At 29.2% G+C, this 71,701-nt stretch overlaps 9 protein-coding genes across 11 annotated transcripts in view; 2 read left to right on the top strand and 7 right to left on the bottom strand.

Annotated features, from left to right (window-relative positions):
* LOC123220143 (probable leucine-rich repeat receptor-like serine/threonine-protein kinase At3g14840) overlaps positions 1–4,066 on the bottom strand; it is a 14,776-nt gene extending 10,710 nt beyond the window's left edge. For both annotated transcript variants that reach the window (XM_044642174.1, XM_044642181.1), the window contains exons 1-4: positions 3,907–4,066; positions 3,627–3,801; positions 1,868–1,939; positions 1,710–1,778 (exon numbers count right to left, since the gene is read on the bottom strand). In XM_044642174.1, the coding sequence (XP_044498109.1) occupies positions 1,710–1,778; positions 1,868–1,939; positions 3,627–3,801; positions 3,907–4,003 (413 nt within the window). In that variant the 5' untranslated portion in view covers positions 4,004–4,066. The remainder of the gene's footprint in view (positions 1–1,709; positions 1,779–1,867; positions 1,940–3,626; positions 3,802–3,906) is intronic.
* Positions 4,067–7,401: 3,335 nt separating this feature from the next.
* On the bottom strand, positions 7,402–9,841 carry LOC123220159 (probable LRR receptor-like serine/threonine-protein kinase At1g07650). Its single transcript, XM_044642192.1, has 4 exons — positions 9,602–9,841; positions 9,322–9,496; positions 7,773–7,917; positions 7,402–7,671 (listed from the first exon to the last, which is right to left on the bottom strand). Exons 1-4 carry the CDS (start codon positions 9,696–9,698, stop codon positions 7,627–7,629), a joined length of 462 nt encoding a protein of 153 aa, XP_044498127.1. The 5' UTR covers positions 9,699–9,841; the 3' UTR covers positions 7,402–7,626.
* A 3,258-nt stretch (positions 9,842–13,099) lies between these two features.
* Positions 13,100–15,539, bottom strand: LOC123193203 (probable LRR receptor-like serine/threonine-protein kinase At1g07650). The gene is made up of 4 exons (XM_044606033.1): positions 15,300–15,539; positions 15,020–15,194; positions 13,471–13,615; positions 13,100–13,369 (listed from the first exon to the last, which is right to left on the bottom strand). Exons 1-4 carry the CDS (start codon positions 15,394–15,396, stop codon positions 13,325–13,327), a joined length of 462 nt encoding a protein of 153 aa, XP_044461968.1. The 5' UTR covers positions 15,397–15,539; the 3' UTR covers positions 13,100–13,324.
* A 3,263-nt stretch (positions 15,540–18,802) lies between these two features.
* Positions 18,803–21,247, bottom strand: LOC123193210 (enoyl-CoA delta isomerase 2, peroxisomal-like). The gene is made up of 9 exons (XM_044606046.1): positions 20,663–21,247; positions 20,524–20,569; positions 20,323–20,382; positions 20,189–20,254; positions 20,015–20,088; positions 19,798–19,888; positions 19,402–19,493; positions 19,145–19,289; positions 18,803–19,043 (listed from the first exon to the last, which is right to left on the bottom strand). Exons 1-9 carry the CDS (start codon positions 20,794–20,796, stop codon positions 18,999–19,001), a joined length of 753 nt encoding a protein of 250 aa, XP_044461981.1. The 5' UTR covers positions 20,797–21,247; the 3' UTR covers positions 18,803–18,998.
* A 270-nt stretch (positions 21,248–21,517) lies between these two features.
* Positions 21,518–25,861, bottom strand: LOC123194394. Its single transcript, XM_044607586.1, has 7 exons — positions 25,080–25,861; positions 24,295–24,546; positions 23,717–23,806; positions 22,746–22,895; positions 22,469–22,593; positions 21,860–21,989; positions 21,518–21,756 (listed from the first exon to the last, which is right to left on the bottom strand). The coding sequence occupies exons 1-7, from the start codon at positions 25,644–25,646 to the stop codon at positions 21,631–21,633; spliced, it is 1,440 nt and encodes a 479-aa protein (XP_044463521.1). The 5' UTR covers positions 25,647–25,861; the 3' UTR covers positions 21,518–21,630.
* Positions 25,862–28,472: 2,611 nt separating this feature from the next.
* LOC123195290 lies at positions 28,473–29,731 on the bottom strand. The gene is made up of 3 exons (XM_044608962.1): positions 29,560–29,731; positions 28,822–29,127; positions 28,473–28,702 (listed from the first exon to the last, which is right to left on the bottom strand). The coding sequence occupies exons 1-3, from the start codon at positions 29,570–29,572 to the stop codon at positions 28,614–28,616; spliced, it is 408 nt and encodes a 135-aa protein (XP_044464897.1). The 5' UTR covers positions 29,573–29,731; the 3' UTR covers positions 28,473–28,613.
* Positions 29,732–30,266: 535 nt separating this feature from the next.
* On the top strand, positions 30,267–34,548 carry LOC123213327. The gene is made up of 5 exons (XM_044632740.1): positions 30,267–30,569; positions 31,826–32,737; positions 33,123–33,323; positions 33,880–34,075; positions 34,142–34,548. Exons 1-5 carry the CDS (start codon positions 30,501–30,503, stop codon positions 34,342–34,344), a joined length of 1,581 nt encoding a protein of 526 aa, XP_044488675.1. The 5' UTR covers positions 30,267–30,500; the 3' UTR covers positions 34,345–34,548.
* Positions 34,549–36,345: 1,797 nt separating this feature from the next.
* LOC123213335 (BES1/BZR1 homolog protein 4-like) lies at positions 36,346–39,971 on the bottom strand. Of its 2 annotated transcripts, XM_044632753.1 has the most exons (3): positions 39,360–39,967; positions 36,797–37,554; positions 36,346–36,720 (listed from the first exon to the last, which is right to left on the bottom strand). In XM_044632753.1, exons 1-3 carry the CDS (start codon positions 39,573–39,575, stop codon positions 36,717–36,719), a joined length of 978 nt encoding a protein of 325 aa, XP_044488688.1. In that variant the 5' UTR covers positions 39,576–39,967; the 3' UTR covers positions 36,346–36,716. The 2 variants fall into 2 exon arrangements, with proteins under 2 accessions (XP_044488688.1, XP_044488694.1); XM_044632759.1 differs by lacking the exon at positions 36,346–36,720 and having other exon boundaries at positions 36,793–37,554; positions 39,360–39,971.
* A 28,450-nt stretch (positions 39,972–68,421) lies between these two features.
* Positions 68,422–69,248, top strand: LOC123214899. The gene is made up of 2 exons (XM_044634916.1): positions 68,422–68,588; positions 68,708–69,248. The coding sequence occupies exons 1-2, from the start codon at positions 68,488–68,490 to the stop codon at positions 68,934–68,936; spliced, it is 330 nt and encodes a 109-aa protein (XP_044490851.1). The 5' UTR covers positions 68,422–68,487; the 3' UTR covers positions 68,937–69,248.
* Positions 69,249–71,701: the final 2,453 nt, after the last annotated feature.

A 71,701-nucleotide genomic window follows, 5' to 3' on the forward strand; every position in this document is an offset into this window, starting at 1 on the left:
GTATTATTTAAAATCTGATGCTTGATGCTATGTTTACTTGCTATTGTATGTTGATGATATGCTTCTAGCTTCCAAAGATATGTCTGTTTTGATAAATTTGAAACAAATGCTAAAAACTGAATTTGTTATGAAAGATTTAGGGTCAGCAAAAAGAATATTAGGTATGGATATTGAAAGAGATAGAAGTAAGAGATCTTTATTTTTATCACAAGTAGGATACATTAAAAGGGTATTGAGCATATATAATATGTCTGAATCTAAATCTGTTAGTGTTCCTATGGGTGCTCATTTTAGATTAAAATCTACTGTTAGTCTATCTATTATTGAATCTGAATTTATGAATAAAATACCCTATTCGAATGCAATAGGTAGTTTGATGTATGCAATGATTGGTTCAAGACCTGATATTGCTTATGCTATTAGTTTAGTAAGTAGATTTATGAGCAATCCTTGCAAAGATCACTGGTATGTTGTAAAATGGTTAATGAGATATCTTAAAGGTACTGTAGACCTTGGGTTATTGTTCACATCTGATCCTACTAACAGTTTACTTGTAAAAGGATTTTGTGATTTAGATTTTGCAGCTGATCTAGATAAAAGATCTCTAACTAGTTATATTTTTACCTATGGTGGAAATATTGTGAGCTGGAAATGCAACTTGCAGTCTATTGTGGCATTATCCACCACGGAAGCAGAATATATTGCCTTGACAGAAGCTGTGAAGGAGGCTATGTGGCTAAAGGGAATTACATCTGAACTAGGTTTGAGTTTAGATATTCCTGTGATTTACAGTGATTCACAGAGTGCCATTCATCTTTCTAAAAACAGTGCATATCATGAGAGAACTAAGCATATTGATGTGAGGCTTCACTTCATCAGAGATGTGTTGTCCAGCAAGCAAGTGTTGATTGAGAAAATCATGACTAGTGTGAATCCAGCAGATATACTAACTAAAGCTGTTCCTGTGAGCAAGTTCAAGGAAGCTTTAAACTTCCTGAAAATCTATCAAAAACTGTGACAGAAATAAACTGCAAAGAAGGTCTTCTAGTGGAATGCAATTCAACTCCAGTTTAAGCCAAGGTGGAGCTATGTAGAATATGGCTTAAAGGTGCTAAAGAGATTTTAGTCATTATAGGACTTATTAAGGTCTGTAATGTTATTTTGTACATGAAGGGCAGTTTGGTCTTTTCATTGAAATGTAACCGTAAGTATATTAAGGTTGAGCACTCATTGCTTGATACAATGAATCGGCTCCCTGGTTTGCTTTGCTCTGCTCCCTTTTTGCGATTAGGGTTTCTGTTCTTGTTCTTTGATTTTAGTTGAGCCAAGGAGAAATCTCCTAGTTTTCTCCGATTGTGCATGTGTCTTGAGTCTTGTAGAGGGCTTGCTAGAAGGCATTGTTTCACGGTGGATTATAATCGTGTGAGGTGAATCGGAGGGTATTTTGTAAGCTGTAATCGCTTGTGTTTTATAGTGGATTCGACTAAGAGACTTGTCTCTGCCTTGGATGTAGGGTTTCAAATCGAAACCCGAACCAAGTATTTCTTGTGTTCTTTGTTTCTGCTCTTGTTGATTTCGTATACTGTATTATTCTATTTGATTGCTTGCTAACCTTGATAATCTTGTATGAACATTCTTAACAAACCTAATTAGATCTAACAAAATTCAATGTCAATAATATTTATGGAGAGAAAGAGAAGAAAGCATACATGTTGACGAGTGGGAGAGAGCTCCATACTGGCGGGATTGGGCCACTGAGATAGTTGAGAGAGACGTCACTGTGAAGAGGGACATCGTAAACTGTAATTTAGGAAATGCTGAGGGGTAAAATTGGAATGATAAAAGTTAGAGGAATAGTAATGCTTACAATTGTTGGAGAAAAGGGAGTCTGGTCAAGTTTGGTGGGAGAGTGCCAGTCAGATTATCAGACTTGAGCATTCTGTATTTTAAGTATTAAGCAATTACAAAAAAAAAAAAAAATTCATGCCTCTTAACTATAATCACCTTTGATTAGTGAATGAAAACGAGGGATTGCTAGCTTTAAAAACTTTAATTAAACTAAATTATCTCTTATCTTCAATTGAAAGAAGTTAGAGTGAAATTAACATCTCAATATCGATTTTTGAGTAATAACTTTAACCCATTAATTAATATAAAATTTTTAATTTATAATTTTACACTTTACAATAACAAAAACTTGCAACTACTTCTATATATATATATGTGAGAAAGGTTTGGGAAAACCATAAGTTCCATTCCTTGAAAACTTTGATTCATAATACCCACATGAACATAAGTCTATTTAGGCCAAAGGACTTATTCCCACTTTTCTCTTAAGTTTCTATCTATTATTTTTTAAAAATTTAAATATCCACTAATGAGCTATTAAAGTAAATCAAATTTATTAGTTTTAAAATTTTATTTTTTTTTCCTCTAAACCCTATAAACTAATAATTTTCTTATAGGTCAGGTTTTAAAAAATAATATTTCCCTCCTTCCCTAGGGTTTATCTATCATTCTCCGACAGTCTCTTTTTTTCAACACTTTCTTTTCCCCTTCTTTTAGTGGTCTTTTTTTCCCCATCTCTCCCTCAGATTGATTATCCAAGCCGAGAAGACAAAAAACTTCATTTGGGAAGACAAAGCTTCCTTTTCCCAAATAAAACTCTTTACCTTCTCGGCTTAGACGATCAACCGAATAAAAGGAGAGATTGAGAGAGAGAAATCGTCAGAAGAAGAGAAAATATTGAAAGGGAGAGGTGGTCGGAGAATAATAAATAAACTCTAAAAGGGAAATATTAGTTTTTAAAACTGAGTTCAAGGAAAATTGTTAGTTTTTAGAGCTTTTAAGGAAAAAATTTTTATTTCATTTTTAATATTATATAAAATAACAAATTTAATAGTTTATGAGTAAGTATTTAAATTTTGGAAAAATAATAAATAAAAACTTAATAAAAAGGGTAAACCTTAAATGAGAATAAATCATTTAACCATCTATTAATGAAAAAAGGTCATGACATAATATTAAAAAGTAAATTATTATATTATTTAACTATTTCTCTTTTGAGTATTTATTATTTTGACTTGTAAGTACTCTTTGATGATTTTGTAGATTTGATTTGAATTATACCAATTGAGGTGTAATCTTGTTAAATTACACCTTGTAATTTAGGTTGAATCTAGTTTAAATGACTTAAATTACACCAATCAAGGTGTAATCCTATTAGATGTTATCTATTTGGTGTAATTCTACCAAATTATATTAACTGTTATCCTTTATTTTCAATTTTTTTACAAATTTTTGGAAGTTAAAATAATTTTATATCCTACAATTTTAGCTGTTTTGTAAGGGCAAAAGACTTTATTCACCCCAGATTTAGTCTATTTTCAAGCTTTTACCTACTAAGTTTCATCTATTATCTAATTTTTGTTAAATTTTATTATTAATTTCAAAAGTAGAAACATTATTTTCAGAAAAAAGCACTGGTATCTTGACTGGTTGACCTCACTAACTTTATTCTCGAATAATTTTTCCCTCCAGATTCACTGTAGATTCCAATTCTACAGTAATTAATATCTTAGTAGATATGAAAGTATGGAGAAGAAAAATGGAGTGGAAGAAAATACATGGAGACTACATGGCAAAGAGTGTCATTGGAGAAGGAGCAATAGCAGCTGACATTTTTCTCAGATCCATTATCTTGGGTTTCTGCAACCCAACTCGTTTCATTACTGCATGGATCTACATTGAAATTCCAGTCTTTTTTGCCTAGTGACTTTGCTATATCTTTTAAAGCTTCCACTGTAGGGAAAAAAATATGTAGACGAATTAATTAATTTATAAACGATGACGCATAATTGAAGTAAAATGCAGTACCCTCTAAAAAGAAAAGAAAATCATGCATACCTTCACTCTTTTCCAAAGGAGGGGCTCCAGAAGCAAAAATTGTGAGGCAAAAGGCAGAAACAAGTGAAAGGAAAAGGAGACGATGATGAAATAACATCCTCTAATCTTGTGTATGTTGCAGAATAAATCAACTAATTTGCAAGTGGAATAATGAATATATAAAAAGACGCAGGAGTATGAATAGGAGAGAGATGAAGAGTGGGAATGCATTAAATGCATGCGGATGAGGAAAGAGAGCGATATTGCTACAACCAGCTAAAAGACGGGAGTAGACCATGACGAAGAAAAAGTTAGAACTACTTTTGTATGGCATACATTTTTGTTTTTTAAGGACAAACGGTCATTCCCACCCAAGCTTTACGCTTAATCTTAAAAGGACATTAATATTTTAAAATTTTAAATATTTATTTATAAACTAATTTATGTTAAAAATTTTTATTAGAGATAAAAATAAAATCATTATTGTATCGTTAAATCATAAAAACTATATTATTTTACCTTTATAATTTGAAAAACTAATAATTTTTCTATAGAATTAAATTTTAAAAACTTAACATTTCTCCTTTAAGGTTTGAAAATCTTTTCCGGCCAATAAATCTGACAAGTCGTCGGTGGTCAAAACAATAGGAAGATGACATCTAGCCGATGAGACTTCGAAAGACAATGCTTCGTTGTCTAGACGAAGCATCATCTCTAGATCAGTAACGCTTCTAAACGATGAAGCGTCATCGATTTGGACGACGTTTCATCGAGAAGCATCATTGATTTAAAAGATAGAGAAGTGTCATCCAGATCAATGACTTTTCATCATCCAAAAGTGTCATCGATCTGGAGACGACACTTTGTCGTCTAGACGCCATCCTCCTGTTGTTCAAGCCATCAACAACTCGCCAGATTCGTTGGCTGGAAAAGTTTTCAAACCCTAAGGGGGAAATGATAAATTTTTAAAACTTAATTCGAGAGAGTAAATTGTTAGTTTTTCAAACTATAAAAGTAAAATGATATAGTTTTTTAAGGTTTTAGAATTTAGTGATAAAATAATAATTTTACCCTTGTTTTCAACAAAAAAGTTTAACAGAAGTTAATCCATAAATGGATATTTGAATTTTTAAACTATCGCGAATACCCTTTTAAGATTGAGCTAAAACTTAGATGCAAAATAGTCCTTTACCTTTTTTTTAATTAATTTTGGAACAAAAACTTCTTTAGATTGTGATGGTTTATTTTTCAATCATTTCTAAATTATTCAATCAATTTATCTTATTAAATATTATTACATCAAATTGTATGAATTTGAAAAATATTTTTCAAAAGAAAATACAAAATACTATCTTTTTAGCAAAAACCTAATTTAAAAAAAAAAAATCTTACCAATAGTTTCTTAAAGTTACTATTTTCAATCTCACTTACATTTAGATATTAAAGTCCGAAATCAAGGAGAGAATTGCATTATATTCAAATATTTAGATGAAAGATTAACTTTAAATTCCATTTATAGAATAATTGTATATTATTATTGTTAGAGTATGTGATCTAAAACCAAGCATTTAGTTGATGTATTAGAATTTGTATCGTATTTATATCAATAAAATGACATTTCTTTATTACTGTTTTTATTTTATGTAATTAGATTAATGTATTTAAGATAGTTGAATCATGATGAGAGAAATAGTATAAACTATTAATTATGAAAACTTTATGAGTATATATGGTGGCTATTTTAAGAATGTCCGTAATCTCAATGATATTTTAATTGTGGGCACATATATTATAACTACCACTATTATAGTGTTAAACGATCGTATCGAAAGATAGTGATGAATCTCAGATATTAAGATTATTTACTAATAACCTGATGTAAACACATGAGTGCATGTTAAATAGATATGTTTACTAGACTATTCTGATAAGAGGATTTCATATAAATGATAACCTTCATATCTATAAAACACATCTTCTAATAAATAATAACACATATGATCTTTTAACTTGAGTTGATTGAATCGTCTTGTATAGACTTATCCAAGGGTTGGGTGGGGTTAGATTTAAGTCATATTTGGCGTAGCGTATTATGCCATAGGTTGTGCAAAGCCATGGTTTATCAAAAACGAGGGCTTGCAAGTCGTGTCAACCCATCACAAAATCAAGGCTCAGGGGCACAGCCCACAGCCCCTGAACAATGCTACAATGAGCCTTTTTGCAAGTTGAACTACATGCTTCTCAGATCAGCTTGTCAAACATTATTTTTTTATTCTAAAAAAATTTTAAATGATTAATTTTATTATTTTTTAAAATAAACGAGAAGAGTATCTTTAAAATTTTATTATAAAACCTTTTCTTATTGCATAGAAAAATTGTGATTACATAATGAAAAAATTAATTTAATAAAATAAAATTATACATAAAAATAAGAACTCATAAGAATTACAAATATAAGTATCATACATTTTTCAATCATCTTTAATATATAAATTCTTACAATCTTTAAATATAACTTCAATAACTCGATTTTACAGTTTGAAAATTTGTTATCATCCAATCTTCCATGTGCATAATGTTTTTAACAATATTTAGGGTGTAAACTTGCTCTTCTATCATTTAAGACTCATCCACCTGCACAAAAACTTGTTCTTATATTACAGTAGACACGAGAAGTATTTGTAAATCATGTGTAATAGTGAAAAACGCTGGATAAGTTTTTTGAATATGCTTCCACTATACAAGAAAAGTGAAAATTATCATTTTCACTCATTATTTGAGCTAAATGATCATTGGGTTCGAAAGTATACTTTAGATAATGAAATTTATAATTTTAACAGTGTTATGTTGTCAAAGTTTTGAGAACAAAGATGTTTCTTAAATGACTAATTATAAGTTAAGGAATTCCACAACATCAAAATTCAGAGTCTAATAAGGTGCTCTAGATGACTAAGTTCAAGTGAAACGTATGTGTGTTTATAAAATGGAAAGGAATAAGAGAGATGATATGTAGAACGTACTATCTTTTACTTACCGAGTGATTATCACTCATTCTTTCCTATGTTTTGTAGGTAATAAGTAGAAATGATGGTTGTGAGGTGACGACACTGTTAAAAGATCATGAGGGCATATCGGTCATTTTATTTGTTATGAGATATTTGTTTGATTTATGTATTTATGGACTTAATGTATTACACAATATATATAGTTATTTATTTAAGAATTAATAAAATTATATGTACAAATAATTATATGTTATCATATGATTAATTATTATTTTATTTTTAATTTAAAACTATTTAATCACATAGGAATATATCATTGTTTAAATATAAAATTATGAATATTATTTATATACATAACACTTCTCTCTATAAATATCTTTTTGACGTGTTAATTACTTTCTTTGTCATATTTTCTCAAATTTTTGTGTGGACTAGATTTATAATGTTCCTGACAGTAACTGTTTAGTCTTTTGCAAGACCAAGATTCTGCCAAGAGGAAGGAGTCAGGTCGTTTGTGACAAAAAGGTTCTCCTTTCCTTTAAACATTCTCACACGGTACAAAAGTCGCTGAAATGAATAATGTCTAACTACAATAAGATGCTGCACAAGTACCAATTGATCTGTATCATTTGTGATGGAAATGTTAACCTGAATTATAACGTGCTGCATAAATCTATGAGCTGACAGGATTTGCTGATAAATTTACTGCATAAATTCACATCCTTGCAAATCCAACTCATCCATTTTCAAGCTCCTGTATTGTGGCCTTGTACATTTCCATCTAAAATTAGAAATGGAAAGAAAAACAAGGTTTCATAATCTGTTGCAGCAGTTGTATTGTATATATGTTAATTGAAGCATTAAATGGATAGAAGTGTATACTTTTAGTGCTTGATACGTCTTCCTCTTCCAATTCCTAGCTTTGTATTCCATTGCTTTCCTTATCCCCTTTTGTAGAAGGATTGAGGGGGGAAAGGCAGCATGAACAATCCTTCCTGCTGCTGCAGCTTTTCCATTATATCTTTTCCTGAGACAATCAGTAGGTTTTAAAACATTGTTGGATATATGAATCTAATTTGACAAATTGTAGGTACGTGTTTAAATTTAGAGCTTAGATGCATTCATACAAAGAAATATACCCAGTAAGTACTGCTTCTTGGAAAGTTGACATGCTTATAATAAGATTAATTAGCAGTAAACTGTTAAAACATTAGTGTTATTATGTTACCGTGAATGACAAACTAAGTATATTAATGTATCAACATGTGAAACTCATAATGCAATGACCAATTTTATAATTGTTATATCATTTAAATCAAGAGTTTAATTTTAAAATATTATTAAATAAAATTTAAACTTTTATTGTCATACTTAAAATCTCATTTCTACGTTACCCAAATTATTTTGTATAATTTACCTTAATGTTTTAACTTCATTTGGGAAGACAAAGCTTCCTTTTCCCAAATAAAACTCTTTACCTTCTCGGCTTAGACGATCAACCGAATAAAAGGAGAGATTGAGAGAGAGAAATCGTCAGAAGAAGAGAAAATATTGAAAGGGAGAGGTGGTCGGAGAATAATAAATAAACTCTAAAAGGGAAATATTAGTTTTTAAAACTGAGTTCAAGGAAAATTGTTAGTTTTTAGAGTTTTTAAGGAAAAAATTTTTATTTCATTTTTAATATTATATAAAATAACAAATTTAATAGTTTATGAGTAAGTATTTAAATTTTGGAAAAATAATAAATAAAAACTTAATAAAAAGGGTAAACCTTAAATGAGAATAAATCATTTAACCATCTATTAATGAAAAAAGGTCATGACATAATATTAAAAAGTAAATTATTATATTATTTAACTATTTCTCTTTTGAGTATTTATTATTTTGACTTGTAAGTACTCTTTGATGATTTTGTAGATTTGATTTGAATTATACCAATTGAGGTATAATCTTGTTAAATTACACCTTGTAATTTAGGTTGAATCTAGTTTAAATGACTTAAATTACACCAATCAAGGTGTAATCCTATTAGATGTTATCTATTTGGTGTAATTCTACCAAATTATATTAACTGTTATCCTTTATTTTCAATTTTTTTACAAATTTTTGGAAGTTAAAATAATTTTATATCCTACAATTTTAGCTGTTTTGTAAGGGCAAAAGACTTTATTCACCCCAGATTTAGTCTATTTTCAAGCTTTTACCTACTAAGTTTCATCTATTATCTAATTTTTGTTAAATTTTATTATTAATTTCAAAAGTAGAAACATTATTTTCAGAAAAAGCACTGGTATCTTGACTGGTTGACCTCACTAACTTTATTCTCGAATAATTTTTCCCTCCAGATTCACTGTAGATTCCAATTCTACAGTAATTAATATCTTAGTAGATATGAAAGTATGGAGAAGAAAAATGGAGTGGAAGAAAATACATGGAGACTACATGGCAAAGAGTGTCATTGGAGAAGGAGCAATAGCAGCTGACATTTTTCTCAGATCCATTATCTTGGGTTTCTGCAACCCAACTCGTTTCATTACTGCATGGATCTACATTGAAATTCCAGTCTTTTTTGCCTAGTGACTTTGCTATATCTTTTAAAGCTTCCACTGTAGGGAAAAAAATATGTAGACGAATTAATTAATTTATAAACGATGACGCATAATTGAAGTAAAATGCAGTACCCTCTAAAAAGAAAAGAAAATCATGCATACCTTCACTCTTTTCCAAAGGAGGGGCTCCAGAAGCAAAAATTGTGAGGCAAAAGGCAGAAACAAGTGAAAGGAAAAGGAGACGATGATGAAATAACATCCTTTAATCTTGTGTATGTTGCAGAATAAATCAAATAATTTGCAAGTGGAATAATGAATATATAAAAAGACGCAGGAGTATGAATAGGAGAGAGATGAAGAGTGGGAATGCATTAAATGCATGCGGACGAGGAAAGAGAGGGACATTGCTACAACCGGCTAAACGACGCGAGTAGACGTTGACGAAGAAAAAGTTAGAACTTCTTTTGTATGGGATACATATTTGTTTTCTAAGGACAAAGAATCATTCCCACCCAAGCTTTACGCTTAATCTTAAAAGGACATTAATATTTTAAAATTTTAAATATTTATTTATAAATTAATTTTTGTTAAAATTTTTTATTAGAGATAAAGATAAAATCATTATTGTATTATTAGATCATAAAAAACTATATTATTTTACCTTTATAATTTGAAAAACTAATAATTTTTCTATAGAATTAAATTTTAAAAACTTAACATTTCTCCTTTAAGGTTTGAAAATTTTTTCCAGTTAATAAATCTGACAAGTCGTCGGTGGTCAAAACAATAGGAAGATGACATCTGGACGATGAGACTTCGAAAGACAATGCTTCATTCTCTAGACGAAGCATCATCTCTAGATCAGTAACGCTTCTAAACGATGAAGTGTCATCGATTTGGATGACGCTTTATCGAGAAGCATCATTGATTTAAAAGATAGAGAAGTGTCATCCAGATCAATGACTTTTCATCATCCAAAAGTGTCATCGATCTGGAGACGACACTTTGTCGTCTAGACACCATCCTCCTGTTGTTCAGGCCATCGACAACTCGCCAGATTCGTTGGCTGGAAAAGTTTTCAAACCCTAAGGGGGAAATGATAAGTTTTTAAAACTTAATTCGAGGGAGTAAATTGTTAGTTTTTCAAACTATAAAAGTAAAATGATATAGTTTTTTAAGGTTTTAGAATTTAGTGATAAAATAATAATTTTACCCTTGTTTTCAACAAAAAAATTTAACAGAAGTTAATCCATAAATGGATATTTGAATTTTTAAACTATCGCGAATACCCTTTTAAGATTGAGCTAAAACTTGGATGCAAAATAGTCCTTTACCTTTCTTTTAATTAATTTTGGAACAAAAACTTCTTTAGATTGTGATGGTTTATTTTTCAATCATTTCCGAATTATTCAATCAATTTATCTTATTAAATATTATTACATCAAATTGTATGAATTTGAAAAATATTTTTCAAAAGAAAATACAAAATACTATCTTTTTAGCAAAAACCTAATTTAAAAAAAAAAAATCTTACCAATAGTTTCTTAAAGTTACTATTTTCAATCTCTCACTTACATTTAGATATTAAAGTCCGAAATCAAGGAGAGAATTGCATTATATTCAAATATTTAGACAAAAGATTAACTTTAAATTCCATTTATAGAATAATTGTATATTATTATTGTTAGAGTATGTGATCTAAAACCAAGCATTTAGTAGATGTATTAGAATTTGTATCATATTTATATCAATAAAATGACATTTCTTTATTACTGTTTTTATTTTATGTAATTAGATTAATGTATTTAAGATAGTTGAATCATGACGAGAGAAATAGTATAAACTATTAATTATGAAAACTTTATGAGTATATATGGTGGCTATTTTAAGAATGTCCGTAATCTCAATGATATTTTAATTGTGGGCACATATATTATAACTACCACTATTATAGTGTTAAACGATCGTATCGAAAGATAGTGATGAATCTCAGATATCAAGATTATTTACTAATAACCTGATGTAAACACATGAGTGTATGTTAAATAGATATGTTTACTAGACTATTCTGATAAGAGGATTTCATATAAATGATAACCTTCATATCTATAAAACACATCTTCTAATAAATAATAACACATATGATCTTTTAACTTGAGTTTATTGAATCGTCTTGTATAGACTTATCCAAGGGTTGGGTGGGGTTAGATTTAAGTCGTGTTTGGCGTAGCGTATTATGCCATACTTTGTGCAAAGCCATGGTTTATTAAAAACGAGGGCTTGCAAGTCATGTCAACCCATCACAAAATCAAGGCTCAGGGGCACAGCCCACAGCCCCTGGACAATGTTACAATGAGCCTTTTTGCAAGTTGAACTACATGCTTCTCAGATCAGCTTGTCAAACATTATTTTTTTATTCTAAAAAAATTTTAAATGATTAATTTTATTATTTTTTAAAATAAACGAGGAGAGTATCTTTAAAATTTTATTATAAAACCATTTCTTATTGCATAGAAAAATTGTGATTACATAATGAAAAAATTAATTTAATAAAATAAAATTATACATAAAAATAAGAACTCATAAGAATTACAAATATAAGTATCATACATTTTTCAGTCATCTTTTATATATAAATTCTTGCAATTTTTAAATATAACTTCAATAACTCGATTTTACAGTTTGAAAATTTGTTATCATCCAATCTTCCATGCGCATAATATTTTTAACAATATTTAGGGTGTAAACTTGCTCTTCTATCATTTAAGACTCATCCACCTGCACAAAAACTTGTTCTTATATTACAGTAGACACGAGAAGTATTTGTAAATCATGTGTAATAGTGAAAAACGCTGGATAAGTTTTTTGAATATGCTTCCACTATACAAGAAAAGTGAAAATTATCATTTTCACTCATTATTTGAGCTAAATGATCATTGGGTTCAAAAGTATACTTTAGATAATGAAATTTATAATTTTAACAGTGTTATGTTGTCAAAGTTTTGAGAACAAAGATGTTTCTTAAATGACTAAATATAAGTTAAGGAATTCCACAACATCAAAATTCAGAGTCTAATAAGGTGCTCTAGATGACTAAATTCAAGTAAAACGTATGTGTGTTTATAAAATAAAAAGGAATAAGAGAGATGATATGTAAAACGTACTATTTTTTGCTTACCGAGTGATTATCACTCATTCTTTCCTATGTTTTGTAGGTAATAAGTAGAAATGGTGGTTGTGAGGTGACGGCACTGTTAAAAGATCATGAGGGCATATCGGTCATTTTATTTGTTATGAGATATTTGTTTGATTTATGTATTTATGGACTTAATGTATTACACAATATATATAGTTATTTATTTAAGAATTAATAAAATTATATGTACAAATAATTATATATTATCATATGATTAATTATTATTTTATTTTTAATTTAAAACTATTTAATCACATGAGGATATATCATTGTGTAAATATAAAATTATGAATATTATTTATATACATAACACTTCTCTCTATAAATATCTTTTTGACGTATTAATTACTTTCTTTGTCATATTTTCTCAAATTTTTGTGTGGACCAGATTTATAATGTTCCTGACAGTAACTGTTTAGCCTTTTGCAAGACCAAGATTCTGCCAAGAGGAAGGAGTCAGGTCGTTTGTGACAAAAAGGTTCTCCTTTCCTTTAAACATTCTCACACGGTACAAAAGTCGCTGAAATGAATAATGTCTAACTACAATAAGATGCTGCACAAGTACCAATTGATCTGTATCATTTGTGATGGAAATGTTAACCTGAATTATAACGTGCTGCATAAATCTATGAGCTGACAGGATTTGCTGATAAATTTACTGCATAAATTCACATCCTTGCAAATCCAACTCATCCATTTTCAAGCTCCTGTATTGTGGCCTTGTACATTTCCATCTAAAATTAGAAATGGAAAGAAAAACAAGGTTTCATAATCTGTTGCAGCAGTTGTATTGTATATATGTTAATTGAAGCATTAAATGGATAGAAGTGTATACTTTTAGTGCTTGATACGTCTTCCTCTTCCAATTCCTAGCTTTGTATTCCATTGCTTTCCTTATCCCCTTTTGTAGAAGGATTGAGGGGGGAAAGGCAGCATGAACAATCCTTCCTGCTGCTGCAGCTTTTCCATTATATCTTTTCCTGAGACAATCAGTAGGTTTTAAAACATTGTTGGATATATGAATCTAATTTGACAAATTGTAGGTACGTGTTTAAATTTAGAGCTTAGATGCATTCATACAAAGAAATATACCCAGTAAGTACTGCTTCTTGGAAAGTTGACATGCTTATAATAAGATTAATTAGCAGTAAACTGTTAAAACATTAGTGTTATTATGTTACCGTGAATGACAAACTAAGTATATTAATGTATCAACATGTGAAACTCATAATGCAATGACCAATTTTATAATTGTTATATCATTTAAATCAAGAGTTTAATTTTAAAATATTATTAAATAAAATTTAAACTTTTATTGTCATACTTAAAATCTCATTTCTACGTTACCCAAATTATTTTGTATAATTTACCTTAATGTTTTAACTTCATTTGGGAAGACAAAGCTTCCTTTTCCCAAATAAAACTCTTTACCTTCTCGGCTTAGACGATCAACCGAATAAAAGGAGAGATTGAGAGAGAGAAATCGTCAGAAGAAGAGAAAATATTGAAAGGGAGAGGTGGTCGGAGAATAATAAATAAACTCTAAAAGGGAAATATTAGTTTTTAAAACTGAGTTCAAGGAAAATTGTTAGTTTTTAGAGTTTTTAAGGAAAAAATTTTTATTTCATTTTTAATATTATATAAAATAACAAATTTAATAGTTTATGAGTAAGTATTTAAATTTTGGAAAAATAATAAATAAAAACTTAATAAAAAGGGTAAACCTTAAATGAGAATAAATCATTTAACCATCTATTAATGAAAAAAGGTCATGACATAATATTAAAAAGTAAATTATTATATTATTTAACTATTTCTCTTTTGAGTATTTATTATTTTGACTTGTAAGTACTCTTTGATGATTTTGTAGATTTGATTTGAATTATACCAATTGAGGTATAATCTTGTTAAATTACACCTTGTAATTTAGGTTGAATCTAGTTTAAATGACTTAAATTACACCAATCAAGGTGTAATCCTATTAGATGTTATCTATTTGGTGTAATTCTACCAAATTATATTAACTGTTATCCTTTATTTTCAATTTTTTTACAAATTTTTGGAAGTTAAAATAATTTTATATCCTACAATTTTAGCTGTTTTGTAAGGGCAAAAGACTTTATTCACCCCAGATTTAGTCTATTTTCAAGCTTTTACCTACTAAGTTTCATCTATTATCTAATTTTTGTTAAATTTTATTATTAATTTCAAAAGTAGAAACATTATTTTCAGAAAAAGCACTGGTATCTTGACTGGTTGACCTCACTAACTTTATTCTCGAATAATTTTTCCCTCCAGATTCACTGTAGATTCCAATTCTACAGTAATTAATATCTTAGTAGATATGAAAGTATGGAGAAGAAAAATGGAGTGGAAGAAAATACATGGAGACTACATGGCAAAGAGTGTCATTGGAGAAGGAGCAATAGCAGCTGACATTTTTCTCAGATCCATTATCTTGGGTTTCTGCAACCCAACTCGTTTCATTACTGCATGGATCTACATTGAAATTCCAGTCTTTTTTGCCTAGTGACTTTGCTATATCTTTTAAAGCTTCCACTGTAGGGAAAAAAATATGTAGACGAATTAATTAATTTATAAACGATGACGCATAATTGAAGTAAAATGCAGTACCCTCTAAAAAGAAAAGAAAATCATGCATACCTTCACTCTTTTCCAAAGGAGGGGCTCCAGAAGCAAAAATTGTGAGGCAAAAGGCAGAAACAAGTGAAAGGAAAAGGAGACGATGATGAAATAACATCCTTTAATCTTGTGTATGTTGCAGAATAAATCAAATAATTTGCAAGTGGAATAATGAATATATAAAAAGACGCAGGAGTATGAATAGGAGAGAGATGAAGAGTGGGAATGCATTAAATGCATGCGGACGAGGAAAGAGAGGGACATTGCTACAACCGGCTAAACGACGCGAGTAGACGTTGACGAAGAAAAAGTTAGAACTTCTTTTGTATGGGATACATATTTGTTTTCTAAGGACAAAGAATCATTCCCACCCAAGCTTTACGCTTAATCTTAAAAGGACATTAATATTTTAAAATTTTAAATATTTATTTATAAATTAATTTTTGTTAAAATTTTTTATTAGAGATAAAGATAAAATCATTATTGTATTATTAGATCATAAAAAACTATATTATTTTACCTTTATAATTTGAAAAACTAATAATTTTTCTATAGAATTAAATTTTAAAAACTTAACATTTCTCCTTTAAGGTTTGAAAATTTTTTCCAGTTAATAAATCTGACAAGTCGTCGGTGGTCAAAACAATAGGAAGATGACATCTGGACGATGAGACTTCGAAAGACAATGCTTCATTCTCTAGACGAAGCATCATCTCTAGATCAGTAACGCTTCTAAACGATGAAGTGTCATCGATTTGGATGACGCTTTATCGAGAAGCATCATTGATTTAAAAGATAGAGAAGTGTCATCCAGATCAATGACTTTTCATCATCCAAAAGTGTCATCGATCTGGAGACGACACTTTGTCGTCTAGACACCATCCTCCTGTTGTTCAGGCCATCGACAACTCGCCAGATTCGTTGGCTGGAAAAGTTTTCAAAACTTAATTCGAGGGAGTAAATTGTTAGTTTTTCAAGCTATAAGAGTAAAATGATATAGTTTTTTAGGATTTTAGAATTTAGTGATAAAATAATAATTTTATTCTTGTTTTCAACAAAAAAATTTAACAGAAGTTAATCCATAAATGAATATTTGAATTTTTAAATTGTCACGAATACCCTTTTAAGATTGAGCTAAACTTGGATGTAAAATAGTCCTTTACCTTTTTTTTAATTAATTTTGGAACAAAAACTTCTTTAGATTGTGATGGTTTATTTTTCAATCATTTCGGAATTATTCAATCAATTTATCTTATTAAATATTATTACATCAAATTGTATGAATTTGAAAAATATTTTTCAAAAGAAAATACAAAATACTATCTTTTTAGCAAAAACCTAATTTAAAAAAAAAAAATCTTACTAATAGTTTCTTAAAGTTACTATTTTCAATCTCTCACTTACATTTAGATATTAAAGTCCGACATCAAGGAGAGAATTGCATTATATTCAAGTATTTAGATGAAAGATAAACTTTAAATTCCATTTATAGAATAATTGTATATTATTATTGTTAGAGTATGTGATCTAAAACCAAGCATTTAGTTGATGTATTAGAATTTGTATCATATTTATATCAATAAAATGACATTTCTTTATTACTGTTTTTATTTTATGTAATTAGATTAATGTATTTAAGATAGTTGAATCATGACGAGAGAAATAGTATAAACTATTAATTATGAAAACCTTATGAGTATATATGGTGGCTATTTTAAGAATGTCCGTAATCTCAATGATATTTTAATTGTGGGCACATATATTATAACTACCACTATTATAGTGTTAAACGATCGTATCGAAAGATAGTGATGAATCTCAGATATCAAGATTATTTACTAATAACCTGATGTAAACACATGAGTGCATGTTAAATAGATATGTTTACTAGACTATTCTGATAAGAGGATTTCATATAAATGATAACCTTCATATCTATAAAACACATCTTCTAATAAATAATAACACATATGATCTTTTAACTTGAGTTTATTGAATCGTCTTGTATAGACTTATCCAAGGATTGGGTGGGGTTAGATTTAAGTCATATTTGGCGTAGCGTATTATGCCATAGGTTGTGCAAAGCGATGGTTTATAAAAAACGAGGGCTTGCAAGTCGTGTCAACCCATCATAAAATCAAGGCCTAGGGGCACAGCCCACAGCCGCTGGACAATGCTACAATGAGCCTTTTAGCAGGTTGAACTACATGCTTCTCAAGTCAGCTTGTCAAATATTATTTTTTTATTCTAAAAAAATTTTAAATGATTAATTTTATTATTTTTTAAAATAAAAGAGAAGAGTACCTTTAAAATTTTATTATAAAGACTTTTCTTATTATGTAGGAAAATTGTGATTACATAATGAAAAAATTAATCTAATAAAATAAAAGAAATTGCATATAAAAATAAGAACTCATAAGTATTACAAATATAAGCATCATACATTTTTCAGTCATCTTTCATATATAAATTCTTGCAATTTTTAAATATAACTTCAATAACTCGATTTTATAGTTTGAAAATTTGTTATCATCCAATCTTTCATGCGCATAATGTTTTTAACAATATTTAGGGTGTAAACTTGCTCTTCTATCATTTAAAACTCATCCACTTGTACAAAAACTTATTCTTATATTACAGTAGACACGGAAAGTATTTGTAAACCATGTGTCATAGTGAAAAACATTGGATAAGTTTTTTGAATATGCTTCCACTATACAAGAATATCAAAATTATCATTTTCACTTATTATTTGAGCTAAATGATCATTGGGTTTGAAAATGTACTTTAGATAATGAAATTTATAATTTTAACAGTGTTATGTTGTCAAAGTTTTGAGAACAAAGATGTCTCTTAAATGACTAAATATAAGTTAAGGAATTCCACAACATCAAAATTCAGAGTCTAATAAGGTGCTCTAGGTGACTAAGTTCAAATGAAACGTATGTGTATTTATAAAATGGAAAGGAATAAGAGAGATAATATGTAGAACGTACTATCTTTTACTTACCGAGTGATTATCACTCATTCTTTCCTATGTTTTGTAGGTAATAAATAGAAATGGTGGTTGTGAGGTGACGACACTGTTAAAAGATCATGAGGGCATATCGGTCATTTTATTTGTTATGAGATATTTATTTGATTTATGTATTTATGGACTTAATGTATTACACAATATATATAGTTATTTATTTAAGAATTAATAAAATTATATGTACAAATAATTATATGTTATCATATGATTAATTATTATTTTATTTTTAATTTAAAACTATTTAATCACATAGGAATATATCATTGTTTAAATATAAAATTATGAATATTATTTATATACATAACACTTCTCTCTATAAATATCTTTTTGACGTGTTAATTACTTTCTTTGTCATATTTTCTCAAATTTTTGTGTGGACTAGATTTATAATGTTCCTGACAGTAACTGTTTTAGTCTTTTGCAAAACCAATATTCTGCCAAGAGGAAGGAGTCAGATCATTTATGACAAAAGGGGTTCTCCTTTCCTTTAAACATTCTCACACGGTACAAAAAGTGGCTGAAATGAATAATGTCTAACTACAATAAGATGCTGCACATGTACCAATTGATCTGTATTATTTGTGATGGAAATGTTAACCTGAATTATAAAGTGCTGCATAAATCTATGAGTTGACAGGATTTGCTGATAAATTTACTGCATAAATTCACATCCTTGCAAATCCAACTCATCCATTTTCAAGCTCCTGTATTGTGGCCTTGTACGTTTCCATCTAAAATAAGAAATGGAAAGAAAAACAAGGTTTCATAATCTGTTGCAGCAGTTGTACTGTATATATGTTAATTGAAGCATTAAATGGATAAAAGTGTATACATTTAGTGCTTGATACGTCTTCCTCTTCCAATTCCTAGCTTTGTATTCCATGGCTTTCCTTATCCCCTTTTGTAGAAGGATTGAGGGGGGAAAGGCAGCATGAACAATCCTTCCTGCTGCTGCAGCTTTTCCATTATATCTTTTCCTGAGACAATCAGTAGGTTTTAAAACATTGTTGGATATATGAATCTGATTTGACAAATTGTACGTAAGTGTTTAAATTTAGAGCATAGATGCATTCATACAAAGAAATATACCCAGTAAGTACTGCTTCTTGGAAAGTTGACATGGGCAATTTTGAATGCAGGACAGCCATATTTCCCGGTGCCAATGACATTCCCAAATCAACCTATAAACAAAGAAACCTGGTGATGTTCAGGTTGTGATTGGCAACAAAATTTAACATAGTAGTGGTCAATTTGTGGACACTTTTAGGCAAATTTTACATTAATTAAGTATAAGAGAGACGTTGGATTTGTATGTGCATCCCATATCATTTTAAGATGTTAAGATAAAATTGATTAAATAATTTGTGAGTTCCTTAAATTATTAAGACGTGTTTTGGGATACAAATTCTAAAAGTAAAACCATGATAGATTGTATATCCAAATGGACAATAAGCCTCCCTATTGAACCCAGGATGTTACGCTTACCTCATTCATGAAGATGTAACCATGAGATGTGCTCATGAGCCTGTAATCACGTGCAAGTGACAATTTACATACTGCCTCCACTGCATGACCACTGCAATATATGCAATCATCAGATAAACTATAGTCTAAAGGTTGATATATTCATACAGAAAGCTTTTAGGATATCTTCCAGGATATATACATAGGATTACGTTGGTGATTTTGCCTGGAAACTTGCCTTATAATTGCTATTGTTGGTATACAAAAAGTGAGTAACTTGCTGACAAGCCTTTGAAATAGAAGCAAATACTCCTGCACACAGCTCCAAGTGTATCAGCATCAGTTAGCCCAAGAACACAATTTGAAACAATTCACATTGTAAACTTAGAACTACTTTAGAGGCCAAACTTACAATTGCTTCTTGTCTATGGCATTCTTTCAGATAGTTCACATCCATACCACTGGAGAAGAATTTCCCCTGATTTCACAAGTATTAGACAAACAAATCTCTTGTTTCAGATATAACTGAGAAGTCCAAACTGTTACCTGATTGGCAGTAATCAAAGCACAAGCACACACATCTGCAGTTACATCGATTCGAACAAACTAAATACAAGGTTCCATTTCCTTGTTACAGTCAATAAGATACTTGAAAAACACAGTACTTGGAAATAACATTCACAGAATCATATGATCTTATGCAGTATAAATAAAGTGGAAATACTGAAGCTGAAGTTTAAATATAACCTGATCAAGCAGTTTGTCAATCAATCGTATAGCCTCAAGAGTCAATCTACTCAAATTTGGCAATGTAACCAATAAGTGTCAAGGGAGAAAACACTTGAAATAATTTATGGGTATTAGTAAATTTTCAATTTAACCTCACTTGTGTTGAAATTCTCCAGTAAAACTCAGTATATAAACACCTCCTTCAAGCTGGCTTAACTGACAAAAATCTCCTGGGTTTGACTGTTGGAGTGTGAGTGGTGCCTGGTTCCAGATTTGGGTTAGCTGTTCCATTTTTCAATGAAATCTGCATTCCAGGATCTTAGAGCAAAGATTCTCCAGTAATTGGAAGGCAGTTCACTTGGTTATATATCTGTATGAACCATGTGAGTCCATTCAGGCAATAACAAGTGCAAAAACATTCTAAATTCCCGGAGGGATTCTTTATATTTATTTTAAAACATAGCAATGCAACAATAACATTTGTTCGGCAGTGATTCTTGGACTAATCAGTTAACCATCAATACAAGCTTGCACATTTGACGCGTCTTTTGTTTTTTTAATTCCTTCAACAGAATCGCCGGACTAACAAATCATGAAAGTCTGCATGCACATTTAATGCCAGCCCTGTTTTAGACAGTGAGGCATAGTTTCGATCAATCCAGGGAATAATTGAGTTCGATTATTCTGTTCATAGAATGTTACTGATTTATAATTAATAGAAAAACAACTTGTGACGATTGATTTTTGCCATTTAAGCTAATCCTTGAAGATTTAAAAAAAAAAAAGATGTTGGTTGCAAGTAAAAGCAATTTTATATGCATTTTCAGTGCTCTACCAATTTTAATAACCCTTAAAGTAATATACCATAATAACATGGTTTATACCATAATTAAAAACTTCTTTAATCTCTAAGGCAATGAAATCTGTTTCCAAATTAGTCTTCAAAAGGAGATTTGTCAGTTTATTAATACAGAGAACAAAATTTTAACACAAACAATTCAAAGAGGAAGTATACAGAGAACACTTACAAATCAATATATTATTTGCATATTCACAAGTAGTAGTTTGTTAGGGAGCCATGAATTTATACACTTCTTCTATAGGGGTGAAAAAATAAAAATAAAATCAAAATTCAATGCCACTGTTTATCTGAACAGAGAAAGAAGGTCGGCCAACACTGGAAAGAGGGGCATCAACTCTCATCACTATTCCTGAGCTTCCAACATTACCATTCCATTTAGACCTACCAATCTGCATTGGAGGAACAGAATACAAGAAAATGAGTATCAAGTATTATTCTAGCTTTGCAGTGATTCATGTTCAGATAAGGCATAATGTCGTGATCTCAACCTACCGAAACTGAGGCAAATGCAGAAGGATATGTCATGCTTGTGTAGCCATAGATAAGACTCAGTTCCTCCTTCAAGGAATGAATCAGTTCTGCTCGCAACCCAGGATTGCTTCCACCAAACGTCGGGCATAAACTGATCAGGGATTGAAAAGGTAACAGTAAGTAAATAATATGCAATGACAGAGACTTGTATAGATGGAAGAGATAACGGTCCAAACTAAAGTGTATTAATAAATGAATATTACTTAGAATGAAGCAAATAAACCACAACATATGTAATGAATGCTTTAGCAAGTCACATTAATAACTCATGAAATAACACAGATCTGCGTGCATAAGCTTTGGAGCCTTTTTTTTATATTTTTTTTCTTATATTGATGGAAAAGAGGCAGAGTTCTGCCACACTTCCTCCTTTTGATAGGACAACAGCAGTGTTGCAGCTTGAGAACAACTAGCCATCTAACCATAGTAGAGTAGTTGCTTTGCTACAAGTTCCTCACCCAAGCAAAGGAAAATTATGACAAGGATAGATAACTAATTGTTCTACAAAAATCAATATGCAAAATAGAAAAATAGGAATATCACATTTTCAGCACTTAAATAAAGGCATACCTGAATTGGATAGATGGCCGCACCATAAGACCATTCCTCTGCCAAGCCAAAGCTTGTGCAAGACCCAATGTAAAAGATTTGTCAGGCCACTGGACCATTGGGGTCATACGTGTTCCCCACTTATTCTGATTGCGTATTAGAAAGGTAAAAGTTTAGTTTTCAAAAATATAGGGCACAAAAAAGTTGTTAACTTCACAACTACAGTTCAATTTGGAAAGTCAATGATGCCTAATCAAATATCATTTTGGCTACCATAATTCATAATTTTATATCTAACCTTGCACGAGAAGCTAAATCTCATTTCTCCAGGATATTGACCCTGAGCTTGGAGAAGGCCCCCACAAAGTGGTAAAAAAGCACTAGTACTTAGACCCTCACCAGATACATAAGTTAGCTGTCCATTAGGAAACTGCAAATCCACAAATGACTGCATGGAGAGAGAGAAGTTGTTAGAAACTTCACATCATGATACAGAAAACAAGAATAATTATTATGGCAGCAATGCACAATGTTTCAAATCAACCAGTTACTTTGTTGTTAAGATTACTATATGCACAGTTCCCTTCAAACAGATATTACTGGTCAAAGCAAGAAGAGCGTGTTCATTCTTTCAAACACCAAATCTCAGCAGCAGCACTAAAAGGCCAGCCCACTGTTGGTCCCACAATGGCAAAGCGGAAAAAGAGACAATATCAAACCCACCTAGATGCTTCATGATTTCAAACACTACACAAGAAGGTCCCAAACTACCCTCATCATCATTTTGCAAATAAAAGTTGTGTATCATCAAGAATTGATATTGAGGTTGCTGACATCTTATTTGCTGGATTTTCCAGTCAAGTGTCTAAAATCAAGTTGAGGCACGGTATTTCAGATATTATCAGGACTATAAGAGCACTAAAAGAAGTAAGAAAACAATAAGCACTGCTGAACAAACGAAATGATGTCCCTGAACTAAAGCATTTGCCAATATAATAGAAAGTTTTATGGAAACAAAGGAGCTAAAATAATTGAAACTGTTTGGTGATCCGGCTATCCTATCATGCCAATCAATTTCTATCAATGATATGAAAAAAACTAAACCAAAAAATGATGACTGGTTAATCATATTACTAGGGCAATCATATTCCTAACAAGCAAGTACCAAGAAAAAGACTTGGTTCTTTGCAGCAAAAACTCAATGTTGGCAAATTAATAGTTAACATATCAAATCAAAATATTTACATCAGAAAGAGGACATGAACTTACACAAGCTAAAGGATTGAGACAAAGCATGGACATCAACAGCCACCTTCTATGCTTTGACCACACAGCTGGACAAAGAGAATGCATTCCATTCTGAAAAGCAAACAAATTAAAACATCAAGGTAAAAGGCTAGGGTAATGAAATTAAATTAGCATCATAAAGTTTTAAAAAAAAAATTGCCAGTATGAATATTTAAATAAGAAAAACTGTAACACAACCAATTATTGTAAATGACACTAGGACCAATATACTATTATCAAAGCAACTAATGAATACACCCTTGCAATTTCAAAAAGAAATGTATCATCATATCTGAATCCTCAAATCAATTTTCAGGGAAACAAAAAGTTACTTAATAGAATTTCTTAACAAATAACCAACATCAGAAGATAAAATCACCCTATTCAGTATACTAATTTGTTTGCTACCAAGCAGTGTTTGTTTTGGTGGGTGCATGAAATTTTTTTAATAATTTAAGGTCCTTAGGAAAATGAATCTAAAAGGTTTAGCATTGTCACCACTCTCATAACTAATAATGCAATTTTACAACACACTCCAAGTGGAACACTTAATAGCATACCTTCCTGTCATATCCATACCAAAGCAGGTGTTGCTTTGACAAATGAACAGGCAAAAGAAGTGTTGAATCACGAACAAAGAGTACTGGTCCAAGCTGAACAAGGAAAAGAGATGAATTGTCGTTCCCCGATGTCGAAGTGGAAGTGGAACTGCCATTTGATGCCTCTATTCTCCATAAATCTCCTCTTGCAACTAAAGAACTTTCCAAGTCATGTGTTCGACTATCATAAGTTGACGAAATATTTATGATCCCCTGTATCACAGAGAACAGCTCCCATTATTAAGTCAGCTAAGTACAACAGTATATTCATACTTAATGCTAAACTTTTTTGATTAAACTCTAGTTTGTAACCAATAATTTATACACAAGAATTATGCAAGAACCACAAATGGTTGAAAAAGTACAGCACAAAGCAATTTTCCTATATGAAACCCAAGATAGTTATAATGACAGCAAAATACTTCAGAAACAAATCTATTGATTTCATTATCTAGTGTAATAGCTTCTCAGTGAAGGACTCTTATCCAACCTAGACGCCTACCCCTTTCGCAAAATAACTTATTCCTGTTCCAAAACAAACATTGGCAGTACCAATATATCTAACAAGCACTGATATACAAACAGAGTTCAACTTTGGTGGATTTTGTTTTAACACAACGGTCTAGCAAGATCAAATAACACTAGTACATATCAAAAGCATATTAACTTCATACACATAAACCAATAGCCAAAAAAACTATAAATCTCCCTAGAATCACCTAAACTGGCTTCAGATAAACAATTACCTGTGGCCTACCAAGATGGGCGGCCCCCCGCAAATCAAGTCCACCTATTTCTTCATCCAAGTCATTACCACCATCATTCTCAACAGTCCCGACACTCCTCAATCTCTCTCTTTCTCTTTCTTTAACTCCAAAACTCTCCTCAACACTCAACACAACATCACTCCTCTCCAAACCACTATCAATCCCATTCAACTCCAGTCTAACCCCACTCTCCTCATGCTTAAAAGGCACAGGCAACTGTCTATAAAATTGATGAACTAATCCATTCAAACACGCCCCAAAGTCAGCCCCAGCCTGCCCAATCCGGTTACCAATATCAAAAATCGCCGAAACGCCGTTAATCTCGGGTTTGCTGACCGAAATAGCGAAATCCCTTTTGGTGGAACTCGCAATTGGAAATTCTAAATCAAAAAGCTTCGATTTTGTAGGGTTTGGCCACGAAAACGACGGCGGATTTGTCATGTGTAATTGAATTAGACCAGTGAAACCTTGAGCCAACCGGTCCGCCAGGTCTTGACCGTGGCGCTGTACCTCCTCCCATGCTTCAAACGATCTCTCTACTGACATTGATTCAATAATTTTAAGATTTACAACACTTTCATTTGTATTTAGAAAAACTCACTGCAGCTAAATAATCCAGAAAAATGAAATTTGATTCTCCGCGAATCAGAAATGGTGTAGGGTATACTTAGATTTAAGCAGCGACGTTAGGGTTTTTTTAATTTAGAAAGTACGCGAGATTAAGATAGAAAGTTTTGAGGTCGGTATAAATTTGGTTAGAAGGATTTTTTTTATTTAGAAAGAAGGAGAAGATCTGCAATGCGCAGGATGCGTAGTGTGCACACTTTTGGATAGGTGACACGTTGATGTGCCATTGAGTGTGGATGAGGGTGGAGAGATTTGCTTGACTAAAAATAAATATTTATTTTTTTTATTGGTATTTTAAATATAAAACTATTATTTGTGAGTTACACGTTGTTGATGATTTTGGAAACTTTTTTTGATAAAAGGAAATTAATCAAAATACCTACTTATAATTATAAAGAATCCATATAATATTAGATATATTTTCCAAATTTATATGGATATAGGTAAGAAAATGGATCTTATCTAAATTGTCTAAATATATAAAGAAGTTTTAATCATAGTTGAATTCATATGGTCTCCCATCAATTTTTAAAAAACTTTAACTTAGTTAATTTCACGGTCAAATTCATCGTCAAAATAAGTTATATGATTAATATTAGATTCTATTATTATTGTGATCATTTTCGTTTTCGTTATCCATATCGAGTTTTTGAGTTTGAAATTGATTGTTTATTGATAAAAATAGAGACAAATGATATGCGTTACACACCTAACAAAGGCAAACAGATATTTGTCAAGTCACTCTTACTGGCAGGTATAAAATAATTTTTTATAGAGTAAAATGATATTTTTGTATCTTTAGAATATATTTTCTTTTTTTCCATTTTACAAAATGTTTGTTATGTTTTTTTAATGTTTTATTTGTTTAACAATTTATTTACCTTAAACTAACATAATTTTTGTTGTATTATTTGTGAGAATGGCTAGAGGGTCAATTTATCCATTTTAAAATATAATCAAAAGTTAACAAAACTGATGAAGTATTAAAACTTTTGAGATGAAGGTTTAGATTCAAGTATCTATTATATTTATAAAACTTTCACTTATTTGGTGCAATGGTCACAATTACTGTGTTTTGAGTTTATCCGCTCAACAAACACAGATGAGATCCCAATTATAAAAAAAAAAAACACAATCAGAAAAATTAAAAGAAAGTTAAAGGCCAAAGGTAAGTTGTAGAAGGACAATATTAAGTGTTGTTATTAAGGTAATTCAATGTTATTGTTACCCCTTGTGACAATATTAACTATTGTTATTAAAGAAGTCAAAAGATGGTAAGAAAGGGTAACATTACTATATATTATAATAACTACTAGGTATGGAAGGGGATATTATATTGGTATTGTTTGGATTTCATTGTAACTCAAGTTGCAAGTTTATCCGTTCAACAAATACAAACGAGATCCTGATTATAAAAAAAAAAACATAATCAGAAAAATTAAAAGAAAGTTAAAGGTCAAAGGTCAAAGGTCAAAGGTAAGTTTTAGAAGGACAATATTAAGTGTTGTTGTTAAGGTAATTCAATAACATTGTTACCCCTTGTGACAATATTAACTGTTGTTATTAAGGAAGGCAAAAGATGACAAGAAAAGTTAACATTACTATATATTATAATAACTACTAGGTATGAAAGAGGATATTATATTGGTATTGTTTGGATTTCATTGTAACTCAAGTTGCAAGTTTATCCTTTCAACAAATACAAGCAAGATCCTGATTATAAAAAAAAAAACATAATCAGAAAAATTAAAAGAAAGTTAAAGGTCAAAGGTAAGTTTTAGAAGGACAATATTAAGTGTTGTTGTTAAGGTAATTCAATAACATTGGTACCCCTTGTGACAATATTAACTATTGTTATTAAGAAAGACAAAAGATGGCAAGAAAAGTTAACATTACTATATATTATAATAACTACTAGGTATGAAAGATGATATTATATTGGTATTGTATGGATTTCATTGTAACTCAAGTTGCGCAAGAAAGCAACAAAATCTTATGGGAAGAAAGGGGTTTTCTAGAATTACATGGGAATGTGAACCTGACTCTTCCTTGAATTACTTTGGATGGATTTAAATCTCATTTGTTTTCTTCTCATTCCACTCAACTGTTCAGTGCCAAATAATGCAGCTCTTGCTCTTGTCCATACATACATATGGGAAGCTTTTTAAGTTGGCAACTGCAAATCATGTGTTGCAGAATATGAGATGACTGAATGAGCATGCTGAAAGAAGAAATGGGGAACAATTGTCAAACTTATTCGAGTGCTAAATGATACCACCATCAAGCTGTTCCGATAGGATCTCACATATCTTCTCTGTATGAGAACCCTGTCAAGACTCCCTCTCCTCACATACAAGCTGGTTTAACGTATATAAATCAAACGATTTGATAATAATTTGGATGTGGTTATATTTGGTACAGTAGAACTGAATTATTTTCTCGTTTGTCTAACGATATAATATGTATACATATTTTTGAATACGCAATTACGTATACAGATGATATGTCATCATGTGATTAAGTGATATTTTATCCTTAATTATAAATTATTTAATCACGTCATAACACATTATCTATATACTCAAAAGAGTGTACAAATAATTTTATTGATCGGGTATACTACCAATTCCAAATGCTATACTAGCAAAACACAAATATATTTGTTTATTATGATTAGTAATTACTTTCCATTTCTAAATAACCAATTTATTCCCACAATTAATAAATGAAAGAGAATGAAGAATATGATCCCAGTCCAAGCAAAAATATAATGATTTTATTTATGAATTTAGTTCTATGTTGAAAATTTGAAGTCAGACTGATGGCATTATGCATGTGGATTTGCAAGAACATGGACAAATCTCTATAATTTTTTGCCTTCTCTAATTAAGTGTATGCCTTCACAATATAATCCAAGGCTGGTCCATACATATGGCAACCACATGAAGCTTTGTAAGTTAGCAACTGCAAATCACCTGGTGTACAATATGAGAGAAATTATGCATGTAAAGAAGAAAGGGAAATATGAATGATTCGATGACAAACACCAGAAAATTTACGAGCAATGTTGTATTGTAGCGATGTAGCAAGTTACCTGCAGAAATTTCTGATGTAAGCATGTTCTGGCTGAAGTGCCGACGCAGCCACCATTTGCAGCAGAACATCCAAGCTTTTCCTGATTTACCCTCTGTCAATATATCTGGAACCCTATTATAACGGAGAGACAAGGTTTGCTTTTTTCCCCCTTCATTTGCATCAGGACATACCGACATTCGATCCTCATCATACAGAGAAAGCTTAAGGAAGCATGAAGCGAACTCTCTTGGTATATTGCTATCTGCATATGTAGCATCTAGATGCAAAGCTATCATATCCAGAAGTGATTCTGAAGAGTAGTTTCCTGCAAAATATAAATTGAAAGGAAACATGATTATGCATATATTCATGATGAAATTAAGGAAACTTTTTCAGTTACGATGCGAACAGATTTGAAAAGGAACAGAGAAAAAAAAGAAGATGATTCTTGTGCACATGATTAATTTGAATCCATTGTGATGCAACTTCAAATATAATGCTAAACAGATTTTGTTAGTTGAACAGTCATATTAGATGACATAACCCTTGCAAATTGGATATTTCAATCGAAAATTAATTTTTAGTCTAGCAGTGCAGTAGGTTAATTAGATGACATTCAAAAGTGACTGGGTGGAAGAAAATTTAGTTGCCACAGTATACCTAGAGTACCAGTTAGGAGAGTGTAAATGTCAAATCATATTTCATGATTTGACATTTAAACGGTATGCAAAGCAACATAAAGTCTCTAGATACTTACCAGTTTGATGCATCCTGATAAGTCTTGCCAATGAGTGACTACATGTTGGATCCTTCCTTAAGATACCCTCAAAACAGGTTGAAAGCCTGACAAAGTTTTTCCGATCAAAACATTCCAAAAGACTGGCCCTCAATCTGCACAAAGCAGACGTAAGTGCATTTTTCCAGATATAACAAGACCTTCAGAACCCCCTTCAGAACCCAGAAAAATGACTTAAAGAAAACATAAGCATGGAAACATAATTCAGTGACAGGATTAATTAACAAAATTGGAAAAATATGCAAAGAGGAAAGACAATCTTGGATGACTTGGTATCCTTCAGGCTGAAATTTCACCAATACCATGCAAACAAATCTATGGTAACATGAAAAACTGTTCAAACCCATGTTAATTCTTTTCCAATTCGTATTTATCATTTTCGATTATCAAAAAACACGAAAAATCGATAAAAAAGACAAAAACCTATTATGCCTATAAGAGATCTAGATTTTTCTCTAAATTTAAATAATAAATCCGTGAAAAATATGAAGTTTATATATAAAAACAGTTTAATCATATCTTAAATTAAAAGTATTTTTATTTAACTATAGAGTTTTAGATAATTCCACTTAACACTTTCTAATTTTAGACATTTATTATATTTTCCCTTTTATCAAATTACGCGTGGAAGCATTTCAGAAGTGTTACTTTTTAAGTACATTACCGGCTTCATTCAACCCAAAAATCCGAAACTAAAGTTAAATTCGAACCCAGTACGGTGCCGTGTTTCTATGAGAAGTCTCATTGAAAAGTTGTTGATGATTTCTTCTCAGAATGACTTGCGCTTTTCTTCATCTTCTATCTAATTTTTTCTTTACACTCGTACAATGATAATCATTTGACTTTTATAAATAAAAAACTCAATTAAAGGTTGTCCTAGCCAGAAGCTTTATCATTAATCAATGGACGGACGCGTACAGTATCCTACAATCAGAGTGGAAGAGTACAAGCCAAAACCCTTTCCTGAACCGGTAAAATTCTCTTCGTTATCTTGTTATGTTCGGTTTTTTTTTTTAAATTATTTATAAAGAAGTGTTTATTTTACTGTTTGGTTACCGAGAAAACGGAGGAAAAAGGAAAAGAAAGCATGGGTTTCATCGCTTTTGCTTTATTGTTTGGTTTTTAGCCAATAGGGTGGGAGGGAGTAGTTGTGTAGAATCAAGAGCCAAAGAAAGGTTTAAACTTGATGGCTTTCGGTGACTTTTGATTTGAAAGGCTAAATTGTTATATGAATGATATGGAAATAATATGAATACGGAAATGCTCTGTTTGAAAGATATAAACTGTTAGATGAGGTTTTTGACTTTACTAGTAGGGACGTAATGCTAGTTTGTTTACCGAACGGAGGACTTTTTAACAATCCTGTGGTGCAAAGACATTGTTTTGATCATTAGCTGACGAGTTGACACTAAGTAGGGGTGATACAAGGAATTAGGAGTGTTTAAGATTCTTAGGATGGAGAAACGCAGGTTGAAAGTGCAAGAATAATCAGGATTATATAAGATGTGTTGTAGTGGTGGCTTGTCGAAATTGCGGATGAATAGACCATGTTTGTCAGAATTTTGTTGTAACATATTTATTCTTCCTCACAAGTTTCAGGGATGGAGTTAGTTTTTATCCTTGCCGGCAGGGCCATAGAATTCCCTTATTTCCATGCTTTTCACTCCTCCTCACATCCAAAGGAATTGAACCTACTAAAGTCCTCTGTAGGCACTGATCAATATCTGGGATTCAATTAAAGTTAGGAAGGCAGTAGCTCTCCTAAGAGTTCATTCTTAATCTTAAGGTCACTACTTAGAGGGAGTGAGAGGCTTCAGGCAGGTGAGAGAAGTAGAGCCTAGGCTACCCCTCTCTAGGTTAATCAGGGGAATCTTCATCAGGTGTGTCAATCCCTTTCATAGAGTCCTCATCTGGCATTTATCTCATTCCTACCTTGCCCTCCAATCCAATATGTCCTTTCAAGTGGCTAGATATCCTCTCCTTTACAGTATGGAATCCCTAGAATCACAACACAACTCCAGTTAGAAAGTCGAAATATGGGTGTGCTCAAAGCCTGCCTTCACTAAAGAAAAAAAGACGATAACTTATCGTCTTCGTGTGGATAATTGTTTTGAGAAGTCCTGACCTTAACTTGTTTATTATATATATTTTCTATTTTTCCTGTATTGAAACAAGGGTTTTGCTGCAATGAAAAATTCTTCTGATTTTTTTTGTTTGTTGGTTGTAGGTTTCTAGAGATGTAGAGAAAGGCAGGGACAACAATCTTATACAAGCAAATGATTTAGTACAAGAAGAAATTATGCAGCCCCGGCATTTTGGAAGTGAAGCATCTCAAGGCATGAAGAAAGATAATGATGATCAAAATGTTTTAGGTGTTAGCGCTCAGAAGCTTGGTAAAGTTTTCTATTATGATACACCACATTCTGAAGAAACTGGACCATGGATACCTGTCTCTGTTCCTCCCATGTCAGGACACGAACAAGATGAATGGAGTAGAGGTCTTCATGTGGATGGGGGATGCTTCCCTGAAGGAGAATTGGGTTGGGATCATTTTATTGGAGAAAATAAGGAGATGACCATGTGGGATGTGGTTACTGAGATGTTAGAAACAGCTCGAGGAAAAGCGAGTGCCATTGCCAAGGGTGATATTAATAGATGCGGAATATCCTGGATGTCTAATCATCTTCTTGATCAAGCTTGGGCAGAAATGGCTCAAACCCTTACTGAAGCTAATTTTGGTAACACCAGGGAACTTCTAGAGGCAGAACCTCCTAAATGGTTGCCTGACAGTTCTGCTTCTGCTTGCATGCTGTGTAATGTGCGGTTCCATCCTATCATGCGCTCTAGGCACCACTGCCGCTTTTGCGGAGGGATATTTTGCAACGAATGCTCCAAGGGAAGGAGTTTGTTGCCAGTAAAGTTCTGCACTGGGAACCCACAAAGAGTGTGCGATGTATGCTGTGTACGGCTTGAGTCTGTGCAATCACATTTGATGGACAAAGTAAGTCGTGCTGCTCAATTGCCTACTCATGATCTAACCGACCTCAGTACTTTGAGATCATGGCTTAATTTTCCATGGGGCCAGTCCATGGAATATGAAATTTATAAGGCAGCAAACACCATTCGGAGTTATAATAAGGTAGTGATTCAGTTCTTTCAATACTTTCAGAGTTCAATAAAATTTTGTTACCTGATTTGACAACTGTCAATACTTTAAAGACATATATGCATCTACAGGAGAATTGATTTTTCAAAAACCTTTTTCTGATTTTAAGTTACAAAGTCTTTTGTCTTAGTATTTATAGCAGCCTCTGATATAACTTGCTTCATCCCAGTGTTTGGTTGTAAGTTCAAATAGGTACTTTTGTGCTTTGAAGGACTGCAAATTGCAATGGATATACTTATGTGTTGATCATTCCTAATAGTGAAAGAATATGACAATATATATCATCTAATGGAGACCCTATATTTAACTGTTTTAAAATTTTGAATTTTTCGTAAGAGTATGGTTTTGTATTGGTCAGGTTGGGTTTCTGAAACCTGAGAAGTCCATACCAGATGTTATTTTAAAGCAAGCAAAGGGTCTTGCTATCCTTACTATTGCAAAGGTTGGTGTGATGGTGACATACAACGTTGGAACTGGGCTAGTTGTTACTCGTAGAGAAGACGGATCTTGGTCTCCTCCATCTGCCATTTCTTCCTTCGGTGTTGGATGGGGAGCTCAGGTAATAAAACTAAATATCATCTATAGAAGTTTTTATTTAGCTTATAGGATATTTTAGTGCCATTTTAGTTGTTTAAAATTATCCTTCTCTTGTATTTTGCCTAAGTTTTGAGGGGAGTAGCGTATAACTTTGTCTTTGCACCTGGGGTATAAAAAATGATGTTTGATTAGTTACTTGACATTGTTGAACTTACAGTCTCAATTTGCTCCAAAAGTATGCTTCTCCATCTGCTTATTTTTCATGTCTGCAGTTTTTGCATGCCTGAAATTGGAAATGCTACCATTTTTATTTCTTGTTAATCTTATGATGTTTTTTTACTGCTTTAAGATCATGAATGACTCTTTTTTTTCTTATGTATATGATGCTTGCATCACATCATTGCTGAAATGCCAAATGTCCATACTGAGAACTGTGGCTGGAAATTGGATATGTTCCGAACTTTCTGAAACTAAATTTAATATACTTAAGTAGAAAGATCATCATTAACATGTGCTTTTTTTTTATATATTTGTGACTTGCATTTTCAAACTCATTTATTCTATTCGATATGAAACAGGCTGGAGGTGAATTCACAGATTTTATAATCGTATTGAGAAACAAAAGTGCCATCAACACTTTTAGTGGAAATGTACATTTTTCAATTGGAGCAGGTTTGAGTGCTGCTGCTGGCATTGTCGGAAGGGCAGCCGAAGCTGATCTTCATGCTGGTGTAGGAGGCTGTGCAGCTTGCTACACATACAGCTGCAGTAAAGGTAAGACTTTTTTTCATACTCAAATCAGTCTGTAACGGCAGATTGATTCTTTTATCGACTCTGCAGGTGCATTTGTTGGTTGCTCACTTGAAGGAAGTATTGTTGCTACACGAGCACAAGAAAATTCTAGATTCTACGGTCAACTGTCCATTAGTGCTGCAGATATTCTTCTTGGATCAATGCCTAGGCCTCCTGCTGCTGGCATTCTGTATGCGGCTCTCTCAGATTTATTTGAGAAGCATGGCACTGATCGGTACAGACCGAGTTGAAAATTGTCACGTTGTTTTCTTGCAAGACACTGCTGTGATTTTATGTCTGCTATAATCTTGTTCTACATTTCAATTGGTTTCCCATTGGTGGTATAGCTTAGAAAATATGGAGAGAAATTTACTTGTTTATAGCACAACGTGTTTCAAATGGTGGAAATTGCTAGCATTCATGTATGTTTATTGTCGGGTACCTTAAAAAATGAATTGCTGAAGTACATAATTTATGTTATGCTCATAGATTTCTCTCCACCATACATATTTATGCCCTTGCCTCTTTATGTGGCTATTTACTCCGTTACTGCTCGCATGTTTATAACGTTTAAAATGAAATTAGAATGCTGATTTTTGTTTGTGTTTGTTTATTTAATAAAATTATACGCATCCAATTTATATACACAAATAAATACATACGAATGTATATTATTATATAATTAGATAATTTTGAATTAAGAGTAAAATAATACTAAATCGCAGGATAACACATAAAAATGTGTACCTAATAATATATTTAAAGTGGGTATGTATAGTATTATTCTAACTCAATAAATCTATATGTACTAAGTTTGAATATTTAATTAAATATTTAAATAATATATTATTATTTAATTTAATAATTTAAATTAAGAATAAAATAACATTAAATTATATAATCATATATTATCATTTTCAATATTTGATGAGACACAATGGGTGGTGAGTTGTAAAATAAAATCAAATTTAAGATAATTTAAGATTGAGTGAGCTAATAATACTTATTCGACCAATTTGTTCAAACCCATATTTCAAAATTTGTTTGTTAGGACTGAAGACATAATATAATAAATACAATTGAAACTGCATTGTTTATGAAAATTAGACCCAAATGACATGTAAATGTTGTTGTCTAATTTACTAGACAGATGACTACATCTTAATAATCAATTGGATATTAAGCTAATTCAAACTTAGCTAGGTAAAATAACAATAAAATTATATATATATATGTGATATATTAATTATATATATAAATTATATATCAAAAATATGTATATATAATATTTCTCGGCAAAATAATATAGAAATGGTACCCATTTAGCTCTTTACATCTATTGGTTGTAGGCAATCTTGAAGTTTTGTTAAGGTTGAAATATAAAATAATTCTAAATGGGTAATAATGTAATATTGCATGTGCGTAATATGATTAACTGAAATCAGAACAATAGATGTTTCTTTAACTTAATGCCTAACTTGAAACAGTGTAGTTTGGTGTCACTTTTATTTGATAAATCCATTGTTTCGGCGTTTATATTGTAGAAAGTAATCCCTAACTAACTAATGTCTGGCCCATAAATTAAACCATAAGCTTCTAGCCGAAGCATACATGAAAGGGCCATTGATATTTTTTCAAGTTTCTAAGAATTTGTAGGTTCCATCACTCAAATTTCGACGCAGAAAACAGTTAACATCAAGACTGACCATAATCAATTCGACCAAACCAATTCATGCCAACAGGAAATTCCAAATCGTTACAGAGGCTGGATATTGATGGTGGAACAACTATGATTGATTATGGATTAACATATTATGACCAGGTTCGGAAACTGTTATATGGAAAGGACAGATGAGACCCACTTTCCTGTTGATTTGTTTGCAATCACATGTCCTGATCATTATCATGGGGCAGCCTTGACCAGACAGATAAAAAGCACACCATGTTTTATATCGAGGACTCTCTGAGGCTTTGGTCAAAAGATGAGGCTTTCAAAGAGACATAGAACTGTGACCAATTCTAATTTCTAGAATTTCAAATGCAAAAGGAGTAGTGGTTTGGTCCACATTCTTTTGTTTTTGTCAATAAAGTGTTTATTTCAATTCTATGTTTCTCCTAGCTGTAGCAGACACCGAGTATTAATCACTCAATAGAGCAAGTAAAAAAAGCCAAAACATGAAGTGGATTGGATGGGGTGGAATTGGATAACAAATGTAACTCACGATAATGTCAATGAAGGTACAAAAAGGCAATGGTAAAATTCCACTCTATTCCAAATAATTCACATGACTCAGCCCTTGAATTACAATCCCAATCTGTAGCCTCATCTAGATTAATTCAATGGCAAACTTAACTTTGAGGGTGGCTACTTCATACAAGTATATCAATCAAATTTAGCTTTAAAGAGAATGACCCAATGAAAGGGTTGTGAAACCACCCTCAGATGGTCAAGCCTTGGACAACTAACCAGTTATAATCATAAAAAAAGGTTAAAATGAAAAGAATATAAAACATGATAGTGTTTGCTCAAGCTCACCTTGGTCCCCCTAGTTATAGATTCTGTAGAAGTACCAGAGTGGATTCAAGGTCCACATAGTAACAGTAAGCTACCCTTGCGTGGTTCTTATCTGCAGCACAACAAAGGTGGTTGAAGAAAAGAGAGATGAAATTGATATGCCTTATCAAACATTGATTCCAGCTCACCTGGTCCTTGAGCTCCCAAGAGTGAGCTCTAGATCATCTGATCCACATTCTTCATGAATCCTCTCTCCTTCCCAAGCCTTCACTAGCCCGGTTGCATTGCTTCCAAATGCGAACTCATCAGTTACTACCTCAGACATTGGAACATCAGCGGTATGATCAGAGCCAGCTGCTATGGCAGGAGAGCATGTCCCACTTTGCCCAGGAGTCCACATGCGGGAGCCACCACCAGCTATAACTTCTTCCTTAAAGCCAAATGGATTTGACGCAACAAGGCTAAATGTGGGAGAGGTTGGCCCAGGTTGAGGAAGGCGAATCCCAGCAAACCACTCTGGATCAGGAATTATCTGGCGGCCGGGGCTTGGAGGAGTTGAAGAAGGCAAGAAAGTGTAGTTCTGCCCACTCCAGCCAGGGCGGGCAGATTGGCCCTCCCAATCAGTTTTAATTCGAGGGGTTCGGGCTGTTGGAGAGCTCAATGGTGGGGTAACAGGAGCACTGATAGAACCACTATGAATATATAGATGGGGAAACTTCGAAGATGAAGCCGATGAGGATGCTGATGACAGGTTTTTAAGCCATGGAATGAGGGAACTCCCATCAGCATGAGGATTAGCAGCATAGGAAGAAGAAGCTGGGCTTGGAAAAGAAGAGGATGCAGGGCTTGGGTTGTAGGAAGCACAAGGACTTGGATGGTAAGATGAGCATGGACTTGCAGCAGCAGATCCACCCACTATATCCATGCGCTCCAGAGGCTTGCATCCCTGCAGAAATTGAATGACAATTAGTCACAAGCGAAACAAAGCATCAAAAGATTCTCAAGGATGTATAAGGAATTCAATTGGCATCAATACAAGGTTATATCATAGCCTACGATCATTATCAAAGTGAATTGAAATTGATCACGGTTGAAAACACCTTCACTTTTTGGCTTTACATGGACATTGATTGCCTACCCCTGTAAGGCATATGGCAATGCTGGGCAAAAGTAAGCTATCTTTTAGTTCATAAATGACCCTCCTAAAACAATAACAGAAGAGCTCTAATGCAATACTTTGAGACAATAAGAAAGCAAAGCAACTGCCTGGGTACGAAGGCAATTGCAATAAATATGAGAAGCCAGATAGCTCTCTAGCAGAATTTAACTTGATAACAACTCCAGCTGTAGTTTCTTATCTTCTTCACTACCAAAATAGAATGGTCCACATTATGGAAGAACCTGTAGGGGTTTGTTGAATTATTATCCTAGTTTCCGAAGGCAACATGATCTCTTACAGTCTTATGAAATCTTTGCAGCTTGTAGGATTGTTAATAATTGTTTCCGAAGGCATCATGATCTCCAGCTTGTACGTATTGCAACATAAGTGTTTCTGGCAACCAAGCCGAAAGACTCCACAGAACCACCATCTCCCTAGAAACTGATTAACTTTATGACAAAATGACCCTGATCGCCATTCTACATTACATCCATATTCATAATTACACAACTACACAGTTGATCTCGATGACTTCCGTAACAGATTTGAGTGATGGACTCTTGACATTCTTGACCACATATACAATTTTTTATTTTAATGCTTTCTAGCATTTTTTTCTTTTGAAAAATTATCCTATGAAATTAACCATCGCTCCTAAAATAACTAGAGGAATTTGCTGAAGATTTCCATGATGACTAGGATTATATATGTCTGAAATGAGAATCAGAGTTCTACAATGCAACACTAGGAGGGAGATTAACATAACCAATGAAGTGGTCTCTAATTATCACACGCCAATGACTACTAATTCGAGCCCACAATCATGTGGCTCTCTCCAGTTTTCAGAATGTTTTAAAACACACTTCAATTATTTTTATTCAGCAGCAACCACTTATGAAGCCAGGGCTGTGCCACGTGACCAAGAGCCATTATTAATACATTTATCAAGTGAAAGACCCCAATAATTGAACTGCAATCCTACAAAAGAAGAAAAATATATAACCAAAACAGTTCCCTAAAACGGAAAAGTAAGCAAATCTGAAAAGTGAACTGTTTGTGTTTCATTAAAGACAAATTCATTGATAGAGAAAAGAGGAAATTTTGCTTGTCCGCAATTTACTTTTGAGGAAGGTGATTTAAGCTTTTCGATGAGGGCATTTACGTCTTCTCGAGATCTATGCCCTTACATTTGCATGTTCTCACTTCTCTCTCACTCAATCGGACAGATTACTCCCACTCATCAAAGAGAGAGAAAAGGAAAAAAAGAATCTTTTCTGCTTTCACGCGTTCAGCAAGAGACAGCCGCTGACTGTTGACCAGATCTAATTTACGCCCCCAACCAACACGACAGATCTAACTAACGCCGGTAGCAGAAAACGCTCACTGCTAACATGAGCCGGCGCTACTCCCCCCTGCTAATTACTGTTATTGATCGGCGCCGGCTCATCTTTGCACAAAAATTTCATCTTCTTTATTTAATTTATTCACGTATATTTTGTTCCCCTAAACAAGATCTTATAAATAAACAAACAAAAAATTAAGCTAAATATAATGATGAAACGGTGCGGATTGAGGATGTTGGTTAAAGTTACCTTACGGTAGGTGGTGCCGTCTGGTTCGACCGTCCAACCAGCCTCGTTACAGAGAGCTTTCAGGACTTCGTTATTGTCGCAGTGCTTCGGAAGCTTGTAGTTACCGTACATCCTGAGACCAGTGAATATCTTCGCCGCGATCGCTCTCCTTCTCCTCTCTCTTCTCTTGTTGTTCTCTCTCTCCTTCCATGTCGGCAATCTCGACCCAGAAGTCATCTTCCTCAAAATGCCTTTAATTCAGCTTGCGTCTAATTCATCAGTCTCACACAAACGGAATCATGGAAGAGAAGATTTCAGCTAAAATGAGCTAAAAAAGCCCGAGCAGATCGAAACAAATCAAAGATCAATGCACATGTGTTGTAGTTCTGAGCTAACGAAATCCGGCTAAAACGACGGGGTTTTAAGTGAAATGAAAAGGGAATTGATCTGATCAGATCCGTTTAAAAGGAGATAAGAGAACTGGCATAAGCAGTTTTGATGTGAATCGAGAAAGAAAAAGCTGAAGCATGAGTGTGCAATGGCTAATGGGAGGGATTTCACTTTCAGAGATGGTCACCTAAAAATGTATGCAGCTGTAATAATTGCCTCTGATTCTTCATTCATTACCGAATTTGCCACTGCCTTTAACCATTTATAAAATTTAACTAATTAAATATTTTCAATTTTAATTATAAAAAATTATCACATTGATTGGATAAAGACTAATCATTTACGTCGTGGCATATCATGTCTTCGTTTGTTTGTTTGCTTGTTTCTCATATTTCAACACAAACAAGGAAAGGACTATTTGGGGAATTCAACTGAAAATACTAAACAAGACAGACCAGCACGTTAAGCATTACCCAGTCAAACACTCTTTCCCAGTCCTCGCTTGCTTCATCCCGTAACCGTTCTGTGCTTTTCCCTGACCCTGTGACATTTGCATGCCACGTGGCTGCTCTCTTGGCACTTGGTTCAGTAACCGTCTGTGTCTGTGACCATCCAATCAGAGAGAGGGATGCATCCTAAGCTTAAGCCTTTAAAAATAATTTCACTCGTTTTTCCAAGTTCGGCGCACGTGTGAAAACCGTAGTCGCAATGTGTGCGCGACCACCACACGATCATGCGGACTCTTCCCTTTCACGTAACAATGCTTCCCGCGGCGTGCCCAGGTGGACCCCCTTCAGCGGGTTCCTTTTCTGACGCGCTACTTTGAAGCGTGACCTACAAAACCTCAGGATCATTGAAAAAATTTAAGCGGGCGGGAATCCATTCAGCCGGCCCAAGGTGGTAGGATGAGGCCCAACAAATTGAGCCGAACTGTTAATCATTTCAATGTAAAGAGCTTCATCAAATGAGGGTGATACTTTGCATTTGAAACACTGTTAAATTTAATTAGGTTTGCCTACAAAAAAAATTCTTAAATTATTATTGATAATGTATGTTCAAAAAAGTATTATTAACTATGTGTTATATTATATTTATAAGTAAACATTTCGTATTTTTTATTTATCTAAATTTTATGATCATATTTTTACGAAAAGATATTTTCCACTTTCACATATGTTAGTTGTATAATTTTCGTACAATTTTATTTCATTCTCGTATTACTAACGAAAGCCACGAAGATACTGTTGGTTATATGTTGTAAGAGTATAATTAGTGACGTTTATGTTAATGAATTTGAGAAATAATAAGATCTAAGATTAATCTTATCAAAATCTAAATCTGATTCCTGGTCAAAGGTCCAACAAAAAACAAAGAACAATTTCGTTCCACTTTCCACTAACCATTAGAAACCACCCAAATTGTGACCGAAATTACAGTAGACATTGAAAACTGCGTGCAATTCAAGTTAATGCCTTGTTGTTGTCAATCATGTCATGCATAATTTATTTGTTACATGCATTCCTTTTTTTTTTTTTTTTTTTTGGGTTCCCCATTCAATTTTATAAACTAGCCACCTTATTTTATAATAAATATGATGTTCTCCCTTCATTGCCACTAGTGTTACTTTCCTGCTATTCTTTACCATAAGCTTTTAGTAAATGCTATATATATATATTAGAGAATGTTTTAAGCACTTTATTAGTTAAATAAATCAAAATAATTAAGAAAATTTGTCACCTCATACTTGGTATATGTCCCGACCTTGTTAATAAAATATACTTAATTTGACCACCATTAGAACTAATTTCGGCATCTAAATCCCAAAGAAGGAATATAAAGGCACTGAATTAAAGATTAATTCCTCCACCGTCAACTAGCCTCGCAAAGTGAATGCTTTACACTATAAATGCTTATTCAACTCTTACTCTTTATTACATATAAAGCAAAATACTTGAAATGAGATTCCCCCTCCAACAAATATTTCGATGGAGTCACTTTTATACTGTGTAAGAATAATATTATATATATAAATAAATTATATAAATTTATCTATATAAATTAAAATAATAACTTTTAGTTAGGTATTTTAATTTTTCTTTTAATTTTAAAATTACTTAATCGGATGATGTTACCTAAAATATTTACCCCGTGATTCTCTTCCAGCCTGTAGTAGTGTAAAATGGCACCAGCCCTTGAGATTCTTGAGAATCGAATACCGAAAGGCACTTTTTTTTTTTTTTTCGGTTATTTGTTTGCAGCTTGCTGCACAAGCGATAAGAGTACCCATGATGGGTAGACTTCAGTACCCGTGTGCCCAATTTGCATTTAACCACCCAATATAGTTAAAGGTAATTAAGGGCAGTTGAGACTATACTTAAAATCCCAGAAACTGTCGCTCTAGACTAACAGAGGATACGTGATATAGAACACTATTACAGACTCCATTTTGAGAGAGTTTCTAGCTACAAAACAAAACCATTATACAATACAACACTCGCCTAGAAGCCACTCTTTCCAAATCCTTGCCGGCAAAAATTTCCTTTAAAGACTGATACTATTAAATTCATATTTTATTATCTAATAAATCTCTATTTAAAAATAAATTAATCTTATAGTTTTCTTGTTTTAAAACTAAATCATGTGAAAAAATTGATTGAATGTTTATTAAAATTGAATTATTTGAAATTAAAATCTATTCTTTAAAATTTACATAGCCCTACAAAAAAGCATAAAGTAGATCCCATTTCCATTATTAGCAGCTTCAGGCTTCAGCTAGCATTATAAATTCCTATAGCTTGTTTTAGTCACTTGGAACTCAGAGCCATCTTTACAGGGTCTTCTCTCTTCCTTCTTCTATCATATCATGGCTCTCTCAGCCGTCTCAGCTACCTTCATCACCATGACGAAGGCCAAACTTCAACTCCCCATTTACAAGCCACAACAGCATCCAAAAAATATCATCATGTACGTTGCTTTGATTATTTGATCGATCATATCATCCATCTGTGCTTTAATTTAAATTGATTTTGCATGTCTCATAATTTTCTTTTCGTTCTTTGGCCAAGAAAATGTGGTAAACCCCCTCGACCGCCGGTGAAGGAAGGAGGCCCCGGACAAACCAACGGCGAGGAGAACAAGATGACTAATTCAGGGAGGCGGAGAATCTCACACGCTCCTGCTGTGAAGGAAACCCAAGAGAAAAACAAACCAAAACATCATGAAGGTTCTTCGGAGAAATCTATGGCTTAAAATAGTGGCTAAAAATACTGTGTATGCATGCGTGTTGAGTGCTCTAACTCCAAATCACTGCAAGAAATTGGAGTTTGAGTCTAAGGTTGTTTCTAAGCTGTTAAACCATCTACTCTTCTATGAAAATAAACCTTGTATTGATGGAGTACTACAACTTAAAAAAAAAAAAAATCTGAATTCAAACTTCTATTATATTTGTGAAATATAGTTATGAGTGTAAGTGATTAAACTTATAATCACTTAATTTGGGTGATACTTAGAATTTATTTATTCAATTAATACAGATAGTAAATCCTGTTAAATAAATAAACTTTGTTGATTCAAATCCAAGATAGTAGAAATATATTTGCGAGGGATGAATATTTTTTAAGGCAAACTAGACAACACAGACGAATTTGGGTGGTTTCAATAATTTTGATAGTGCTAGTACTTGGGGGAATTATAAAAACCCTATAAACTTGAAAAAATTACAAATAACCCAAGAATTGGGGAAAGTGTAAGGTAACCCACAAGAATTAGTAAAAATTACATCATCCCCTCAAGAATTGGGAAAATTATTAGGGAAATTGAAATTTTTAGCACTATTTTATTCCGTGTATACAAAATTATCACCTATCCTAAAGTTTTCACAAATATACCACAACAGTACTCACCTTTCCTAAAATACCTCTCTTCAATCTTTCATACACAAATTCTCTCTCTTCTTCTCTGCAACTTTTTTCTCTCTTCTTCCTCTTCTTCCAAAGTGATAAAGGAATCACTCTCTCTTCTTCCTCATCTTCAAAAACAAAACCAGCAAATTACTTTGAAAAATTCTTCAGATTAAGAATTCTTCAAAGTAAGGATTTAAATAAGAAAAGATCAACCCACAAAAAAACTCAGCTACATCAATTTTATATCCTGGAAGAAATGGTCATAAAAAAAGATCATTTAGTAGGATTTAACTGGAAAAAAAAATTAACATTTAAGGATTAAAACTGAAAAAAAAAATTTGAAATTAATTGAAAAAAAACAAACATAGGCGTGAAATTCTGGAAATTATTTCTGTGCTGTACATATAAGGAATATATTATAATATTATATAATATAATAATATATATTATATTATTATATATAATAATATATATAATATATTATTTTATTATAATATTATAATAATATTAAAATATATTATATTATTAATAATTATATATTTTATATATATATAAAAGGGTTGGCGATTTCGCCAACCATTTATACTAATATATATAATATATTATATATATTATTATATTAATATATTAATTTTTTATATTATTATATAATATATTATAATATATATAAAGGGTTGGTGACCGCCAACCCTTTATATTAATATATATAATATATTACATTATAATATTAATATTATAATATATATAATATATAATTTTGTTACCAAGGGTTGGCGATATCGCCAACCCTTGGTTTATATATTATATATATAAAATGACACCCTTGGTTTATATATTATATATATATATATTATATTATAATATAATACTGTAGCCTTTTTATTGATATGGGTCTCATCTCTTTATAAAAGATAAAATGTAAGCATTGACATACGCACCCTTTTATGAAATAAAATAAAATATATTATATATTATATAAAATGGCAAATAATATATACATATATTATTTTATATAATATTATATATTATAATATATAATAATATAATATATATAATATAATATATAATTATAATTATATATTATAATATATTAAATATAATATAATTAAAGATAATATATTATATATAATATAATTATAATTATATTATTAAATAATTATATAATATATTACATAATATATAATATTATAACATATAATTATATAATAAAATATATATAATATATTAACGGAAAAAAAAAAAAAAAAGCAAACTGGAAATTCTGGGAGTTATTGCGCCAACCTTTCCCACACCACTTGCTTTGCTTTATAAAGGGTGGGCCCACCCTACATTAATGTTACAGACCAATTTCCCTTATCGTCAACTCAAACTCCTTTTATATATATATATATATAAAATATTATATATTGTTACCAGGGTTGGTGGAATCGCCAACCCTTGACGTACGCCAGGGGTTGGCGATTCCGCCAACCCATTATTTATATATATACATAATTATTTAATTATATATATATAATTATATTATATATTAATATAATATATTATATTTAATATATGATAATATATAATTATAATTATATAATATATTATATTATGTATATTATATTTTAAATTAAAATATTATAATTATATTATAATATATTATGTATAATATAATATTATATAATATATTATAATAATATATAAAATTAATATAATAATATATATAATATATTATTTATATAATATATAATATTATAATATTATATATTATATATATTAATATAAAGGGTTGGCGGTCACCAACCCTTTATATATATTATAATATTATAATATTATAATATAATATATAATAATATAAAAAATTAATATATTAATATAATAATATATATAATATATTTTATATATTAGTATAAATGGTTAGCGGAATCGCCAACCCTTTTATATATATATAAAATATATAATTATTAATAATATAATATATTTTAATATTATTATAATATTATAATATATTCCTTATATGTACAGCACAGGAATAATTTCCAGAATTTCACGCCTACGTTTGTTTTTTTTTCGGTTAATCGCAAATTTTTTTTTTTCAGTTTTAATCCTTAAATGTTAATTTTTTTTTCCAATTAAATACTACTAAATGATATTTTTTTATGGTCATTTCTTCCAGGATATAAAATTGATGTAGCTGAGTTTTTTTGTGGGTTGATCTTTTCTTTTTTAAATCCTTACTTTGAAGAATTCTTAAATCTGAAGAATTCTTCAAAGTAATTTGCTGCTTTTGTTTTTGAAGATGAGGAAGAAGAGAGAGTGATTCCTTTATCACTTTGGAAGAAGAGGAATAAGAGAAAAAAAAGTTGCAGAGAAGAAGAGAGAGAATTTGTGCATGAAAGATTGAAGAGGGGTATTTTGGGGAAGGTGAGTACTGTTATGGTATATTTGTGAAAGCTTTAGGATAGGTGACAATTTTGTATACATGGAATAAAATAGTGCTAAAAATTTCAATTTCCCAAACTATTATGCCTAATAAAAGATAGTTTTACTGTGTGTAATAGGGGGTCAGTGTAAAAAATAATGTGCATAAGAAGGGTATGTGTGCATATTTTAAACTATGGGGGCATTATATATTTCCATGTATATAGTCTATGCACAATACGCATAAAATCTTGGGCTTATTCATTTCTTTCAATATTAATCTTTTGGATCTATGATTAAATCTGTTTAATTTTTGGAAGATATGAACCAAAATCTTCATTTGTAAACCATACTTTAAAAAATGTAGCTCAATGTTTAATTCAAACAAGATTTAGTAATATGCATAATAAGTTGGAGGCACAAATGCAATGATTAATTTATTCATATTTACTTATAAAAAAAAAAAAAAACTAGTAAATATACATAATAAGTTAAAAGCACTACATTCGTAAATCGACAGATTCACATACTTGAAAGTATGACCCTTTAATATTACATTAGTTTTGCTCATTGTATCATAAATATAACTAAATATAGTCAATACTCATATAAAAAACTTTATATTATAATAACTGATATTTTAAGACATTTCTTTCGATATTATCGATATATCTACATTGATGATTAAAAACACGTTTACTATTTTGTGTAAATTTAGCATATAAAATATATACAAAATGTTGAATGAATATTGGGGAAAAAAATTAGTAGACCCAAGATTAATTTCATGCATATTGAATGTAGATTACATTAAGAATCGAATTATTTGAAAAGTGAAAAACAATTAAATTTGAAAATAAATTATGCATATTGAAAAAAGAAAAAGTTCTTGGAAAGTCCATTAACAATCGAATTACTTGGTTGGTAAGTGAAGAACAAATTGATTTTGATGACTACATTTAATTAATTAAGTGAACAGATTACTCATCATAGTCAAGATAACCATTAACCAAAGTGGCTCAATAATTTGATATCTTACTCACATACATCATCGAGACTTTGGGATTAATAATTAATAAAATCATGTGTATATATTTTAATATATAAATTATATGTAATCATGTAATTGAAGAATCTTGAATTAAAGATGAAAATAACATCTAATCATATGGTGATATATCATTTATATACCTAAATTATATATAAAAAATGTATATCCATAGCATTTCTTTTCAATAATACACCTATCTCATCTTTTGAGGCCAATGTGCAAGTCCAATGAGAAGAAAAAGGGAAAAGAAAGACCATAGAACCATTAACTAATCCTTCACTAATGAAGACTTTACATAAATTTTAATAACTTCAATGTTTTTTCACCTTGTCTGTAGACTAAATTTTTTTTTTTTTTTCAATTAAAGAAAAAACCTTATTTAAGTCATTGCCATAGATTAGGTTATAGAGCATTCTGGGAAGAAATTACAGAAGCTAATTCACAATAATTTGGTCATTATGGCTTTCTTATTTGGTGGCTTCATGTCTAAGCCCATGCTCCACCTCCCGCTGTCAAGCCGTACCAGCACCCAAAATTTAGCACCATGTCTGTGATTTCTTTCTGTCTGCTTGTTTGTAATATTTTATTTTATTCTGTCATTTGTATCTTCACAAAGTCAACATAGCATAATTTCCAGCTTGTTTTGTTGAGTTCTTGAAATACGGGACAGAAAAATCTGATAATTTCCGTTCTTCTCTTGTGTTTACCCGCCAGAAAATGTGATAATAAACCTTCTAGACCAGCGGTGAAGCCAGGGAAACCTCCACAGACCAATGGTGGGGAGAAGTTGACTTCTCTCAGAAGCTCAAAGAAAGACTCAAAACAACTTGATCAGAAAAGCATGCAATAATAAAGCAAAAGATCTGAGTCTTGCAAACAAATCAAATGCTTCATATTAACTAACTTGTATTACTAGAGATAAATAACTCCTCCTACCCACAAATCTCAAAGGGTTTGGAGTTCAATTACAAGTTGATGATCATGCAAGTGGCAACTTGTAGTTTGTGTGTTTTTCAGAAGAATAATGCTATAGTAATTTTAAGTAAGTTGTTTGTGAAAAATACTAAAATTATAATTAATAATATTATTTTTTTAGTAAAGTATTACAGACGATATCTCATATTAAGCATATATATATATATATAATATTTTATATTTTTCACGTATCTAAATTTTATGTTGATATTTTTACAAAACACATTTTCCACCATTCACATTCCAACCATATAATTTCTGTATCATGTTTTTTAGTTTCCGTATTTATTAACTAGAATTGAAGGTCATATGTTATTAGAGTATTGGTGACATTTATGTTAATGAATTTGAGAAATAATAAGATATAAGATTAATCTTATCAAAATCTGAATCTGTTTCCTCGTCAAAGGTCCAACGAAAAACAAAGAACAATTTCACACATCTTGATCAGCATCACATCACATCTCTTTTGAAAAGTGTATTTCTCAGATGAAATACAATTATAATATATAGTTAGCTCATACCTTAAAATATATCTTATTATATATCATCCTGTCCCTGCTTTACGTATAAATCAAGTCAAATTCTTGTTCCCATATGCCCTATTTTGTGCCATGTACGTTGACATTATGAAGAGGATGCTCCTAGAGTTCCATCACAAGGGTCATTCAATTGGACCTCCATATATAAAGGAAATTCACTTTTAAGCTACTTTCTACACATTTGACTTGATTAATTGATTACAAGCCTATTAATGATTTTATTCTGAATATATTTATAAATAATTCTAAATATATTCACTTTTTTATACAGATTGATGCAGTATAAAATTAATGGATACAAAATTAACTCAATAAATACTAATAATAAAACTATTTATACATATTTTGAATATATAAATAGACATATATTTAATGTATATCATCATGTAATTAAATAATTTTGAATTAAGAATAAAGTAACACTCAATCACGTGATAACACATAAAAAAATGTACTTATTTATGTACTGAAAATGGGTAGATATAGTATTACTCAAATACTAATTAATTTGGATAAATGATACATTAATTATATAAGTAGTATCAATTAAATTATACGTACATATTTTTTATACACAAATTATTTGTCATTATATGGTTGAATTATTTTGAATTAAAGATCAAATAATATAAATCATATAATAATATATCATCTATATACTTAAATTATACACAAAAAATATATACATATAGTATTATTCAAATAGTATTACCTTGTATTAGTCTCCATTATTAATTCATTACACACATCATCTGTAATCACAACAACTTCACTCTCAATATGTAAATTTTCTCATCCAAATATCTTTAGTTTAGAATCTCTCTCTTGCAGTAAGCAACCATAATATAATAATTTAACAATATCATATGTACCTAATCTTAAGTATTTAATTATTATATATTTATATGGTGTATTATTACGATTATATATTATTTTATTTTTAATTTAAAATAATTCAATCATATGATAATATATATCCGAAAGTAGATACAATTCAGATTGATTCCCTGATGTTGTCAATCATGCAGTCCTTGTTTTGTTCCCCACTCCATTTTATGAACTAGCCGCCTTAATTTATAGTATAATGTTCTCCCTTCATTACCACCTGTCAATTTCATGTAATTCTTTAACATAAGCTTTTAGTGACTGCTATATATCTCTTCTCATTATCCATTAACAATATATAAGTATTAGAGAATGTTTTAGCACTTTATTAGGTAAATAAATTAAAATAATTATAAAAAAAATTATATGTACTCACTTTATATATAAAAATAAATAGATATATAAATTATTGGCCCCCCTTAATTTCGAAAAATTTGCAGTTTTGTATATGTAAAATATTAATATAATCCTTAAAATTTTCGTTAACTCTTTTAAATTTTTTTATTTCTTTATTCACTCTAATATATTTTACTTTTATTCAATATTAACCTTTTTTAATTTTATTTCTAGGTCAACCACTGATACACCCGGACCTTGTTGATAAATTATGCTTTGACGAGCATATAACCTAATCTTTCAGCTGCGGCATCTAAATCTAAAATAAGAAATGAAGGCATTTGCATATGTATATATGCCGACTGAATTAAAGATTAATTCCTTCAACTTCAACTACCCTTTCAAAGTAATTGCTGATTGAACTCTTATATATTCTTTGTCATATATAATCCATTTTTTGCTCCACTTTAATTATAATACTTGATATCTCATGGATTTCAGAAGCGATTCCCCACAGAAGTGCTTCTGGCAAATATTCGATCGTCTCGATCACTTCTCTCTTCTTTTGTGCAATGCTCATTCTTTCATTCTCTTTGATCGCCATTTGGATTCATGCCCTTCACGTAACCATTTCTAGAACTGAAATATTTACTACTTCTGATTCTCTTCAACCCTTTAGTGTTGTTATATGGCACCAGCCATTGAGAATCCAAGGCCGAAAAGCACTTCCTTTTTGGGTTGCAGCTTGCTGCACAAGTGATAAGATAGACAAACTGTTCCATGGTATATTTTCACAATTTATGAATACTTCTCTAAATCATTTCCAGAATGTGAGTATGTTCGGATAAGTAAGCTTAATGAATCCTAATAATTGAGGGTATGTACCCTTCATTTTCTAGGACAGTCCTATCGAGTTCTTACTTTATTGTTTGATGCTAACCCAATATGGAGAAATATGTTTGCAGAAAGAGGGGAAACAAATTCAGTCTTCCTTTTGCTTTTTGTCTGTCAATTATTACTTGATTCAATGGCTTACCCTACAGCTCCCAATAAAATGTCGAAGTTCAAGTCTTCACAACGTTATATTGGAAAGTTGATAAAGATGAGGAAGACCAGATAAAGGCTAACCGAATTTGACTCAAGTCTACTATTTGCTCATCAGTTAGCTCATTTACATCATCAATACAATTACAGCATAAATATATACTTATTCATGTGCATCATATAATTAGATAATTTTAAATTAAAAATAAAATAATATCTAAACATAATATAACACATATAAATATATATAATTATATATCTAAAATAAATATATATAATATTTTAAAAAAATTATATATATTTAAAATATAATTAGATATATAAATAATATATTATTATTATTTTTAACTTAATAACTTAATAATTTCTAATCAAATAATATACCCTTTTGGAATTCTTCTATTTATTTTTTTATTTGTTTGCTTTGTATCGAATCAGTAAATAGTACAAGGATAGAGTAAATAATAAAATAAAATTATACAAAAATCATCTAGAAGTCACTCTTTCTAAATCCTTACTGGCAAAATTTTCCTTTAAAGACTGATACCATTAAATTCATACTTTATCTAATAAAAGCTTAAATGAATTTCCAAAATATTATAAGACAAATGATTTATATAGAATAACGTTATATGTATAAATAATAATATATTATTATATAATTAAATAATTTAAAATTAAAAATAAAATAATATTTAATTATATAATAATATATTCTTTTATATATATATATATATATATATATATATATATATATTTTTTTTTTTTTTTGAAAGTGATGACGGTTCGTAGTGACATGTCAGCATCACATTTGCATATTTACGTCTCTTTTGTAAAGCGTATTTCTGAGATGAAATACAATTATAATATATAGTTAGCTTATACCTTTAAATTTAGCTTAATTATTTATCATATTGCCCTAGCTTTACGTCCAAATCAAGTCAAATTTTTGTTCCCATATGCCCTATTTTATGCTATATACGTTGAAATTACATAGAGGGGGCTGATAGAGTTCATCACAAAGGAAATTCACTTTTAATCTACTTTCCAGACATTTGACTTGATTAATCAATTACAATAATTTTTTGCGAAATTAATTGATTAACTTATATACAAATTTAACTCATTAAATACTAATGAATACGGATAAATGATTTTTTGATTTGCATAAGTAGTTTGTGCATGTAACATCAGTCTAGTTTGTGCATTGTGCATATATATAATTTTATGCACAATTAATGATATAAACTAAATTTAAAGTGAATTTATTCAAGCTCGAAACGAGCTTTATTCGAACGAGTGTGAAAACAAACATGAGGTAAATGAACACAAATCTAAATACAAACTAGAGAGTAGTAGGAAAAACGAACCTGAATCTGAACTCAAACAGAGGCATGTTTGACTCACAAGCTGAATACGACTCGCATTATTATAAAAAATTTTAAAAAAAATGACATCGTTTAAGAGAGTCAAGTGAAACATCTCATGTGAACCAAAACCCAGTTTGCCCTGTTTATACAAACTTGAGTCATACATAAATTCGTAAATCAAGAAACGAGTTGAGCACGAATAGATGTTTTTCCATGTTTGACAAACTCGAGCAAAAAATGAGCCAAGCCCACTTGAAAATGAGTTAAAAATGAGTTTCACCTTGTTTAGACTCAATTTGACTTAAGTCTAACTCTATATATCACCATGTGATTAAAGCAAATTTACTATCAATATATAAGATTTCTCATCCACGTATCTTTAGTCTGTACTCTCTCTTTCACAGTTAGCAGCTATAATATAAGATCTTATTGATGCATAATTTATTTATTTATTTATTACATGCATGTCCCTTGTTTGTTCCCCCATTGAATTTTTTAAACTAGCCACCTTTTCTTTTATAGTGCAATGTTCTCCCTTCGTTGTCAATCGTTAACCACCTTTTATAGTGCATTTAGTAAGTGCTGTCAATCTCTCCTCATTGCATCAATGACACATAATATTTTTTATTTTTTATTTAAAATAATTCAATTATATAATAATATTTTATTATTTATATACATACTGTCAAGTGACGGAATAAGAAAAATTAACTATCAAGATTTATTAATCGACTATATTATAGGTTTAACACTATAATCGAATATTGATATTGCATTAATGATGTGTTAAATTAAATATGTACATACATATTCTATATTTTTTAAGTACCCAAATTTTATAATCATATTTTTACAAAACCCACTTTTCACCATTTGTGTTTTTAAATGTATTATTTTTATACCTTTTTTTTTTTTTATTCTTATATTTACTAATTAAAGTCCGAAGTTATCATTATTGTATGCTGTAAGAGTATAATTAGTGATATTTATGCTAATGAATTTGAGAAATAATAAGATCTAAGATTAATCTTATCAAAATCTGAATCTGGTTTCCCGTTGAAGGTCCAACCGAAAACAAAGAACAAAATCACTCTGCGTGATCGGCATCACATCTGCATATTTACGTCTCTTTTGTAAAGTGTACTTCTCAGATGAAATGTTAAGTAATTAAACAATTATAATTTATACTTAGCTTTTACCTTAACCTGTCTCTTAATTATATATCATATTATCCTAGCTTTATTTGCACTGTGCGTTGAACACGTCTAATCAGGTCAAATTTTTGTTCTCATACGTAGAGGTTGATATGAACTAAGTCAAATTCAAACATCTCCTGACTCAAAAAATAGTTTGGTTCAATTTTTTTAAAATAATATTAAAGATAATTTAAGTTCGATTTGAATAAAAATGATCCAATTTGAGTTTAACTTAAATTTATAATTTAAATTCATAACTTGAATATATGTCTAATATTTATTGTTTAAATTTGTAACTCATTGATAAAACAATATCATTTAATAATAGTTTATATAATTCGAATCAAATCACGAGTCAAGTTTAAATCAAATTGAATCATCTATCTAGCTTGTTAGTCAAACCAAACCGAACTCTCTCTAACTCGAGTTCAGTTAAGTTTTAAAATGAGTTAAATCTTTTAACTCAAATTTGGTTTATATTCAAACTAAACGTATTCAAATCGAGTTAACTTTTGAACCTAAATCAGTTTGATTTAAGTTCAACACTATCCATATACTTTACTTTATATTATTAATAAAATTGTACGTATATATTTTTAATATATAACTTAAATATATAAATAATTTATAATGATGTAATTAAATAATTTTAAATTAAAAATAATATAATATGGTATTATGCTATGGTAAAAATTTTATACTTCGCACAATTTTGTATTTTTGCCAAACAAAGAAAGTCGACATAATATAGGGGATGCGCCTCGAGTTCCATCACAAAGGTCATTTAATTAGATCCCGATGTACAAGGGAAATTCACTTTTAATCTAATTTCTAGAGCCACGTCTGACTTGATTGATTAATTACAAGCCTATTAACTATTTTATTTAAATCACTATATTGTATGCAGAATGAGATAAATTTTAAATTTAATGATATTTATCAATAAATATTAAATAGTACAAAAATTAGTGGATAAATATACATATACAAAATAAATTCAATAAACACTAATTAGTAGGGATAAATGACGTGATAATAATAATAAAAATGTATTATATTAGTATGTTTGAGTAGTTCGTCTACGTAAATACTCTGTGTTAGTATGCATTATTGATTCATTAAAGATGATAATTTTCTAACTTCGGAAAGGGCATTTTGAAAATTTGACAAGTGAAAGAGATAGAGATATGTTTATGATAAGAGCAAATTCAATATTTGTATATAAAAAAAATATGAATTTAAGTTTTTTTTAATGATATATTAAAATTATATTCATAAGTTATAATTTAATTATTATTATACAATTAGTTATTGAATTTATAATTTATTCTACTTTACCAAAATATGTATTCAAATAAAATAATATTATATAATTTAATATTATTTTATATTTAATTTTAAATTAACGAACTATATGAAGAGATATAAATTACATGCATACCTTGGTTTGTTCCCCGGTCAATTTTATAAACTAGCCAGCTTATTTTATAGTATAATGTCTCCCTTCATTACCATATATATATATATATATATATATATATATATATATATATATATATATTATAGGACGTTTTTAAACATTTGATTAAGTAAATAATTTAAGATAAGAATAATATTATATTTATTTATTTTTAAAAATATATATGAGTATATATTTATATATATTATTAAGTGATTAAATATTATTTTATTTTTAATTTAAAATTACTTATTTATATGATAACAAATATAAATATTTATTTATTTATATATTTAAAATAAATATACATAACTTTATTATAAAAATATTAAGAAATTCTCTCACCCCATAGTTGGTAGGTAGCCCGACCTTGTTGATAAATTATGCTTTGACCACCATTAAAAAAAAAAAGAAAAACTAATTTGTCGGCTGCGGCTTTGCATATGCATAAATGCCGACTGAATTAAAAGCTCTGCAAGATAAATTCCTTCCACTTCAACTTCAACTGGCCTCACAAAGTAAGTGCATTACACCCCAAGTGCTTACTTGACACTCATTCTTTATTATATATGATGCTTGTTTGGCTCCACTTCAAGGGATATTTGGTTTGGGAAAAACCGAAAGCTTATGTTGAAAATAGATTAGTTTAAAAATTATTAAGTATAAATTATTATTATATTTGATAAAATTTGATAAAAATATATAGATATAAATAATTATTATGTTTGATAAAAAATAATAAAATAATACTAATATATTATTTTATTTAAATATTATTAGGTATAATTATTTTAAAATATTTTTTATATTATTTGTCATATTAATTAAAATAAAATTATTTTTATCTTAAGAAATTAATAAATAAAAATATGATTATAATAAAATCAAAATTATATTAATAATATTTTAATAACTAAGGTAGAGGTGATAATTAGATTATATCTTATATTACTGTCGTATCGTTGTTAGTAATAGAATATTACTAAAATTTTTCATTATTTATAAAACAAATAAAATAATATATGTAATAAAAAATATATTATCAGAGCAGCGATTCCCTGTGGAAGTGCTTTGGGCAAATATTCTTTTGCGCAATGCTCATTGATCTTTCATTCTCTTTGATCGCCATTTGGATTCATGTCCTTAACATACAAATTGGAGCTACAAAACAATAACCAACTGCAGGACTGAAATATTTACTTCTTTGATTCTCCTCAAGCCTGTAGTAAATGCTATATATATGGCAGCAGCCCTTAAGAATCCAAGACCGAAAGCCATATATATTTTACAGCTGAAATCAGCTCTTACTTTGCTTAATGAAGATAGACAAATTGTTCCATGGTATATTTTCACAATTTATGAATAAATTTTATATTTTATTGCAATAGGAGAAAACACATTATCCATGTCATGCATTGGGGTTTCTTCGTCTTTGGCTACAAAGGGAGAAAAATGAGATGAAGATGATCTCAATCGAAGTTCTGTCACTGGAGAAGAAAGGAAAAGATTGAAACCTTATAGAGAAAATATAATTTTTTAAAGTTTAATTCTAAAAGAAATTATTAATTTTATAAACTTAAAAGAGAAATGGATAATATTTTATTATTTTTAATATATTACTGTTAAATAACAATTTTTTGGGTGAAACTTCAGGTTCAAGTAAGTGTTTGGATTTTCAATACTTAACTAGTATCAGTTTAGAAATGCAACAAACTTTGGGTGGGAATAAGTCCTTTGACTTATTATATACTTTAAACCTAATTGAACAATGTTATGTATACATATTTTTTATACATAATATGAATACATAAATGATATGACATCATATGATTGGATGTTAATTTATTCTTAATTATTTAAAATCACATAATAACTTGATGATATATTAATTGTGTATCAAAATTATATACAAAAAAAATACGTATAGTCTTATTGAAACTGAGTTTACTTCTATCCAACATTGAACCACGATACTATGCTTTATAAAAAAATTTATGTTTCATTTTTATAACATTTTGGTGCATGATATGATATATGTTACCACATCTTCGTTACTATTTTAGAAATATAAGTTTTTTTATAAGTAATATTATATGTTAATATTTTAAATATATATATCTTATAATTAATAATGATGTATATCAAATATATATTTATATATTTATATATTTAAAATAAAAATATATAATTTTATTATATTCGGATAAAATGATACAAAATTAAGCAAAATGAATCCTAAGAACTGGGGGTACGTGGCCTTCATTTTCTAATGCAGTCCCACTTGCTTTATTGTTTGATGTGGATCCAACATGGACAAATATATTTGGAAAAAGAGGGGAAGCAAATTCTGTGATTTCCTTTTGCTTGTTGTCTATCAATTATTTGAGGAAGACCTGATAAGGGCAAACCGAATTTGACAAGTCAACTAATTGTTTTTTAATTTAATTTTAACTTTAAAAGAAAAAAATTATAGGGTTTATGGTTAGTTAGATAACTTAGTCTGCTGACCAGGTACTTAGTTAATAAATTTTTAAAAATTAATTAATTAATTAGGTGCTTAATCGGTTGAGTAATCATTTGATCAATAATTTTTTTAAAAATAAATAAATTAATTAGACATTTTGTTAGTTGACCAACAACTAATTGGATGTTTAGCTAGTTGACCAACAACTAGACCAATCTTTCTATTATCAAAATCGTTAAAAATTTTTATATTTTTATCATATATTTCATCTTTAACTAAGAGAATGGGTAAGTTTTATATCTTGATTAGATAAGTTTATGTTTGACTGAATACGTATAAAACATAAAAATATTTTAGATATTTTATATTTTAGATTATATATATATAATAAAAAATAGTATATATATATATATATAATAGAGAAAAAATAGATTATTTTAATTAATATCCAATTAATTACCCTATTAGCTATTATATAACCAATAAAAATATATATTCAAATTATTAATATAAATTTGATTATAAATGATAATACGATTATTATATTAGTATATAATATTAAATTAAAAATAAAATAATATTTAATCATATAATGATAATTATATTATCATTTATAATTAAGTTTATATCCATTATTTATATTAATAAAATTATATACATAATTTTATATATAAATAACGAAGTATTATTATTTGATTATGTATTATTATATCTTTAATTTTTAATTATTAAATCATATGATGACAAATTATTATTTGTACATAAAAGTTGTACATACAATACAATTCTATTTATATACATAATGTTACATTTTTATAACAATTAAATTATATATATACACTTTTAAAACATTATTTATGTATACAGATGATGTATCATCATATAATTAGATAATTTTGAATTAAAAATAAAATAATATCTAATTATATAATAATATATTATCCATATATTCAAATTTTATATAAAAAATATGTGTTCATAACATTATTCAACCTCCATTAATAAATAAACTGATCTTGTAAAAATTTGAAAAACTATTATAAGACCTCAATCCTTGTTAAAAAGACCCGTTCGGTTTTTTTACCAAGTCTTTGTTGTTCTAAGAGCTAATTGAATTAATTTTTATCAAAATTGAGTTATTTAAAAACTAAAAGCTTATTAATGGTAATGATGAATTATAATTTACTGTTCTCATTTATTCAATTAAAATTTACATTTTCAAAAGAAACGAAATTTATGAATAAATTTGGTATAAAAAATTACAATAAAATTATATATATTTATTTTAAGTATATAAATAAATATATATTTGATATATATTATAATATAATTATATAATTTTGAGTTAATTTAAGGGTATTAAAAACTAGTTAACTAAACTGATTTGTCAATTTTCCTAATCAAACTAAATTTTCAGTTTAGAGAAAATTATAAGCTAAAACCAAACTAATTTAAAAATTAATAAATTTTAAGCCTAATAAAAAATATTAATTAATCAAACCAAATTTTTAGTTAACAAATTTTAAACGAAATTTTAAAATATTATCCTATTTTATTTTTTAAAATACATTCAATATTTTATTCAATTTTAAAAAAATCTATTTACTCCGATTAACCAATTTTGAAAATTAAACAAACCAATTATCAAACAAAAAAATTGGTATTTTTATATTATTAAATTGGTATTTAAATCAATCTTTTAAATAATATCTTTTTTATTTAGTTTTTTAAAAATATATTTAATTTAATTAAAAAAAATTAAATATTAATAAAATAATATTTAATTGCATTATATATATATATATTCAAAATATATTCGGACGGTATTACTATAAAAAAGATTAAAAGTAAAAGAAATCAGGATATGTCCAGTCTGACGCCTTTCCAGCCATCAAGGGCAATCAGAGTGAGACAATAATGAAAAAAGAACTGGGGTATTTCTACGGAAGTCGTATACATTTTCTTTGACTGAATTTTTTTTTTGTATATTATTGGACAGACAAGTGTCACCTCAAGCATAAATAGGTCCCACTTCCATATTATAAATCCTAGCATGTTTTAACCACTTGGAACTCACAGCAATCTTTACAGGTCTTCTCTCTTCCTTCTACCATGGCTCTCTCAGTCGTCTCAGCCACCTTCATCACCATGCCAAAGGCCAACCTTCAACTCCCCATTTACAAGCCACAACAGCATCGAAAAAATATCATCATGTACGTACGCTATGTTGATTAATTTATCAGAAACTTTTATTTGATCACATCATCCATCTGTGCTTTAATTTAAAATGTTTTTGCATGTCTCATAATTTTCTTTTCGTTCTTTTGCCCAGAAATTGTGATAAACATAGTCGACCGCCGGTGAAGGGAGGAGGCGGCGGAAAAACCAACGGTGAGAAAAAGAAGATGACCACTTCAGACGGCGGGAGAATCTCGAACGCTCCTCCTGCTGTGAAGGAAACTCAAGAGAAAAGCAAACCAAAACATCATGAAGGTTCTTCAGAGGCTTGATAAAGCAAAAGATCAGACTTCTGCAGACAAATCAAATGCTTCGTATTAAGTTGCGTTACTACATATCTCATAGGGCTTGGAGTTCTGTTAAGTTGATGACCATGCATGCTGCATCTTGGAGTCTTTTTGCAGTGAGTCGAGTGTTTGAGTTTGTGTGTTTTTAAGAAGAATAAATGCAAATATATTGCAGATAAGAATAAAATTTGGATGTGTGATGTGATCTGTTTCTCTCTCTCTCCAACCTTTTATTTGAAAATGTGGAAATCGAATCTTGTATTATATAAAATTAATTGTATATTGTTTTTATTTAATGTGAGAGTCTCTAGTTTTTAATATCATCCCTCAAATATAATCATTATAAATTATTAGACTTATTGTTTAACCGAATATATTGTTACTTGATATACATAATCATTTTAGGGTGTTAGATCCTGTGCTCTAATACCATAAAAACTTTTAAACTTTTAACAATGAAAACGCTCTGGAAAGCTTTTCTTATTAACCCAGGATTTCCAGAATACAATCAATTTATGGACAATAGTCATAACAGAGAGCTAACTAACTCACAACATCTAAACCGTAGATCGAAAACAGAAAAAAACTAACAAGTGAGGAGCTCGTCTTGATCGTCCGATTGTCTGATTATCGCTTCAGTTTCATCAGAAGAAGCAGGTCAACGCTGCTGGAGTTAAACAAACTGAACCCCAGCAGCAGGAATATTTTGTAAACTGAAAGTTAAAAGAGAGGCTAGGCTACCCCTTTATTGTACTAATAGCGTAGAAACGGTGCGTTTTAACTTTTAAACTAAAAAGGAGATGAAATTTATGATTAAATAATTTGATTGTTTATGTGTCCTTTGGTTTCAAAATTACCGAAACAAATAAGTTTACACGTATGAATGACTCTAAGAACAAATACAGATTGGATTAAGTATGTAATATTTTTCTCTTACTAAATATATATCAACTTTCAGAACAATCTTCTCCAATTTCATTCTTTTGTATATTTATTATAATATACCAAATCTTATTTGCTTCGTTATCAATAAAATCTAAGCCTGTAGATTGATGCGTTTGAAACTTGATATTACATGTAAGTTTTGAAGTGTATCCGCCAATAATTGAGGCAGCACCTTTTTCTTCTCGTCCTCATTGTCAGATGGGGTCTGATTAAATTCTAACTTCATTTTCTGATTCCAAGCCATGGACCGCGCTCACATTGAGACAAAAATAATCAAAGAACATCTACATTTTTTTGCATTACATCATACATCGAATTATCACTTTTTCTTCCCGTATATTATAGTTTAATTAATAAAATTATATATACAATTTTTATATATAAACAATAATATTTTACTATATAACTAGACATTAGTTTATCTTTAATTTTTAATAATTTAATCATATAATAACATATTATTATTTATATACAAAATTATACATATAATAATACTTTAGTTTAATTGACGAGCTTTCAATAAGATGGGAAAAAGCAAGAGCAACCTTTGAAAGTCTTTCTGGATTTGTTTAATTATTGGAAAGGTTTTTTTTTTTTGGGTAACTGGGGAATTCTATTTGTATTGGTGAGATGGGTAAAACTTATGATATAATAATCAAACTTATACTCATTACATTAGATAAGTTAAAGTTTTACAAACGTGATAGAGGTTCAAACTTATTCCTTCTGTTTAGAAGTTCAAGTGTTCCATCAATTATTGAACCATGAATTAGTCCATAATTCGATTCGGTTTCACAATTTGATCTGTTTTATACATAAATATTGACTTATTTTGAAATTCGATTAAACTCAATAAATCTGTTAAACTAAAACAACTATTTAAAACCACCAATTTGTAATTGGTGTTTTTCTTTATCTATGTAATGATATGTCAATTATTTAATTAACATATTTAAAATTATGTATTATATGTTTTATGTTTAAAAATGTGATAAATGTTTGATATTGTTCAAGAAACATATAATAATTTGATAATAGGTTGAATAGGCTAAATTGGTTAAACCATTAATCAGTAATATGATCAATTCGATGATCAGTCAATTTTTAATAACACTGAGTTAAAGTGTATAAAATTGAAATTGTTAATTGGTAAGTTAAAAGATGGAATGAATTAATTCGAATGAGCCTAAATAAGCTCGATTCAAACAAAGAAATTAAAATTTGAGACTTAAAAAAATTTTGAGTATAAATTCGAGTTCAAGTTTAAAGAGTGTTCAGCTCGCTGAACTTATAAGTTTAAAAAAATTCGATACGAATCAATTAAAATAATATCTTTTTGATTAATACACATAAAAACAACATCATTTTGGTTACTTTATCAAGTTGAGCTCAAAGTCTGACTTAATTTAACTCGAGCTCTTCTCCGTTCAAGTGAGATGAACGTGAACAACTTTGAGGAAAGTTTAAGCTCAAGTTCAATTGTCCTAAAATCGAGTTGAACTTGAGTTTAGTTTGACTCAAATCTAATTTTATAAACAAGTAGTAGAGGCAGACTTATGTGAAATAGAGTCATTTGTGCTTCTTACCTGCTTACCCCTTTCTCCACAACATTATCAACTCTCTTCCATATTCATTTCATATTATTGTTAGGTTATTCCTTCAAATATCGAAACATTATTGACCTTTTTTTCACAACATTTTCTACTTAATGTTTATCTTTTGGATATACGCTGTAATATCAAATTTATGAAATTGAATAGAATTTGAGTTATTATAAAAGTGATGGTTAAAATTAAGAAGAATAAAATATTTTTATTAGTTTTTTTATTAATGAAATTAACATTAATTTGATTGGTTACCATTGTTAGTGTAAATAAAACATTTTTAGTGATGAATTTTATGAAGAATCATTTACAAAATAAAATAATTAACCAATGATTGAATGATGACTTAATTGTATGTATAGAAAAAGAGATATTTAATAATATTAAATAATGAAATTATTATACAATATATTTAAAAAATAAAATCACATAAAAATAATTGTAAATATATTAATTAATCAATATAAATATTTTATTTATTTTAATTTAAAATATATTTATTTTATTATAACATTAACCCTAATTTACCATTTTTAGGTCCATCGATGCAGTCACTAGTCAAGTTCTTACTTTATTATTTGATGTTAATCAATGTAGACAAATATGTGGGCAAATTGCAAGAAGAGGGGAAACAAATTCAGTGTCTTCCTTTTGCTTATTGCCTATCAATGATTACTTGGATTAATATTTCAAAGTTGGTAAAGACGAGGAAGACTTGATAGGGAAAAGGCAAACAAAATAAAAATAATATATATATATATATATATATATATATATATATATATATATATATAAATATATATATATATATTTTTTAAATATATAAATAATATATATTTAAATATATTATTAAATAATTAAATATTATTTTAATTTTAATTTAAAATTATTTTTATATATAATAATATATAAAAATATATATAATTTTATTGTTAAAATAATTAAGGAATTGTCTCACCCTATACTTGGTAGGTAGCCCGACCTTGTTGATAAATTATGCTTTGACCACCATTAAAAAAAAATAAATAAATAATTTGTCGGCTGCGGCTTTGCAAATGCATAAATGCCGACTGAATTAAAAGCTCTGAAAGATACCACAACAGCCTCACAAAGTTAGTGCATTACACCCCAAGTGCTTATTCAACACTCATTCTTTATTGGGAAATTGAAATTTTTACCCCATTATAATCCGTATATACATAAATATTACTCATTCTAAAATTTAAATAAATATACCACAATAGTAATCTATTTTTCTAAAATACCTCTCCTTCAACATTTCTCTCTTTTTCTCTATAACTTTTCTTTCTTATTTTTCATTTTTCAAGTGATAAAAAAATCATATAAAAAATAGAATAAATGCTTCAAAAACAAAAAATAAAAATAAAAAAAGAAATAGAATTCAAAATAAGAATTTTTAACTTAAAAAAAACTGAAAAAAAAGGTTAGAAAGATTGGCGTCAACCCTTTTTATTATAATATATACGTCAACCCTTCCCCTGTTTTTAATATATTATATATAATTAATATATTATATTATATTACAATTATAAATAAATATATATATATAAGACGCCAACCCTTTACTTGTTTAACGCCAACCCTCAAAAATAAAAAAAGGGTTTGCATAGGCCCATGTCAATCCTTTTTATTTTTTTTTCAGTTTTTTTTTAATTAAACGTCAATCTTCTTTTGAAATCTGAAATCTATAGAATAAGGTTCCATAGGTTTGCCAACCAATTTTTTTTTCTAGTTTTTTTTTCTGTCAACCTTTTTAATTTTTTTTTTCAGTAAAGAATTCTTAATCTGAAATCTATTTCCTTTTTCAGATTTTTCCTTTCTTCTTTTGTTTTTGAAGCACTTATTCTATTTTCTACATGATTCTTTTATCACTTAAAAGATGAAGAAGAAGAGAGAAAAAGAGAGAATCTGTATAAATGTAGAAGGAGAGATATTTTGGAAAAGTAGATTACTGTTGTGATATATTTGTTTAAGTTTTAGAATGAGTGGCATTTATATATACACGGATTACAATGAGAGTAAAAATTTCAATTTCCCTTCTTTCTTATATATGATGCTTGTTCGGCTCCACTTCAAGGGGCATTTGGTTTTGGAAAACCTCAAAAATTATCTCAAAGATGTATTAGTTTTCAAATTATTAGATATAAATTATTATTATTATATTTAATAAAATTTGATAAAAATAGATAAATATAAATAATAATTATTTTTTATTAAAAATAATAAAAAATATTAGTATATTATTTTATTTAAATATCCTTAGGTATAATTATTTTAAAATATTTTTTATTATATTAATTGAAAATGAGATTATTTTTATCTTAAAAAATTAATAAATAAAAATATAATTATAATAAAATCAAAATTATCTTAATAATATTTTAATAATTAAGATAGAAATGGTAATTAAATTACCTTTTATATTATAGTCAATCATCAATAGTAATAAAATATTACTAAAATTTTTTATTATTTATAAACTAAATAAAATAATATATATTATAAAAAATAAATTATTAAAATAATTTTTAATCCCTTTTAATTGAAGGCCCTCAATTCTAAGTTTTGATAGCCCACGGATTTCAGGGAAGCGATTCCCAGTAGAAGTGCTTTGGGCAACTATTCTTTTGTGTAATGCTTATTGATCTTTCATTCTCTTTGATCACCGTTTGGATTCATGTCCGTAACATACAATTTGGAGCTACAAAAAAAAAAAAAATTAACTGTAGGACTGAAATATTTACTTCTTTGATTCTCCTCAAGCCTGTAGTAAATGGCTACATATATCTGACACCAGCCGTTGAGAATCCAAGGCCGGAAAGCCCTTTTTCCTTTTTTGTGCGCTTGCAGCTTGCTGCACAAGAGATAAAGAGTATTTATATTTTACAGCCGAAATCAGCTCCTACTTTGCTTAATGAAGATAGACAAATTGTTCGATGGTATATTTTCATAATTTATGAATACATTTAATATTTTATTGCAATAGGAGAAAACACATTATCCATGTCCTGCATTGGGGCTTCTTCTTTGTTAGTGACAGAGAGAGAAAAATGGGATGAAGACAGTCTCGATCGAAATTTAGTCACCAGAGAAGGAAGAAAAAAATTGAAATCTTAACAGAAAAATATAATTTTTAAAGTTTAATTATAAGAGAAATTATTAGTTTTATAAATTTAGAAGATGATTGGATAATGTTTTATTATTTTTAATAGATTACTTTTATATAACAATTTTACGTATGGAACTTTAGGTTCAAGTGGATGCTTGAATTTTCAATACTTAGTGAGTGTCAATTTGGGAATGCAACAAACTTTAGGTGGGAACACGTCCTTTGGCCTATTATATACTTTAAACCTAGTTGAATAATATTATGTATACACATTTTTTATATATAATATAAATACACAGATGATGTATCATTATATGAGTAATTGTTAATTTATTCTTAATTATTCAAAATCATCCAATAATTTCATGATACATTATTTGTTCATCAAAATTTTATTTATATATAGTTTTATTAAAACTGAGTTTACTTCTATGCAGCAATGAACCACGATACTATGCTTAATAAAAAAATTTATGTTTCATTTTTATAACATTATGGTGTATGATATGATATATATTATGAAATTTTTATAATTATTTTTAAAATATGAGTATTTTTAGATAAATAATATTATACGTAAATATTTTAAATATATAAATAAATATATATATATATATATCATATAATTATATAATAATATATATCAAATATATATATATATATTTATATATTTAAAATAAATAAATATAATTTTATTATATTTGATAGAATGATACAAAAATTAAGCTAAATGAATCCTAATAATTGAGGAGACGTGCCCTTCATTTTCTACTTGCTTTCTTGTTTGCTGTGGATCGAATATGGACAAATATATTTGGAAAACCGAGGGGAAACAAATTCAGTGAGCTCCTTTTGCTTTTTGTCTATCAATTATTTGAGGAAGACTTGATGAGGGCAAACCGAATTTGACAAGTCAACTAATTACCCATAATATTTAAGGTATTAATTAAAATAGTTATCTTTTTATATATAACATTTTTTATAATATTCAAATATAATCGTTTTTTAATTTAATTTTACTATTAAAAGAAAAAAAATTATAAGACTTAGAATTCGCTACGTTGGCCAGCCAACTAAATATTTGATCAAACAATTTTTAAAAGCAAATTGGTTAGTTATATGTTTAGTCGGTTAGCCAATTATTTGGTTAATCAATTTTTTAAAAATAAATTAGTTGATTGAGTGTTCAATCAATTGACTAAAATTGTTAAAAAATTTTATATTTTTATTTCATATTTCAATCTTGGTTTAGTGAATAAATGAGTTTTATGTTTTAATTGAATAAGTTTATGTTTAACTGAGTGAGTACAAAGCGAAAAAATATTTTGGATATTTTATATTTTAAACTATATATATATATAATAAAAAAAATAGTTATATATATACAAGAAAAAAAATTAGTTATTTTAATTAATATCCCGCCAATTAGTCCTATTTGCTATTATATAATCAACAAAATAATATATACAAATTATTAACATAAATTTGATTATAAATGATAATATGATTATTATATAGAAAAATAATTTTGAATTAAAAAGAAAATAATATTTAATCATATAATAATATATCATCATTTATAATTAAGTTTATATCTATTATTTATATCAATAAAATTAAATGCATAACTTTATGCATAAATAACAATGTATTATTTTTTATTTTTAATTATTCAGTTAAGTGATAACAAATTATTATTTATACACAAAAATTGTGTATAACAATACTTTATTTATATACATAATGTTACTTTTTTATAACAATTAAATTATATATATACACTTTTGATATACCATTTAAGTATACAGATGATGTATCATAATGTGATTAGATAATTTTAAATTAAAGATAAAATAATATCTAATTATATAATAATATATTATTTATGTATTCAAATTTTATATAAAAATATATATACATAATATTATTCAACCTCTATTAATTAATAAATTAATCTTGTAAAAATTTCAAAAAATATTATAAGACTTTTATTCTTGTTAAAAAGACTCGTTCGGCTTTTTTTTAATATACATTTTCAAAAGATACAAAATTTATGTCAAATAAATTTGGTATAAAAAAATACAATAAAATTATATATATATTTATTTTGAGTATATAAATAGATATATATTATCATATAATTAAATAATTTTGAATTAATTTATCAGTGTTAAAAACTAGTTAATTGAATTGATTTGTCTATTTTTCTAACCGAACCAAATTTTCAGTTTGGAGAAAATTATAAACTAAAATCAAACTGATTTAAAAATTAATCAATTTTAAACATCATCAAAAATATTAATTAAATGAATCAAATTTTTAGTTAATAGATTTTGAATCAAATTTCAAAATATTATCCTATTTTATTTTTTAAAAATATATTCAATTTTTAAAAAAATCAATTCAGTTTAATTAACTAATTTTAAAAATTAGACAAACAGATTATCAAATCAAAAAAATAGTTTTTCTATATTATTGAATTGGTATTCAAATCAATATTTTAAATAATATATATTTTTTATTTAAAAATATATTTAATTTAATTAAAAATTTTTAAATATTAATAAAATAATATTTAATTATGTAATAATATATATATATATATATATATATATATATATTCAAAATATATTCGGACGGTATTACTATAAAAAAGATGAATAGTAAAAGAAATTAGGAAATGTCCAGTCTGGCGCCTTTCCAGCCTTCAAGAAGAGCAATCAGAGTGAGACAATAATTAAAAAAGAACTGGGGTATTTCTACGGAAGTCGTATACATTTTTTTAACTGAATTTTTTTTTTATATTATTGGACAGACAGGCGTCACCACAAGCATAAATAGGTCCCACTTCCATATTATAAATCCTAGCATGTTTTAACCACTTGGAACTCACAGCTATCTTTACAGATCTGCTCTCTTCCTTCTACCATGGCTTTCTCAGTCGTCTCAGCTACCTTCATCACCATGCCAAAGGCCAACCTTCAACTCCCCATTTACAAGCCAAAACAGCACCGAAAAAATATCATCATGTACGTACGTTATGTTCATTAATTTATCAGAAATTTTTATTTGATCACATCATCCATCTGTGCTTTAATTTAAATTGTTTTTGCATGTCTCATAATTTTCTTTTCGTTCTTTTGCCCAGAAATTGTGATAAACATATTCGACCGCCGGTGAAGGGAGGAGGCGGCGGACAAACCAACGGTGAGAAAAAGAAGAAGATTACTTCAGACAGCGGGAGAATCTCGAACGCTCCTCCTGCTTTGAAGGAAACTCAAGAGAAAAGCAAACCAAAACATCATGAAGGTTCTTCAGAGAAATCTGTGAATTTATTGCTTGATCAAGCAAAAGATCAGACTTCTGCAGACAAATAAAATGCTTCGTATTAAGTTACGTTACTACATATCTCATAGGGCTTGGAGTTCTGTTAAGTTGATGACCATGCATGCTGCGTCTTGGAGTCTTTTTGCAGTGAGTCGAGTGTTGGAGTGTGTGTGTTTTTAAGAAGAATAAATGCAAGTATATTGCAGAAAAGAATAAAATTTGGATGTGTGATGTGATCTGTTTCTCTCTCTCTCCATTTCTGTTGTTAGTCCTTATATTTGGAAATGTGATTATCGAATCTTGTATTATATAAAATTAATTGTGTATTATTCTTATTTAACGTGAGAGTTTTTAGTTTTCAATATCATCTCCCAAATACAGCCACTATAAGTTATTAGATTTACTGTTTAACTGAATACATAGTCACTTGATATGCATAATCATTTTAGGCTGGCTGTTAGATCTTGTGCTCTAATATCATAAAAAATTTTAACAATGAAAAATCAAGAAAACGCTCTGGAAACCTTTTCTTATTAACCCAGAATACAATCAATTTATGGACAATAGTCATAACAGAGAGCTAACTAACTCACAACATCTAAACCGTAGATCGAAAACAGAAAAAACTAACAAGTGAGGAGCTCGTCTTGATCGTCCGATTGTCTGATTATCGCTTCAGTTTCATCAGAAGAAGCAGGTCAACGCTGCTGGAGTTAAACAAACTGAGCCCCAGCAGGAATATTTTGTAAACTGAAAGTTAAAAGAGAGGCTGCCCCTTTTTGGTACTGATAGAGTAGAAACGGTGCGTTTTAACTTTTAAACTTAAAAAGGAGATGAAATTTATGATTAAATAATTTGATTGTTTACGTGTCCTTTGGTTTCAAAATTACCGAAACAAATACAGATTGGATTAAGTACATAGTATTTTTCTCTGACTAAATACATCAACTTTCAGAAAATTCTTCTCCAATTTCATTCTTTTGTATATTTATAATATACCAAATCTTACTTGCTTCGTTATCAATAAAATCTAAGCCTGTAGATTGATGCGTTTGAAACTTGATATTACATGTAAGTTTTGCATTTTTGAAGCGTATCTGCCAATAATTGAGGAAGCACCTTTTTCTTCTTGTCCTCATTTTCAGATGGGGTCTCGTTAAATTCTAACTTCATTTTCTGACTCCAGGCCAGGGCCACGCTCACATTGAGACAAAAATAATCAAAGAACAACTGTATTTTTTTGGATTACATCGGACATCGAATTATCACTTTTTTCTTCACCTATATTATAGTTTAATTAATAAAATTTTATATACAATTTTTATGTATAAATAATAATATTTTATCATATAATTAAATATTAATTTATTTTTAATTTTTAATTATTTAATTATATAATAATATATCATTATTTATATACAAAATTATGCATATAACATTACTTTAGTTTAATTGATGAGCTCTCAATAAGATGGGCTAGAGCAAACCTTTGAAAGTCTTTCTGGATTTGGTTAATTATTGGAAAGGTTTTTTTTTTTTTTTGGGTAACCGAAGAATTCTATTTGTATTAATTAGATGGGTAAATCTTGTGATACAATAATCGAACTTACAATCATTGCATCAGATAAGTTAAAGTTTTATAAGCGTGATAGAGGTTCAAACTCATTTCTTCTATTTAGAAGTTCAAGTGTTCCATCAATTATTGAACCATGAATCAGTCCATAAGCCAATTCAATTTCACAATTCGATCTGTTTTATATATAAATATTGACTTATTTGAAATTCGATTAAACTCAATAAATCTGTTAAACTAAAAAAACTATTTAAAACCAATAATTTGTAATTGGTGTTTTTCTTTATCTTTGTAATGGTATGTCAATTGTTTAATTAATATATTTAAAATTATGCATTATATGTTTTATGTTTAAAAATGTGATAAATGGTTGATATTGTTCAAGAAATGCATAATAATTTGACAATAGGTTGAATAGGCTAAATTGGTTCAACCATGAATCAGTAAGATGATCGATGCAATGACCTGTCAATTTTTAATAACAATGAGTTAAAGTATATGAAACTGAAGTTGTTCGTTGGTAAGTTAAAAGATGGAATGAATTGATTTGAATGAGCCTAAATAAGCTTGATTCAAACAAATTTAAGCTTGAACTCAAGTTAAAGTTTTGAGAATTAAAAAAATTGTGTGTATAAATTCGAGTCCAAGTTTAAGGGAAGTTCAGCTCGTTAAGTTTATATGTTTGAAAAAATTTGATGCAAATCGAGCTCTTCTCCGTTCAAGTGAGGTGAACTTGAAAAACTTTGAGGAAAGCTTAAGTTCAAGTTTAGTTGCCCTAAAATCGAGTTGAACTTGAGTTTAGCTTGACTCGAATCTAATTTTATAAACAAGTAGTAGAGGCAGACTTATGTGAAAGAGAGTCATTTGTGCTTCTTACCTGCTTACCCTTTTCTCCACAACAATATCAACTCTCTTCCATATTCATTTCATATTATTGCTAGGTTATTCTTTCAAATATCGAAACATTATTGACCTTTTTTTCACAACATTTTCTACTTAATGTTTATATTATCAAATTTATGAAATTGAATAGAATTGGAGTTATTATAAAAGTGATAGTCAAAATTAAGAAGAATAAAGTGTTTTTATTAGTTTTTTTATTAATGAAATTAACATTGATTTTATCGGTTACCATTGTTAGTGTAAATAAAACATTTTTAATGATGAATTTTATGAAAAATCATTTACGAAATGAAATAATTGACTAATAATTGAATGATAACTTAATTATATGTGTAGAGA

This window comes from Mangifera indica, chromosome 1 (genome assembly GCF_011075055.1).
Source record: "Mangifera indica cultivar Alphonso chromosome 1, CATAS_Mindica_2.1, whole genome shotgun sequence".
NCBI lineage: Eukaryota > Viridiplantae > Streptophyta > Magnoliopsida > Sapindales > Anacardiaceae > Mangifera > Mangifera indica.

What these genes read in the sequence shown, in the direction of transcription:
- LOC123194394 (XM_044607586.1), bottom strand. Translation starts at nt 25,646, where the DNA reads ATGTCAGTAGAGAGATCGTTTGAAGCATGGGAGGAGGTACAGCGCCAC. An exon ending in GGTATGGATATGACAGGAAG is followed by an intron (nt 23,807 to 24,294) that starts GTATGCTATTAA and finishes TTTGCTTTTCAG; the next exon opens with AATGGAATGCATTCTCTTTG. An exon ending in GATTTAGCTTCTCGTGCAAG is followed by an intron (nt 22,594 to 22,745) that starts GTTAGATATAAA and finishes ATACGCAATCAG; the next exon opens with AATAAGTGGGGAACACGTAT.
- LOC123193203 (XM_044606033.1), bottom strand. Translation starts at nt 15,396, where the DNA reads ATGTTATTTCATCATCGTCTCCTTTTCCTTTCACTTGTTTCTGCCTTT. An exon ending in CTTTGCCATGTAGTCTCCAT is followed by an intron (nt 13,616 to 15,019) that starts GTATTTTCTTCC and finishes TGATTGTCTCAG; the next exon opens with GAAAAGATATAATGGAAAAG. An exon ending in AGACGTATCAAGCACTAAAA is followed by an intron (nt 13,370 to 13,470) that starts GTATACACTTCT and finishes TTCTAATTTTAG; the next exon opens with ATGGAAATGTACAAGGCCAC.
- LOC123214899 (XM_044634916.1), top strand. Translation starts at nt 68,488, where the DNA reads ATGGCTTTCTCAGTCGTCTCAGCTACCTTCATCACCATGCCAAAGGCC. An exon ending in CACCGAAAAAATATCATCAT is followed by an intron (nt 68,589 to 68,707) that starts GTACGTACGTTA and finishes TCTTTTGCCCAG; the next exon opens with AAATTGTGATAAACATATTC.
- LOC123213335 (XM_044632753.1), bottom strand. Translation starts at nt 39,575, where the DNA reads ATGACTTCTGGGTCGAGATTGCCGACATGGAAGGAGAGAGAGAACAAC. An exon ending in ACGGCACCACCTACCGTAAG is followed by an intron (nt 37,555 to 39,359) that starts GTAACTTTAACC and finishes CAATTTCTGCAG; the next exon opens with GGATGCAAGCCTCTGGAGCG.
- LOC123213327 (XM_044632740.1), top strand. Translation starts at nt 30,501, where the DNA reads ATGGACGGACGCGTACAGTATCCTACAATCAGAGTGGAAGAGTACAAG. An exon ending in CAAAACCCTTTCCTGAACCG is followed by an intron (nt 30,570 to 31,825) that starts GTAAAATTCTCT and finishes TGTTGGTTGTAG; the next exon opens with GTTTCTAGAGATGTAGAGAA. An exon ending in GTGTTGGATGGGGAGCTCAG is followed by an intron (nt 33,324 to 33,879) that starts GTAATAAAACTA and finishes GATATGAAACAG; the next exon opens with GCTGGAGGTGAATTCACAGA.
- LOC123193210 (XM_044606046.1), bottom strand. Translation starts at nt 20,796, where the DNA reads ATGGAACAGCTAACCCAAATCTGGAACCAGGCACCACTCACACTCCAA. An exon ending in ACTGGAGAATTTCAACACAA is followed by an intron (nt 20,570 to 20,662) that starts GTGAGGTTAAAT and finishes AAATTTGAGTAG; the next exon opens with ATTGACTCTTGAGGCTATAC. An exon ending in GCCATAGACAAGAAGCAATT is followed by an intron (nt 20,089 to 20,188) that starts GTAAGTTTGGCC and finishes AGCTGTGTGCAG; the next exon opens with GAGTATTTGCTTCTATTTCA.
- LOC123220159 (XM_044642192.1), bottom strand. Translation starts at nt 9,698, where the DNA reads ATGTTATTTCATCATCGTCTCCTTTTCCTTTCACTTGTTTCTGCCTTT. An exon ending in TCCTTTGGAAAAGAGTGAAG is followed by an intron (nt 9,497 to 9,601) that starts GTATGCATGATT and finishes TTTTCCCTACAG; the next exon opens with TGGAAGCTTTAAAAGATATA. An exon ending in CTTTGCCATGTAGTCTCCAT is followed by an intron (nt 7,918 to 9,321) that starts GTATTTTCTTCC and finishes TGATTGTCTCAG; the next exon opens with GAAAAGATATAATGGAAAAG.
- LOC123195290 (XM_044608962.1), bottom strand. An exon ending in TACATCAGAAATTTCTGCAG is followed by an intron (nt 28,703 to 28,821) that starts GTAACTTGCTAC and finishes ATTGTACACCAG; the next exon opens with GTGATTTGCAGTTGCTAACT.